Consider the following 72,089-nt stretch of genomic DNA (forward strand, 5'->3'; position numbering starts at 1 on the left):
TACGTTCATAAAGCTTATGCCTGTTAGTAGCATAACGTTAATCACACCAAATGCTAATGCATGGACGAAACGAGCATTCAAATAATTAAAATTAGTATCAATAAAGTAATACATTATACTATAAGTTTTGTTACGTTTGAGTTAGGATACACGAAAACAATTATTTAAAACATATAACGAAACTTGCTCGAACCCAAAATTAATTATGTACTATTCAAAAGGTGATTAAAACTTTAATCGAAATTAATTTCGTAGCAAGAGCGAAACGTGCCTAAAATGGTTTTTGCTTAAATAATTTGGAATAAAATATAGCTAGTAATTTTCAAATATTAGGTTAGGCTGCTGGTTATAGTTTCAGTTTTTTCGGAGCGCGAGATGTGTAATTGATGTGTAATAAATATAACTATAATCCACTAAGACGATCGACGTCATAGTTAATCTCGGAGCAGTCGCTAGATGCGGGTATCGCAAAATCGGACTTCATGACTATCTCTGGGGGAGGCCAGTGCCTTCAGTGGGCGTCTATCGACTAAAAAGAAGAAGAAAGATGTAATTGAGTCATGTATGATTTTTTTATAGAGAAAGTAATAAAAACACAATTTAAAGTTATTACTCATTGCGATATATTAGTCATTGTATGAAGAACTTATATAAATTAATTAATTTAGTCTTGATAATTCAACGGCAAGAATAATCCCGTGTAAAACTGTCACCTACAGATTTAGGCTTTGGGCGGACATGTGTTGAAAGGCTCTTGACCAATTTCTTGATTATCTGTTAAAGTACTTTGGTACATGTGTATTATACTACAGAAAGGTTTAATTAACGAATGTATTCATTGATGTACATACAACTAATTATTTGCCGAAAGGTTTTCAATACGTTTAATTCGATGTTGTATCTGTTTGATATCTAATATTTTAATATACAAGTAATATAAAAGTATAGGTTAATATTTGCTTTATTATAATAAAAATATACATAATAATTTTAATTAAATGCTTAGTAAATATATTTTATATCACAGTTCATAGTGGTAACGAATAAGATAGGTAATCAATAAAATACCTAGACATTTCGGTTTCTCTATTATATTTTATTAATTGTATGGGCGGGTCACATCGTTCTTACAACGGAAGGCCGTGGAGGCGGTCGGTTAGGTTCTCGTGTGGAGACCAGGAGCCGGTAAACGCGGCGTGGGTATACCCCCCACTGGGTGAACCGACGATATAGTTAATTAAGGTCACGAGAATTCGCTGAATGCGGGCAGAGCAACATCAGTCATCGTCGCAATCTTTGATTGAGTCCTATGCCTTGCAAACAGCATCAAGCGGCTGAAAAAAGGACATACGTAATAAAACTCAAAAGCAGAGAACAGAAGCAATATTAATGGCCAATGAGACCCTGCGACGCGTAGTAAGTTATCAGGTGATATCATGTTTCAACAGTCCCTGGTATTACGTCTGCATAATGAGTGTAAATATAATCTTTATTCTTATTTCTTTTAGATGTAGACCATGTTAGTTTTACGTTTATTATTATTATAAACACTTTTTTGTAGACCATAGACAATAAATAGAGAAAAAATACGAAACAATTCATATGGTACAAATTCGGTCTTAGCGCTTGAGGCGATCTATACCAGACAACCTTTGGATGGAGATAAGAGACATGAAGGAGAAAGCAGTTTGGGATGTACGTGCATGTATATATTTATTTGTACATAGTGTTTCCTTATACTAATTTAGATTTAAAATAATTACGAAGCTAAATCGATTGCGACTGCTCTGTACAACTATCCACCCAAATGATCCCCTAAGCTGTAACAAACCCAAGAGATGGATTTGTTACAGTTTCGTCGGTCACAGGACAAATTCTAGTTACTTTTTGATTTAAACAAAATGTTTACTGATTATAACTGTACTCTTGTAATTATTTAAGTTTTATTCTTAAATTTATTCCATTTTCAAAATTTGGCATCATTTATATTGGTAATATTGAGTAAAAAGAAACGGTATTGTATAACAGGTGACAAACAAATTAAATAATCATTGCACAATAATATACGCCGATAGTGGATCATGTGAACAGTACTACGTATTCGACCATACAGCGTAGCAAGGCCGCTTTTATAGCTTCACATGGACGGGTTGAAAATTAGGGCATAAATGTTTGCCGCATTGAGCAACCGCAGAGATGGTTGGATAGGTAACGTTGATATTAAAACCACCGCCCGCGCTCCATACTGAATGGATCTATCACGAGTTCCTTAATTACTTTCGGGAAACCGACTAACGTTTAAAAATATGTATTTGTTTATTAACAATTTTGATATTTCTTATATTATTTGTATAATTCAAGTTACTTGCTTAAATATAAATCAATTATCACAGCGCTAATAATAAACTAGATTTTAACTACGAACCATCGGAAAAAGCTAGCGTATATAACGTGGCTGTTCTTTGTGCGACTGTTCCTTCTACAAATCGAAGTACAAATTTTCCATCTGTTTTAATAAAATTTAATAAATAGCAAGCAACGTCCGAGATGTGATCGCTTACGATGGGCCATATAAAGCTCCAGAGATCCCAAAGATCAACGGAGAGAACTATGCACGGAGTTTCGCTGCGAGCTCGAACCAAAAATAGGCAGATCCGCACAACAACCAAAGTTACCAACGAATTTCTTGTCTAAAGTGGCAGTTACTTCGCTCGTGCAGGCGATGGTCATTGGGGCCGAAGAGCTCTCAAGTGACAGTCACGTGCCGGTAGACGCAGCGTGGATAGGCTTTCCACTAGGTGGATCGATGACATCATTCGTAACGATAAAGTCGCTGGAATTCGGTGGGTGCGGGCAGCGCAAGACCGGAAATCATGGCGACCTTTGAGGGAGACCAATGCCTTGCAGTGCGCGTCTATTGGTGGAAAAATACAAGAAAAACATTGTTATTTTACAAGGAAAACTGATGTAGTGGTGTATAGTTCCATACATAATAATCTTGAACTTTGTTTAAACATTTCTTTTGTCTGAAACAAATTCGTTGCAGCCTTAATGAATTTTAGGAATGCATAAATTGTTTTACGATCGTTAACCCTTTTAAAAGCTATACGTGAAAAGTTATAATTATATTGTAGTGTTCATTAAAAGTGAACCAGCATTGCTCTTTATAATACTTACACCTTTTTAATCTTATAAATTAATTACAGAAACTGCTCGTTAAAACGTTAATTACTGTGTAATATACCTTAGGAAAGGATTTTAGTATAATATCGTCGTTTCCGCCCTTTAGACGCCCACAGCACGGCATAGGCATCCCCCCAAGCTATCTACAGGAAGATAATAACACATTATGGTACGTAGAGGATACTACTTGGCCATCTTTTGAAACAATTTTGTGAGCAGTGGCAATCCTACATAATGAATGCATATGATAATAATTATGCAAGTGTGAATTAGATTCATGGTAATAGAACCCGCGACCTACAATCGCAAGTCTCAGTCCACCATTGCTTAATAAAAAAAAAGTGTAATCATTATCATCATCATATCAGCGATAGACCTTCACAGTTAGACAAAGGTCTCCCCCGTAGATTTTCAATAAGATATATCTGAATTGGTTTATATATATCGTCTTTATTTTGGTTTAGAAGTTAAGGAATATTTCCTTACTAAATATCATTTCTTTATTTTTTAACAGTAAATAACATGTTATTGGTATATGGTTACATAAGTAGATAACAAATTTTGGATTTAGAATTATTTAGCGGGGATGGATATTCATAAGTTATAGTCATGCCGTGAAGCACGAAATACGTGTCCTTTTAGTTTGGATTTGTGTTAATGTTTGTTAATTGATTTATGGAACCCCGTATAACTAATGATTTTATTGCTTATACTATTATCGGCAGTTAACTTACATTATTGCCCTTTATTATACTTATTTGGCATCGTACTAAGCTCAGTTGTTTTAAATAAGCTTTTATTATAAGTGTAATTTGAGTATGAAATATTTATATACAGTGTTAAATATGTATAAAAGTTTAATAAGGGGTATGGAGGTAGCACCAATCATTTTGTATGAAGTATTGAACCTGAAATATTTATTTTTGTGTAATAACTTCTAGCAGTATAGGTATAAAGTCTGTGCGGACAGTTAATAAACTGTAATTAATTTTTATATGTAGTTATCCGAATGCGCAGTCGAACCAATGTCACCGACGTTGGACAAAGAATTGCTCGTTTGAAGTGACAGAGGGCAGGGTACACAGGGTACGCTTGTTCAACTGGCCGTTGGAGCCGAAAGGATATTCAATACTAGCGAATACGAGGTGGTGTAGACGTAGCGTTGGTAGGCACCTCTTTAGGTAGACCGACGACATTGTAAAGGTTGCGGGAAGTCACAGGATACTGACAGTATAGGACCGTCATTGTTGCCATCTGAATTTTTAATACGATATTTTTTACTATATTATCATTACGTTATTTATTATTTAAGAAACCTTTGATTTTGCATAGGGTTTGCTGTACATTAATTGACAGCAAATGAGCTATATTTACCACACCTATAATCAATCACCTGTATAAATATTAATAACACACACTACATATTCCCATGTTGTTTCTTTCAATTTTATATAATTGTCCATGTTTTCTATATGTTTTATGTTTTAACGTTTCTATATGTTTTATGTTTTATTTTATGAAATTTTTATGTATTTTAATAGTAAAAAAGTGGCTTATGTTAAATTCTTAAGAATGTCAAATATTTACGTAAATAAGTTTTATTTAAGGAAATATTGTATCTTCTTTAAACATAAGTTATAGCTGGTCCTGATAACGACAATAAACAACAAACTGTTACAATAGAAGTTGTGTTAATTGTTAGAACAAAGAGATAAGCCCGCCGAGTATAAGCACTTGAACCGAGTGAAAACAAAATGGACGCGGGTCGAAGCCTTCTTTAATTGTTCTATTTCTTTTGTTACTTAATGTTTTGCTTGTCTGCTTAGTAAAAGTAAGATATTGACATTAAGGATAAGTAAGAAAAGGCAAAATAAAAGTTTATTTTTTCTTTAGCTTTTCCACCTCGTTGTTGTAATAAAGTCTTACTGATATGATTTTTAGCCATTATTTTAAGTCTGATAATCTCTTGACGAATTTCTTATTTACTATTGTTATTACAGCAATTTAATCAACATTTTTTAACGTTTACTTCTTAGCTCCACTGAAACAAAAAAGCAAAGTAAGTAAAATCCGAAGTCTCATAACATTTATATACAGCGGTGACACTTACAGAGTTTCTCTTTTACACTCATCTAGTTCACGAAACCTTTCGCTCCGTGAATTCAGTACCGATAAAGCTGTAAAAGACTTTTATGATGATGTTCACAGCATTAAAAAATCAGAGAAAAAGCAAGTCTTTTATACTAATGATTAAGGTCGTCATAATCGTCGTTTCAGCCCAAAGACTTCCACTGTAAGGCATAGGTTTTCCCTTAGGATGTCTATGAAAGATATACCATAATTGCTACGCTTGGAAGGAGGGTTGGCAACGCATTGTGTTACTATGGTACACAGAGGACGCTGCTGCCTATCCTCTGGAAACTTGTGTGTGAGCAGTGGCAATCCTGTATAATTAATGTGTAAAGTTTTAATTATACAAGATTGTATCACAAGAATCGAACCCACGACCCACGAACGCAAGTCACAGTCCGTTACCGCAGGGTTACTATCCTCCTATCTGATTACGAAGTAAGGCATATAATTAATCTCTTGATTTTTGCGGAATTCTGAAAATTTAGACAGGATTAGCTTGTTATTCGAAAATTATTTTTATTAAAACCTAAATAAGCAAACAGATCCTGCAATGTTATATAATTATTAGTATAATTTACTGATAAATTACATACACATTATAAATTTATACTAATTTTAAGACCATAGATGGCTGCTTGTAAGACCACTCTTTATGTAAAACAAAAATCTTTTTTAAAACACAAGTCGTTGTCTGTGGCAATATAATTACTTATATTTTTCATCTATTCAGACATTATCCTCACAAAAACATACGTAGAACCGCATTTACTATCGTCGCTATTGTTTCACTTTTTTAGATGCATGGTTGCAGCGTTTTTAATCTGGAATATACTGCAACAATTGTTTAATTTTACTACACAGTAACTAAAAATCCTGTTGCAAGGGACAATATCTGCAAATTAAACTATGTATATTATAATAAAAATATATGTTATCTTCCTCTGTGTTAAATATTTTTTGTTTTGCTTTTTTGGTAATTAATAACGTTTTTACTCTAATTTTGCTGTTGAATTCATTAACATGTAAGACAATTTCTATACAATTAATTACTATCTGGTATACATTTTTGAGATGATTTGTAGGTTTTGTTTCTCGTTACAACTTGCCGCCTGGTTGCGGAAACCAGTCCGCTAAAACAGGACAAGCAGATTTGATAAGCTTAATTCTTATACTTTCAAAAATCGAAATTTGTAATTTTTGTTTTTTTTTCTTTATGCCTTAAGAATACTTCAAGTTTTTAAAGGCATAAAGAAAAGAAAAGAGGAAAGAAGAAAATAGGACCGCACACTTCTGAGATAAAAACATCCTTTTCGTCTTATGCTTCATAATATATTAAAATATGCATCATTATTCGAGAGTACTACAAACAGCGATTTCATAGAAGAGGCTAATAAAGTCTGGTAGTATAATATATTTTATAACTTATTCAAACTCGTACCGACATTATTTAAAGTAGCAGATGAATAATTATTTTCTTTCGAGCGAAGAGACAAGTGCGGTCCTTAACATTGATTTAAAGCCACACTTGCCGCAAAACCAAATTTTCTTCTCGACACTAACATTAATTTTATTCATCTAATTTAACGCTTCTTGATTACTTGACGAATCTGAAGATAAAGTGAGACTAGAGCTCAAAACAATTTCTCAGCATTCTTAAAATTTGAATGCCCTCCAAACTTTTATTACTCGTACTGGATGATTGCGACATGTAGGTGTAAAAATTTTAAAGGGGTGAATCTATATCTAATTTGCTGTCAATTAAAGTACCCTATCTAAAAATCATTGGTTCGAAAAATTATTAAATAACATAATGATAACATAGTAACAAAAAGTGTTTACAAAATTGAGATTACTATGTGTTAAAATTAAAATAAAATGAAAATCAAACTCTTCATATCTTTATTCTGCACTTGGCGTAAGAAATATTATATCTGTATTTAACTGGAGCCTAATGCTTAATGCACTAATTTCCACTAACAATGAAAATTTAATTTAAAAATGTTCTTTAGATAGCTTTTTGTGCTACAGGTTATAAATTGTAAAGTTTTAGTAAGAATTACGCAACCGTGCCTCAAACCCATTTTCTTTATACGTATGTACTTGTATAGCTCCGGAGGGTCGGCCCTTTCGCTGTGAATCCCTCGCTGCGGATAAAGCGATTTGCTTTGTTATAAATACCTGCTGTATTTAAATAAATGTGTTCAGAAAAAAGCCTGAAAGAAAATAAATATTTGGTTAAAAATAAGCAGAGATATCTTTATGTCGTGCTCACTTACTATTTTTGTTTACAATGAACTATTTCAGGACTTGTCGAAAAATAAAATCTTTCCTTATGCGCTTAAATATTTGGATTTTTCTTTGTTTTCGTCGTAAAGTTTATAGAAAAATTTTAAATAATTTAACATAAGTGAAAAAGCCACATATATTTTACGCTAACTCTTAAAAATAAAATATTTTGGTAAGTGTTGACTGATTAGCTATTAGGATTGCTTTCGATGGTATATTTAGCTACATTTACGCATATATTAGAGGAGAAAATCCCAGATTGTTTTTTTTAATACGCTGTAAAAGTTTAGCTGCTCCGAATTTGTTAATTAAACGAGGAATAGCTTCACGAAATGACGATGTTTTACGACTGTTGCGATAGAACGACGATAATAGAAGTCACATTTAATTTAAGGTGTGCACAGACAATAATATGCAGCTGTCACGCAACGAAACTTTATGAAATATATATATATGTATATATATATAACTTAAATAATAAGATTTTTTTGTTTGGCTCAATAAAAACGATTATTAAATATTTATTTAAAGAAATTTTTATACATTATAGCGTACTGAAGTAAAAATTATTAATATAGACTAAATATTCCGTAACAAATTATTTATTGTTTTGATATATTTCATTTACACATCTAAATTGGTGTAATTTAAATTTTATAATTTAATTATATTATAGTATTTACTTTTTTAATGAATGTGAGTTAAAAATAACCAGATGTAATTGGAATAGTACGACCACTTAAGAAAGCGGAATAAGGGACATTGAGAAAAATAAAAATAGAGAATGCAGACGATAAAAAATTATTTAAGCAATATAAGTGGATCGTGGGCGGGAAAGAATTTCGATGGTAATAAGGCACTTCGTATAAAAATAAAAATGAAATACGGGAATACCGTATTCATAACAAGAATCCTTTTGGTTTAACATGATTGAAACACTAGGCTTGTTCGTCTTGTTTTTATTCGAGGGACGTCTAATATCTGTCTCTCTTTTGTACATTTCAGACGATGGTTCGCTTTTGTAAAAATTCGATGAATAAGCTGTTGTCTAAATAACAAAAGGTCATCTTATTTGAGTATCTGGTTCTTTTTTTATTACTTGTCACGTTTGTAATTTACACTGCTTATGTAATGTCATAAAAAAGGTTTTATGTCTAAAAGCAATTCAGATAAAGAAGAAAACGAGCGTGCTCATTTTTATCTCATATTGTAGGTATTTAATGTGAGAAATTCTGCGACATTATAATGCGATGTGATGGAGTTAAACTGGCGACATAAAAAGTTGGTGGATACGGGCAGAGCAAGACCGATCATTATGGCGAACTTGGTGGGAGGCCTTGTAATGGGCATCTATCTGCTAGCCGTCGTAGTGCAGCACTTTGTATTTATTTTCGAAAACTTAAAGACTTTAGTTAGTAGTATAACCAAAAATAATCCTTTTACGTTTTTTCATTTTTATTGCCGTCAAATACTTAACAGCTGTTTTTAATTTACTCTGTAAATATGTTGCTTTTTACTATTCTCACTCTATTTTTTCATTCCTTTTTAAGCAAGAACCTTTTTCGTATCTTAACAAAATTCTTAATAACAATTTTTTTATATAGATATAAATTCAGAAATTTTGGTCGGACTTTAGACAATCTTTTGTTCCGTTTACAGTACACTCTATTGACTTTCCTCTGTTTCATTTCGTGAGTAGGAAATTTTACAGAAATTGAATATAATAGGACACCGTTTAAAAAAAAACACATTACATTTATAATTGCTAAAGTTAACACTCCATTGAATTTATCCTGTAAAGGAAACGCAAACGTGAACCGAGCCAGTTAACTTAACCGCATCATTCCAATTTGTTATTGCATTTGGAGTGGAAACTTGTAACATTTCGTGGGTTTTAGCTAAGTTGTGGATTTTGTGGTAATCGCTTTTTTATTAATTGTTTTTGGGTCACGCTTTAAAGTTTTTCTCCGAATAGCAAGGTAAATATTAAAAGATTGTGACGTCATGTATATACACAGAGGACTTGTTTTTCTACGTACTAAAACATTAAGTTACTGGTTTGTGGAAGTAAGGGATTATAAAGGTCTCTCGTGCGTTCTGCGTCTTGTATTACCATCCCTTGTTTAAGGATATATTTTGCACAACTGTAATATTGTACACAAAACATTTCTGATACAATGTATCACTGGCAATCCAATAAATAAGATCAATTGGAATGACATAATACTGCCAGCATTTATTGCTGTCTAACCTCTTTCCTCACACGCACACCACTAAAGTGATGATGAAAGATAGATAGATGACAATGTTAAGTCGTCGTAAACCTTTTTGGCTTTGCTGGAAATCCAAAGAGGATGCCTATGTCCAGACGTGGACAGCCCTTGACAAATTAATATGATGATGAAGGGTTGATTATTACAATAATAATAAAACAAAAATGTGTCTTTTTTACTTCTTTACTTTTTACTTTTCTTAGATATTGAAATTTTATATGACCTGTTAGTGTATGGGAAGAGTATAATTTTTGTAACTCAGTGATTTTGTTTTACCGTCAGTTATAAAAACTACCGAATCGTTATCGCATACTGCCATAATTTAATCGGTGCTAGCCCAGGACTCAAACAGATTAGGGTGGATTGCGGAAGTGGAGCTCCTTATGCATTAAAAATATAAGTAGAATAAATTACGACAAGGCATTGTTATACGTGTTTCAGAACATCTAAGGCTATGAAGTTTCGAAGAGTGCTCGTTACAATGACTTCTTATGTCTAGGTCTTTAGCTGTAGATTAGGAGCGCGAGTTTTTCTTTTTTTATCTTTTTTCACATATTTCTATCAGAAAATTGGTATAAAAGTAACATTACCTAATCTATTCGAGTAAAAAAACGAAATGAACAAAGGTTCTTAATTTTAGAGTATTCTCTGGGCACCGTCTTACTTTAACATATTCCAACAAAAACTATTCATAACTTAACGGAGATAGTAATAAATAGTGCGAAGTGAAATTTTTTGTGCAATTTTTTTTACTTTTATCAATAATTTTGGTTAAGTTAATTCGACTTGAAGGCCGTCGACAAAATTCCCTTCGGGAATGTGTCTGTTTCTTCATTGTATCCAGACAAGGGATCACTTATGTATTATTTTTTAAAGCAGAAGTACTCATTAAATCATACAATAATTACACTAGGGAGTAATAGATTTAGAATACAAAGCTTACATAAGAAAATTAAGTAGAATATATTGTATTCATCTGTATCATTTGAATAATGAAAACGCGAGCAAGGATAAAGTTAAAAGTCGGAGAGAAAATTTGGTTGTCTGCGAATATATACGAGTATGTTTTAATAAAGCAAATGAAAGCTTTTTTGTATTATCTTTTCAGTTACATTAAAAGTCTATTTTGTAACTGCGGGAAATGAAAATTGTAAAATATAATAATTTTATATTTTATGGATTCGATTCCATACCACATGTTTTCATCAAAACAGGTTCCTGCTAGTATGTTTTTTCAGATAGATTCTAAAGATATATATTAATAAGATATATGAAGAGATAAGTCTGTTACTGTTTACTTGAAATTCTTCATAGCAAATTTTTTAAAAATATTTTAATGAATTAAAACCTGTGGAAAAACTTTCAATAACAAAAAAATATATAAATTGCCTTTCAGTCATTTCGCAAGAAAGAATAGACCAGCGATCACTCTTTAAAAAAACATTTTTCATCATTGGATCCCATGCGCCCGGCGCATATTTAGAATTTTCTATTTGTTATTTTTTATTACAGAAAACGTAGAGAAAAATAAAGCAAAAGTTCTCTAGATATTTTTATCTTATAAACTGACATTACAGAAACTTCTAAGACGTAGCTTAATATTTATTAGAATTTAATAAATACTAAATGTTTTGAAGACAAAGTATAATTTACTGTGTATATGTATAATATAAATAAACATTTAAAACATTACTTCTTTTCTTAACTTGTTGGTAATTGTATGTAAATAATCACATGAAAATTTCGTTAATGTGTATAATCCATGGCGTAGGCTGGTCTGTTTGGTTTTGTCTTATCAGACTGGTTTTCGCAACCAACTGGCATGCAAATTTATAATAATAATATAACACAATGAGATATATACTCCATTGTAAATGGATATTGTCAAAGTTATTATAAATAATATACAATGCGCAAATATATGGCGCCACACTAAAAAAAAAAGATGTTTAATCTCTTTACTATGTACATTCACACATTTTGTATCACAAACTATAATAGAACTCCATCGTACCACTAATTTTCTGTTTGTTTTTTATGCTTCTATATTTCTATTTATGCTCTTTAAGCTAGCTCCCCCGTAAGCACGACATGCATTTGTACCAAACTCGCGTAAGACCATCTCTTACGCAAGCGTTGTATTAGCGCATGCCGCTCCATCCGGTCTCAAAACACTACATACAGCCCAGTAAACACTTCACCTACGACACTCCGCGCAGGACATCTCGTCAGTCACAATAGAACAAACCACTACTCACCACACCATAACAACCGTTCTTAAGGCCGCCCGCTCCTTGACCGCGAACAGCGTGGGTGAACTGACGTCGGATCCGAATCCATCCTTGGCTTGCCTGTGGTCCTGTGTGGATACACAGCATCTACACTACACAGCTCTACTTGGGAAGAGCGGTTAAGAACGTACGAATGACATCGTACAACTGGAATGCGTCTGTCCAGCTTCTGTTTTATTTTTAAGTGTTTATCGGAACTGGGTTCATGGAGCGAAAGGGTCTGTGAAGCTGTGAAAGCATCCAGGCTAACAGCATCAAACTCCACCAAAACTAAGTCAGTATATTTCTATTATTATAGAAGCAATTTTAGTGGCTTGAAATCCGATAATAGATCCATTTATTCAGTGAATGTGTCATTTGATTTCGATGAACAATGCTCGGTACGTGGAATTGCAATTAAGTTTACACTTGCTTTCGCTGTAGCTAATGGACGCGTGTCATTCATGACTATCCATTAGGTTCCAATAGAACGATACATTACAGTTTAATCGGAACGGCGTTATTGAATAGGAATGGATAGCTTAAATTCATCATTTACTTCGTCAATAACAAAATGTTTAGCAGTTTCTGTAGTTTCAATGCAGCCTTTGAACCTGAATTTTACGAAATCAGGTCCTGGGATACAAAGGTCAAATTAATATAATTGCCATTTGATGTATTAAATGTTATGCTGTTAGCCGGTCTAGGCTTTGTGCAGCTTCATCGAAATTGAGCCCGTGGAAACAGAGGTCCACGGACTAAAAATTTTACGCGGGGAATCGTACCCAAGTTACGACGAAGACTTCCACACGCGGAGACCTATAACCATGTAGGTGTATAGTGTAGTGAGTGGGGTGTAGTGTGTGTAGGACGAAGCGAGGACTACTCGGCGGTCGGGAGAGACACATGCCTCTCCGGACCGCTCTCGCTTGAACGCGGAAGCGGTCGCCGTGTCATGTGTAGGTGAGCAGTGCATCGGGACCGCCGGGGCTTCATGTGAGGCGTGTATCCTGGTGTTGAGACGGGGGAGTGGATATTATTTAAATTTCGCTTTAAGGGCGGCGAGAAGGGCCGAGTGCTCCGTAATACAGAGAAAGCGCTCCGAGGGACCGGAGGCTTTGCGGATTTTTGCGGCGAGGATGCAGACCTCGTCGAAGTCTACATTGGCGAGGTATAGCGCGAGGGCTTTGAGTTCATCGGCAGGCGAAGGGAACTCTGTTTGAGATTTGGTAGGTTTCGGTTGCTCGTAAGCACCTGATGGGGCAGTAGAGAGGGTGGCAGGCTTGCTTCTCGGTTAGAGGGAGAAGAGGTTACGAAGTGGGCTTCGAAACTATCTCCGCAGGAGCTGAGGATGTTGGTTTGGGAGGGCGGGAGGTCAAGGGGTGGCTTTCGCGGCGTTTTTTAGGCGCCTTGAGACAACCCCTGTAGTTGGCGGGGTGGCCTTCGGTCTTACAGAGGACACACGCGGGTGTTGTCTCTGTGCCTGCGGGACGGGGACAGTCTGCAGTCCCGTGCTCCTCTAGGCACTTGACGCACCGGTGGTTAATCGCGGCGTTGCACCTGAATTTGTTTTGAAAACTTGGGTAGCATAGAGTTTTAATTATTTTCTCGAACTTAAAAATGTATAACTTCTTATAAAGCTATGTTTATATGAGAAGATTAAGCCATTTTAGTAAAATCTCGTAGCTATTCATTTTACCGTTTTTTTTATCAGCTTATCACAGACAACCCATTGCTAGCCCAACACGTATAATTCAAATAATAACATACTTTTAGAGAAGACATTCCTGTCATTAGTTTTTTTTCGTCCATGTCCATGAAGTTCAGATTGTTTAAGATAACAGTACTATGATTGTGAGTTAACCTATGTACTAAAACTGTTTTTAAGACTAAACGTATTACATTGTGGCAACCGTGATACTCTACGTCATCTAGCGGAGTTGCCGTGAACGAGGTCGGGTGCAAAGCGCAGAGCCGTGTGCGCAGACGGGGAGCATCGAGGATGTCGGTTCCCGCAAGCAGCGATGACGTAGATGCTCGCAAACATCAATCGTCGTAGTGAGAGCTCGAGCACGGCGGCGAAGGCGTGTGTTTGTTTGTTTATTTCTTTACCGCGTGACCTATTAAAAATTGTCTGGCATGCCCAATAAACATATTCACAATAGTCCTATCGCTATCCTACAATATAATTATGATCACGTTAGTCGATAGACACCTCTTGCAATTTATAAGGCTTCCCCAAATATTGCAGCTATGATCGGTCGAGGGCTGCCCATATTCAGTGACTGCACGACCTTAACTATGTTGTCGGTACACCTAGTTTGAAGCCTATCCACGCCACATCTATCGGCTGGTGGTTGCCGCTCGAAAACCTTCGGCCTCCATGGCCACCGGGTGCATGACTGATGTGCCCCGCGCTCTGTCAATTCAAACTATCAATTCTTCGAGACACGCCCGCGATCTTAGTTCTTCTGCGGAACTCCTTGTTTCTGATTCTATTTCGGAATAGAAATGTCAGCATGAATATCAGACAATATTATATAACAAGTATTTTATTAGGCGATAACGGACCTTTTCAACATTTATTATTTTATCGAAATCAGGAATTGCAGGTCCGAAATTGTCGAGCTTGCGAATTGCATACGCTGCTACTACACGCGGAAATACATTGGTAAATGTTGACCGAGTTCAATTTTGCAAAGAACTAACATTTCGTAACTTTTCTTTTTATATTTTAAACTTTTGCAACCGTCCTGAAACGGTAACAGAGTAAAGCACTGTTTTCAAAAATTGTACCAAATATTAAAAATACATTGTCTGTGACGTTTATTTTGTTATTGTTATAATTTTAACAATGTTATTTCGTAGGAGCTGTATAAATTTTATTATTTGATCGTAATAAATTTTCGGCGTAGCACTCAATCTGATTAAGGCAACATTGTGTACAAAGGTAAAATAACAATAAATTACTTTGTCTGTTCTACTTACATTGTAGCGATATATACATGAACAAATATCTTGTACAGGTAACATTAAAAACGTTTAATTAAAGTACTTCAATAAAGTATACTTGTAATGTTAAAGGTCAAAGCAGCATCAACGATTAAGGAAAATACAGGTACTAAACTTAATACCATTGAATACGACATATTTTTGGCGACGAAAGGTCACTCACTGATTTATTATACACAAACTTTATTTTTAATATTTAAGTTATTATTTCGACCACGCGATGAGACTGAAAACACTTTTAAAACGATTAAATAATAGTTGGGTTTGTGTACTTATTTTCCAACCAGAATAAAATACTTATTGTCTCTTTTAGAACTTGAATTCAGTACTAAATGTTATTTTTTTTGTCACTGCTACTGCCTCTGCGGCACAGGCCTTGCCTAGTGTTGGGAGCAACAGAACTCACGTTGGCACTCATTATTATAACTGTAAACTTAATTTTTATGATGTAATGTGGTTTTATACTATAGATATAAATAAATAAATAAATGAATTAAAAATATATCCAAAATAAAATTAACATCTGTTACTGTATAATTTTCATGCACATTTATTTTTTGTACAATTGTATATAGTTTTTGTACAAATTATTCTTTGAAATAAATAATTTTGTTGATATTATGAGTTCATTGAGCTCTCGATCTCGGCAGTAGACGGGCCACGTAGTGTTAAGAACAAACGAACGCAAGTGTTTTAGGGTTCTTGAGTGGAGGCCACGGCAGGTCCGTGCAAGCGCAAGGTAGGACGTTCACCTAAAAGGTGAACAGATGACGTTGTCAAGATCGTCGCAAGAATTTAGATGTAGACCGCATCAATGGGGGAAGCCTATGAACTAGATCCTGCGGCTGAAACGATGATGATGATAAAGTACTTTGCCTACGATCAAAGGCAAATAAACAATAGAAGCAAAGCTTCAAATGTCGCTCTTGTATACGATGCGGTTTTACAACATCTAACTTCTTAATAGTTACTTTCAATTATACACAAGTTCTTGGACAAACATTTTGTTTTATTGTTTATATCTATAATATAAAAAGCTACGGAGTTAATATTAACATTCAGATGAGCTCGACCAAATTGTAGTACCTTAAGTACAAAAATGACAAACCCAAGGAATGTAATACAACAATATTTGAAATAAAAGATTATTCATACTATAATATAATGAACGAAATAATCGTGTAACACTTTAATCGTTTTTATACAAATTTTTAATAATGTTTATAACTATTAAAATTATTTAGCAATGGGTTTTATATGTGTCGTCCCCAGATATATGTAGATTAGAAATATCTAAATTTCTATAACTGTTCTGCTGTAAAATCTTAAATCCATGTCAAAATTAATTAAAAAAATAAGTTTCAAGCTTCCGATAAAATTCTAACCAATTTGTTATCGTTTATGTTAATGAAGAGAAACGCTTTAGGAGAGTAAAATAACTTTGATGCTGCTAATTGTAATTGAATTAAAAGTAATTATCAAAGCAGAAGGAACAGTTGCTAACAAGATTTGCAGTGACTCTATTTTATGTCTTCATTGCGTCGTATTTTTTTTAAATTTAGATTACGATCTGGTAGACATTTTAATCTGGATTAAATGTTAAAATTAAAAGAAGATTTCAATTTTGATACTATTTACTATACAAAAATGTGAATTTACGAAATAATAATCAACGGAAAGTTTATTGTCTACATCGTACTGACTATAATTGTGTCGTTATGTCGTTTTGATTTTATCGCTAAAATATGACCTGTAAAATAAAATACTAGTAACTCTTGTCTGCCCCATTCACAAGCGTGGGTATCGAGATAGAATTGCCTTGTTTTTTTTTTGAAGAGCTTGAAAGGCTTGTATTTGTTGTAAGCATTTTTGTTTTATATGGGACAGTAAAAAAATATTTAATATTATTAATAGCTCGGAGGCAACCAGAGAATCTAGATATGCAGGTTTTCGTAGGAAAAGTAGCGGGAAAAAGACCAAGGGGGCGATCACCAACCCGATAGGCAGACTCTGTGCGGGTGTTGACGCGCTTTACGGTGACGGAAACGTTCAGAAAGGTAGGTCAAAGTGATACGAGGAGGAAAATTGTCGAATCCTCAACCAAGGATTCCCAAGAAGGGCGCGACTTATAGCAATGAAGATAAATTACCAAGAAAAGGAAGAAGACGTCATTACCCAAAATTAGATGAAATCATGATAATTCAATGGAGTAAAGTTACTCCATTGGGTTTAGGTATATTGATATTATTTTATTGTACATATTATTATGTTATTACAGAAACAGTAACAATACAGAAGTGCAACTGGAGGTTTTATGGTAATCCGCAATTTGTTATAGACCATCTTTGGATGGATTGAACAAAATCTATATTTAAAAAAAAACGTTGAGCGATTGCTATATAAAAAAAGAAATAAGTTATGTATTGAAAAAATTAAACGAAAGTGTTTAATATACTGTATAATGTATAAAATTTTTATTACAATGAAATTTATTATCATAAATTGTTAGAAGAAACCAGCGTAGCTTAAAGAATTGTTTGTCTGAAGTGGCAGTGGGCGGGGTAAATCGCTTGTGTAACTGATGCTCGTTTTGATCCAAAGGTTCTTGAGTGGCCAGCACGAGCCGGCGTAGATACGGCGCAGGTAGACTAAAATCGGGAAGTGCAAAATTGGTATTCTTTAACAGGGGTTGTTCGAAGTGAGTATACGCAATCCGTCTAGAACCCGCCAGATTTGAAAATAGTAACGATGGAGACATAGCCAATAAAAACCAGACGATTGAGTAACGTAATTACTTTAATTTATTGTTAAATTATTTAACTTTAAACTTGTTTTATTTATTTAATAATTTCCCGTCCATGGCGGAACCAAATAAAATCTCAATAACATAGACACTAAATAGTTGAATACATAAATACATCGGAATTCAAAAGTATTAGAGGCAAGAAATAAGAAAAACACATCTTTGAGTAGAAAATGATGACGTATAAAATTATGTCGCAATACAGTAAGTGATTAATTTTAAAAACTATCACGGTATGTTCGAAACAGACAGTACGCTTTAGATAAATTAAAGTTAAATTTGCTTGCAAATTCGTACACCGCTATCGTAAAGACAAATTAAATGGACGAGGGTCACCGTTGCGGTTGGCAGATACTATGTTTGAGAGAATTTTGTAATTCAGAACAATTTGTCGTCCTTTCTACAGAAACCACTGGAATACAATCGAATCTCGAAATACAATTTACCTTCGACATTTAAAAGGCCTAAATTATGTACTTACTATATTATTATTTATTTGTTTAATTTTTAATTCTAGTTTCAAAAACAGACGCAGAAAAAATTGAAATCCGAAAAAGTAAATCGATAGCTTAACCAATACATTGATTTGTTTGCATACTTCCGTATAGTAATAGTTTAATGCTATATACGAGTATACACGAACTTAAATTTTACAAGCAAGCGACGTTGCTACCTGCCTGTATGTCTTACACATTTATCAAGGGAGTGGATTTGCATTTTATAATCTAATGGCTTCTACCAACGTGTCAACATATGACGAGTACTCTCACTATACTTTGTCATACATCTATGTCAAAAAATTATTTTATTAATCTGTTATGACTAAGGTTATTAGTAAAAAAAATATAAACTAGCTGTTGTAGATTTTATGATATTATATCGTGGAGTTTTAAATAACCATATTCATTTTATAATTATCTTCAAAGCACATCTTTTAAAAAGATGTCTACACATTTCGTGTTATTTTTCTTTTCGATTATAGTGCAATCGCAGAGGTTTTTTGGGACGTCTCAAAACGCATATGAGTTTTAATGTGAAAATCAAGTTCAGTAATCAGTTTCGGCTGTTCGTACAAGCCGTGTCGTTTATAATGTTGATAAAGCATACGTATATTTATGTCAACGTTAAATGTTAATTAGTACTTTATCTAGCCCTAAAATTATTTACACCGACGCGTATTCAGCCGAACTTTCAATGTCTACCCAAGTCTTGCCAGATAGAACAATAGCTGTGTCATCTACATAAGAGAAAATACAACCCAAGTTGATTTAATCCAGCCTTATTCTAGTCTAGTTATTTATTTAGAACTTTGGTTCATGGTGATTTATTTGAGCGTTTTTTTTATTTTGTTTCTGTGGTATGTATTGTGAGCAATAAATTTATCATTATTATTATTTTCATATTAAAAAGGCTGTATATAAAAGGAACAATGTTGCAGAATTCTCCCTTGTGGTACATAAAACGTATAATTCCCTGAGAGCTTTTGTAAACGATTCAGTACCGATTAGCTTAATTGGACGACGGTTCCAGATGTCCTGGCTTATTATGTATTGTGACTAAGAACTGCTTTCTATCAATATTGAGTTCATGTAACAATGAAATTCAAACGATCATAGTCAACGTCGTAAGTTCGCTAATAAGGTCTTTGAATTGTTCGCAGCAATTTAAATTATAGTGAAAAGACAATTGTCATTGGCGATGCTTAAGTTCGACGGTAATGCCAACCAGCGAATAGAGATACATAAATATTAACTTTATAGTGCAGTTAAGCTGTGATGAAAAATTTTCTGTCAGCCAGTCAGATCAGGTCAGCTAGTCAAGTTATGCCAAAATGAATGTTCATTACTCTGCCGCTGCCATTATTCGCTACAACCTTCTGATTATTATCTCTGGGAATATCACAATCTTTGCCAATAAATTACAAAAATTGGATCGACCTTTTGAGGTACTGCCCGCAAAATAGGAATAACTATTTGCATGAGGTGTTATCTCACATCTTTGATATTTAATGAAATAAATTTATTTATTTATTTATTGAAGTAGAACCGTCAAAAGTGGTGACAACCATTAATATATACCAACAAATATGAATTGTGAACGAATATCATGGGGATATTAAAGGTAGCTACATCTACCATTTGTGATACTTGTTAGCACTAGGTTTTATTAAAAACAAAAGCAAGATAAACTTTATTTAAAATATTAGGTAAGTGGAAATATAAAAATAAATAAATTAATCGGTTTACAACGAAAAGATTTCAAACAATTTTTCGAACGAAGGCCAGCAGCGTCCTCTGTATACCATAATATCACACTACGATCGCCAACTCGCCTGTAAAACGTTGCGATTAAGGTATACCCTCCCATAAATGTTTTTGGGGGAGACCTATGTCTTGTAGTAGGCATCTATAGGCTGCAACGACGATGAAAACTAAAATTAACTATAATAATATATTCTTATACAACACACAATAATTACAATTATTCAACTTTTTAAAACACAAACACACAAAAACACTAAAAATACTATATTTATCATTAATGTACACACAATTAAAATTCTTAATGATTACGAAAGGAATTGTATCCGTGTATGCGTATGTTTGTTTGTGCGTCAATGCGAAACAAATAAAATACAATAAAACTCTATTCTTGATCGCTATACCTCAAAATATTACAGATTCGCCTAATTCAAATTTCTTTTCCTTTTTATCTTAGAAAGATAAAAGTCATACTTTGGTAAAGGCATATTAATCTATATGTGTTCATTACATTAAAAGGTGAAACGAAACATCTCTCGAGAAGACCGAAAAATTCTCGTATTTTTGTCGCGAGTTGGATTAGGTCTGAAAGGTTCGTTTCATTGCTTATTATTAGTCTTGACGAATATTACACAAAATGTTGTACTTTGGAAATAAATTTTATCTAGTATATGTATGTGTGTAATTTATATTACTTCTGAACCTTGCAGTGGATTGGCAACTTGGAGTAGCAGTGGGTCGGCCAAATAGCGCGCAAAACGGATATACGCTGGAGCCTTAAGATATTTAAATAAAGTCGAAGGGTCAGCAAGCGCAGTGTAGAACCTCCGCTCACAAGATGAGCAGACGTTCTCCTTATGAACGCCGGCAGGCGATGGTTGCAGGCCACTTCCAACCGGCCTTGTTGAAAAGATATCTGTTGCAAGCCTAATCCATAAATATAGGGAAGGCTTGCAGCAGAAGACATGCTATGGCCAAAGTGATAATGATAATGATGACATTTAAATTAGCGTCCAAGCTCGTTGTGTACATGTTTACATTTACATATATACATGTTTATTGTAAAAAAAGGTATTTGTTATAATAATAAAAGAACTTTTTGCGTTTCCTATAAAAGTACAAATAAACGTGACCGCGTATAATTGGGTAATTTGCTATAACTATTTTTCGGGTTATGCTATTTTTTTCATCTTGAGTACGTATGTAATGCATTTTGTAAATATTTATTTAATAAAATATTTTTTAAGGTTCTCCTATGGATATATATAAATATTTATGTCTGCATTATATAATGTGTTCTTACTTTAGTGAAACAAGTATTAATATATTTATGATTACAAAAATAATAATTGAAAATTTTTTATTGGACATGTTACATTAATTTAATAGCATTGGGAAAAAAAGTTTATTAAAATGTTATAGCGAACTATATTATTATTTTTACTTTTATTACAGTAATAGATAAAACACAAATCGATTAATAATAGCTATTCCTACTAAGCGAATAATATAGTAACTACTTTGAACAAACTTATACCATACTTAACGAAATAAACGAATAACTTAGTTGCAAGGTTTTGCAGTGGCGTAGCTATGGTATTTGAGGCCTGGGGCAGATTGGGGCTTGGTGCCCCCCCCCCCCCCTAAAGAGTCTAAATAATTTCAAAATTCAGAACTGAATGTATTTAACATATATTTTTTTTGGTTTAAAATAATAATAAATATATATAAAATAAAATTAGATCTTAATAAAATTTATTGGGAAAATTTATAAACGAACATTCCTCGCTTTTTGGCCAGCAAAATCATTAATCACGTTTTTAAATCAATAGTGTCGACTAGTTCATGTTCTATTGACATTATTGCAAGATTATTTAATCTATTTATCATTAAATAATCTTGCAATAATGTAATAATTTATTATTTTGTCATTTAGGGCCCTTTTAAAAAACACTTAGTGTTTTGCGAATGAAAGGATTAAACACTGTGTGTATTATAATTTGTAACTGTTAATTTTTTTTTAATGTTCATATTATTTAACAACTTTTTTAGCACAAAAATAGTAAAATTCGATATTCTTTTTATGTTATTTACTTTAATTTATGGTTTTCATTTTTCTTTTACCATTTCATTATTCATCATTCAAAAAAATTTTTTTTCAAAAAAATTATTTTCAACTTTGGTACCCCCCCTACTTGTGGTGCCTGGTGCGGCCGCCCCGCTCGCCACCCCCTAGCTACGCCACTGAGGTTTTGCTGTCTCTGGTTGAAAAAAAATAAATTAGAATATATTTTATTTCAATAGGCACTTAAGAATCAATATTCTAATTAACTCGAGTCAATTAACATCATATAAAGTTAAGAATTAATGAAGTAATAAATTTTCCTTACATACCATCGCATAAATAAAGCACATGATGTCATGATAACGCAATGATAAATGCAATCAGCGTTATAAACAAACCAACCTAGATATTTTTGTTGGTATTATGGAATTTTGAATAATACTTTCCAGAGAAATATTAAAGTACCACAGGTTTATAAACTTGAGATTAATGCAAGAGAATAATAATATGAAAAGGTGTAAGAGTGAAATCACAAATATCAATTCTGAAGCTAATAAAAAATCAATATATTCTTGTAAACACGGCTCTGATGAAGAAAAACAATTTTCGAATCAAATTTTTGTATTCAGGTTACGATTTGTATGCTCTGATTATGCATACAGTACGTACACAATTATGTAAAAGAGAATAACGAGAGTATCCGTTTAAATTGGAACTGATCAAATTAAAACACGAAACGAACGATTCAGAAACCTTTATTTAATCCTCGCGTCCTGTTTCACTAATCAACGAGTTCTATGAAACGTTGTTTGTTTTTTTTAATCTTTACTGATCTCGTTTTATGTGAATATTGAAGCGCAAATATTAAAACAATGTTTTCTTTTACTAAAAATACAAAATATACAGATAATTTGAAAATGAGAAATCATTAGATTTGATTTTTTTTGCTATCAATACTTTTACTTTATTGCTACCACAGTTTTTATATAATTAAAAAAAATATTATAAACTAAGTTAATAACTGGTCTCATTTCTTTACAATTCTTAAATAATGAAGAAATCTCGACAAAAAATCATTTAAACACATTGTCTAATGTCATAACTAATATTTATTCATGATCATATCTGTAATTTTCTACGGAATCTGTTGGCATCTAGTCCTCTTAATGTTTTTATTGTTATTTTATACACGTTAAATGAAGGATATAAACTTATTAATATTAAGGAAAACATTTCATTCATACTCGGTGATATTCGCTGCTTCTAACTTTTGCTTCAGCTTAATAAAACTTTTAAGCCAGTGATCATCTGTTTTTGAAACAATGGATGAACTAACATAAAGCAAAAGTTATGAAACAAAGTCATGCAAATTATTAAATCTGAGCATTAAGAGATGTTAGAGCATACTTATCTGACAAGAACATCTATGATTTTATTTGAAAATGTCGAAATATTTTACAATGTTAATAATTTTACAATTGTTATAGCAATATTTAGAGCAAAATAAATCACTATTTAATTTTCACAGGAGCTTGGTATGGTAGGTATAATGGTACATGAATATGTCGGATGTGATAATAAAAAAATATGTCAATAACAATAATGCCTTATAAATAAGTATAATAAAGTAATATTTTCTTAAAAGAAACTTAACTACATCGATGTTAACTAAGTATATAGATATAATATGATGTAAAATTGACAACGAGAACTGTTGTATTGCCTTGTCGTTAAGGAGGATGTAACGTTAGAGGTATCTAACTGTAGCGATCTTTATGAAACATTAATGTATCAATGATGTTTTTTATCATGGGTTTATAAAGACTGTCTTTTCCAAGTCAGCCTTATCGAGTTTAGAGTCGAAAAAGAAAGTCACGAGTGATTTTTGAATATAAATATATTTCCCCTATGATTCTTTAGAATAATCTAAAAGAAGCTGTTTTAGTTACGTTTATTTATTTATTGGCGTGAAAAGAAATCACATATAATATGCAAAAAATAAAGTACGAAAGGCGGTCTCATAGTAAAACACGATTTCTTCAAAACAGTCATTGGTTTACTTTACTCATCACTGTCTCATAAAGGTTCATATATTTTGAGTTTTCTTGCTTGTTCCTTACTTTTTTATTGTCAATAGTATAAAAGCTCTATTAAAAATAACCCTGGTTAAAATTATGTTCTAAGTTGCTGCTATTAATCTGGCCTATTTAATTTTTGCATGCAATTAGGAGTGTGTTAATTTTATAAAGTAAATTTAAGAGAGTTTCTGTGTTCAGCTTAACAAAATCAGCGCATTTTAAAGGTCGGTCGGTGGCGGATACGTAGATACCTCTATAAAATAGAGACATGAATGTATTATGATATGATATGGTATGATCAAGAATGTATTATAGTCTGTTAAAACACTAACTAGGCATTTCCTTTCTTTTCCAATGTCATTTTATTCGATGCTTTACTTCGATGCTTTATTTTGAATATCAAAAAAATTGGATTCTAGAATGTATCTAATTTATATTTCTATTAGGAGATTTCCTCTATAAATGGTATAATGATAGATTTATAACTTTGAAATTACACAATTATTTCTATTAATGTGTTCGTAAATGCTTTATTGAGTGTAAATTTTCAAGCAGTGCTAGTTAAAACTAACCAGAGGAAGGAAAAGAAAGTTTGAGAAACAACACTTAAGTACCTTTAGTGTGGTATCGATACAGGTCAGGACGACAACAAAGTTTGTAACTTAAGGTGACAAACAAAGTTAAGCTTAGAAGGAAGCGAACAGCAGTGCTATTGTATGTGGGCCAAGGAAACTTTAGAGCACTGTCATAAATCGTGAAACTTATTTTTATGAAAGTTGGGCGTAAAATACTATTTATATTCTCGTCTTATAAAACTGGTACTATGTAATATGATATTTTTAAATCAATTTAGTTATTACATCATTACATATACACCATGTAAACTTTGATTACTGATCATCATGAGCTATGAATGTAATTAGTCTGTTAGAATTATGAGTAGAAAAGTAGCATAATAAAAAACCGAGTAAGTTTATTATGGGCTCTTCTCTGATCGGGTCGCTTTTGAACCTTTCTAGTCTTAAAATGATAATAACATTGAACTGGATGCCTTTGCGGGGGAGTTTAATGTTATTCTAGTTTTAATCAAATTGGGCTCTGGTGGCATTCTTATCTTTAATTACACATGTGGTTATTGTTACCTTATGTGGATAATAAGATAGACAATTATTTTGCTACGATGTCTTGTGCTGCCCGCATCTAGAGGCTTAACTATGTCGACAGACCACCTAAGGCTTTCAACGCTGGGCCTATCGGCTGGTGATCGCCACTCGAGAACCCTTCGACCTTATAGTCCATTCGTTGCACAAGGGTTGTGGCCCGCTCGCTGCACTTCAGACGAGCTAGGTTCTTCTTCAGATCTCCTCATTTCTATTTTGATCTAGCAGCAAAACTCCGAGTAGAGCTTTCCGTTGCTCTATGGGTCACCTTGAGCCTTTTTAAGGGACCCTTTGTAGGCGACCACGGCTTGGATCCGTGTGTCGTCACAATACCAAAAATTATCTTTGTCTGTATACAATTTTTATCTATCGCATGAGAAAATGCTTTAGCCATTTTTACTTATAAAAATTACGTACATTTCCTATACAATTCAATCAACATTTCGTTCTGTAATCTATGTTATACGAAGGTGAATCATGAAATCGGGTACGAGGATTTAGAATAAATTCTCCACTACAATATAAATCTCGTCAGCATAAATTTTCTTTATGATTGTACAAACTTATATATGCATAACGTATATCCTCTATATACGGGATTATTTGTAGTGTTATATTATGCATGAAGTAGGTGCTTATATATACAAAAAACAGGTATTTTAAAACAGTCTATTCTAGACGGATTTTCACGTACTAAAAGTAAAATAGTAATAATTTTTCTAAATCTAGTAAAATTATACTAACTAATGTTTCTAGGAAGCATTATCAAGCGTCTTTCGACGACTTTAATATGCCTTCACCCTCTGAGAACGACCTACGTTGTACTTGCTATTTCATTGTCTCTACTCAAGGGGCTTAAGGCCTCACCTATATGGCACACTATATGGCCTATCTACTGACACTTCAATTTACCAACCAGGTAGACAACATCGGGTACTTTCTTCATCTACGGATCTCCTCACTCCTGATCATTTCAACTATAAGTGTAGTAATGCAAAGTATAACTATACTATAATAGACTACCATTTTATTTTTGCACGTTTGTATTTGTTATATATTGTGCATTATTTTTACTGAGACGGCGTAGTGCTAGGGTAAAAATTGTCATTTTTAAAATATAATGTCCACATTTTCGTTGTTCCAACGCGATGATTAAACATTTAAAACTATATACAATTTTATGTTACAACAAATATCTTGTTCTGTGTAGGTGTAGCGTGAATGCTACCTACGCTTTCAGAAAACGCCAACGTAATACTTCTAACGGTATCCTAATGACTTCATGTTTCCATTTCGTTAAATTTAGGAGCACCCGCTTAGGTATTTTGCAAAGTCAGAACTTCTACTTATATTTACAGAGAATGTAAATTGCGATTACTAATTTTAGTTTTGTGTTATACATGTGTGCTTTAAGTTATATAGGGTGATCGATTATATGTGTAAACGCTTTAAGTTGGGGAATGTAAAGCTCACATACCGCCATTGATGTCACACCTTATCCAAAAGTAATGGTTTCCTAAAAATATTTTACAAAATAATGATAATCTAGTATCAAAAATCGTTTTGAAAATTTGGATCACTGGATGTTAAATTGTTTATTGTTTACTATCTCTCCCTGCAGCCTTGATACTGTCAGAAGTGATCAGACCGTCGCATTCCAGTAGTAAATATAAATTTATGTGACATTTCTGTGTGTGTGGAAATAGGTGTAAAATGTTTAAAGTTTTTATTAACAATGGGCTACACATTCACGCCTGAAGTCTTTATACTTATAACCAATTATTTTGTATACCATCAATAAACATTGACATTGCTTTACTCTCGCTGTCTAAAGAAGCGCGATCCAATTCGCATTAAGAACGCGGTACTGTGAATCTAGACGCGGCCGCGGGCCATTCGTACCATAAAAAGGTTACACCTATAAAAATCACGAAACATGACTCAGCTGTAATTTAGTAAACTGGGCTTTTTATGTCTTTTATTCACTGTTGTAAGGTACTCTTATCTACTCTTACTCATTTTCCATTGTTAAATAAGTAATCGATCGTAAAAGTTATAGTTGCTTTCAGAAAGCGAGAATCACTCAGTTCTATAACATGAAAAATGTATGAGGTATGAAAAATATAAGATCGAGTTTTGTTACCAAGCGGGTTTGTGAAATAAAAGACAGGCGAGAGTTGCTCTATTCTGTTTTCTATTACCGTGTATCTTACGTTTTACCTCTTTAACATATTTTTTTATCCTAGTAAAAGTTGATTTACGCGATACAAAAACTCTTTTTATTAATTTTTAAAAAAAGAAGATAAAAATACTTTACAATCCTTTTCTAGCATTGAAGAATTTTTATTCGAACAAAATGTGTGGAACTTTGTATATAAACTTATTAATATTATATTTCATTTAAAAAGCGCCACTATTGAGTTTCTGGCTGGCTCGTTTCAGCAGATCAGCATTCCGTGTCGGTGGCAGAATACTACTTATAATGTTGAAATATTTGACGATTTATAAAATGTGCGCAAAAATCTATTTGAATAAAGATATTTTGAATTGTAATTTGAACACAAATCCACGCGATGATATTATTATGGTTGGTACGCATCACTCACTCAATTGCGGAAAGTTTCATAGTTTTACAATGTCTTTCAGATTTGTTTACAGCTGCTCCGGTCCTTGTATCGATTAAGGTTATTGCAGATGTACGCCAACCATACATTGTTGTATAATATAGGGTGATTGGTCATGGGTGTTAAAGCTTTAAAGGTATGAATATGTAGCTCATTTGTCAGCAAAAAGGTTTAAAGGTTTTACATCTATTTTTAATCATCTTGTATAGTGATCACTCTGAAATATGTTATATTAATTTATTTTTTCTATTGGCATGCGACAGGCCAATTACTTGTGGCAGTACAAAGAATGCAGAAACAGATAGTGAAAAATAATTCATTTTTATAATTACTTATTGTTCGGGAAACGATTGTTTTTTGGATAAGGTGTACTTTTCACGCTTTCAGAGTTTTTACACCTATAAGCAATAATTCTGTTAGTCTTTATATAACGAAACCTTCTCAACAATTTATGTTATCAGGTTAAAGTCTATAATTAGGAAAATATTGTAAGAAAAATACATCAAACGGTAACGTGTAAACTGGTGTTTTTTTAGATTTGATAGTGTTTACGGTAAAGGGGTTTCTAAAGATCAGTAACAAGCTTCGGTTGTGAATATTTTTAATTAACTATTTGATCTACGCTCTATTAAGTTCATCTCAGTCTTTTTGATGAAAGGTCGCATGTCTTTAATTAACCGGGCAACACGGTTATTTTTAAATCGTTATAGCTGTGCGATTGCCTTTGATTAATGTTAACGATTTGAATAATGATCGTCCAAGGGTTAAAAAGGTCAGGAAGTGTCCTTTGAGCAAAGATTTAAAAGAAGTATGATGCCTTTTATCAATCAGTGTTTTATTTAGGCGCTCTTTACAAGAAAGCAGGGGAAAGCCGTAACTTAACATTTATTATTAGACTTTTTAATGTCATCTCTCTATTAAATGTGCACCGTTTAAATTTGGTAAAATATTTTGAATAATTTTCAATACAATTAGCATAGTAATAGTCCATCTAAATTTTTTTTAGAAAATAGATATAGTTTTTGTGTTGAATTTTTTTTATCAATACTTTTCATCATGTTCAAAATGATTGGTTATAGGTATAAGAGCTTTAAATGTGTTAATGAATAGCACTGTGCGGTCAATTAATGTACACCTAATCCAAAAATCAGTGGTTTCAGGAATGGTACCGGAAAATGGAAAGGTAACGAAATGATAATATAGTACGAAAATGCGTTTTCGAAATTCCGATTAGCATATATTGAAATTAATTACTGTTTATTGTCTGTCGAATTCCAATTTTAAAGTTTTTTGTTGTGTCCTAATCAGCTACACATTCACCTCTTTAAAGTCTTTACATCTGTAACGAATCATCCTGTATTAGTTAGTTATGTTATCATCAGAGGTTTCTTTCGAGGAGTAAACATTTAGTGGCAAGAGATTGCAAGTTAAAATGTAGGTCGCGGGTTCGATTTTCTGAATATTGCATATTTGTTTTACATTATGTAAAATCATAAACGTTGGAAGAAAAACACTTTTGAGAAAACGATGTGACCTAGGACGAAAATTACAAGAGATTTGTGACATTCATTAATTTCTAATAAACCCGCGTGGTGGTTTGTGAAAGGAGTCCCAAACGAAACCGAAATTAGTTTAAAAAGAATTAGTATTATCAGTTTTGTTTTAATTACGGCTATATTAAATTATCATGAAACAGAATATAAGAATTGGGATCATATTCTATTGTAATTTGTTTTATTCACTGTAATAAAATTTGGCTATAGCACCATCTCGTAGAAAAGAAGTAAAGTTCAAAGAAAAGTAAGCTGTTAAAATATAATGTCAATGTAGGGTTTCAGTTACAATATTTATGACTAGATGGCGCCAAAATAGATTACGATTAACAGATTATAAGGATTATAACGTTGCTGATAAACTTTAAAGTTTCAAGAGATGGCGCTTTTTCCAATTTGATGAAATAAACTAGGTTATTCCAAAATTGGGTCATGTAAAGAGAACTCAATTATCATGTAAAGATCTACTTAGTAATATTTTTTCCCTTCGTTATATAAAAAGTGTATTTAAAAATATATACGTATTTATTATCGTTAAATTTTTTTATAATCAGTCAGGTTCTAGTCCAAAAACGATTTTCCTTTTCTCTTATAACATGTAGAGTTAGCTTTATCAAAATTACAAATATGAAATGGAACTGGAGGTTGGCTATTACTAAACCAATTTTTTACTTAATACAACTTTTTATAAATGTACCTCTTTATTGTTAAAAAGGCTTTTTTTAATTTACTGTGCCTAAAAGTATTTTTTAAAAAAGCAAAAACCCATGTTGGTTATCCACAAAAAGTAAGGGAACAACTGTCAATCTCTTGGGCATGTCATGAAAGCCGAGCGCATAATTTTTGGTCTATTTGGTTAGAATATGCTGCACGCAACTAATTGCCAGTAAAACTTTACGTGCGTTAAATCACCCAGAGATTTAAACGGAAAAGTTCTCTCATTTGTTGTTTGAAAATAGGTGTAGAGATGTTTTATGCAATTTGAATTGTTTCCGTTAAGTACCATGAATGATTTTTATTTATTTTTATCGATTATTTTGATTGATGTCCGATGTTTTTAGCTTTTCTGTCATATAAGAGTATAACTTTATTGCAATCTGGGCTTTGGGGATCTCTGTCGCGATTGTATCCGGGGAACAACGACGCAACAAGGGAAAAGAAACTGAGAACGGGTTATGGTTTTCTTTCCCTGAAAGTTTTGTAAAAAAAGTTCTGTGTTTCGCCATAAAAACATCTAAACTAATGTAATAATTCTCTTTACCCCACATTACAGGACATATTGTAAATACAATTTTGAGATGCATTCCGTTACCAATAGATACGAACAGTCGTTTTTGATCAGGCAAATTCATTTGAGTCTGTTAATCACTCGAACTCGGACGAGATGCACAAAATATATAATTCATGTTACACCTTTATTGTGGTCTATGCAGGATGATTCGTTTTATATAAAAGCTTTAAAGAGATGAATGCATAGTTCATTTGCTGTCAGTTATTGTATAATACATCTTTTCTAAAAATATTAATATTATAGTAAGAAAAAGGATTTTCAAAGTTCGGATTACTACACATAAAAAATAATTACTGTTTATCTATTCTCGCAGACTCTGAGCAGAAAAAATTCATTGGACTATCACAATTCTAGTAAAAGAAGTCAATTGATGTACCATATTTAAGAAATACCACTTTATACGTTGTGATTGGAAAGAGATATAAAAGCTTTAAGTTTTTACTGACAATTGAGCTATACATTGACTTGTTTAAATCTTTAGAGTATATGAGTTTATAGAGAGTTGGAGTATGAGCATAGATACAAGCCGCTTTCTAACGGTTATGTTACAAATGAATTGGGAAGGCCGATGTTCAGCAATGAAAAAATATTTTCACATTGTAGAGCTTGACGGTTTAATGTTATGTTCTATTACTTGTTCATTTAAAATGTGAGTAAATATCTAAATTAAAACGGAAAAATCTTCATGGAAAAAAATTATGGGAATACGTCGTTTCCAGCAGTAAATAATTAAAAATAATGTTTTTTCCAGAAAGTGGTCAACCTGCTATTAGGTGGACAATAGTTGCAAAATACCATATCTATAATTTGAATTTGTTGTAAGGGTCGATAGGTAATTGGTAAAGTCTATTAAGATAATTTATAGCCGTTTAATATCGAGCGAGTCCGTGAAGATTTGATTTTTGATGTGGCGTTTTTTGCTTATAAAGACGCCACGGATCGCGTGTCGCGTGCTCTTGTCGTTTTTTTACACGGCTTATGTTTTCGGGGGTGCTTCACAAAAAATTGACTGGCCACTGGTGACTACCGGAATATAATTTTTGATAATTTAATAAATTATATGCTTTAGCGCTCGGAAATCAGAAGGTAACTATAGGTTAGTTATTATAGTCGCACAGACGTTTACCGACTAACTATATGTTATGCTTTTTGTTGGTGTACGTGGGAGCCGCGGTAGCCTTAGGGTGCAAAGCACGATGCATTAGTAAAAACTACATTGAGCTATGAAGCTACAGTTATATATTATAAATTCATACTTAGTTGGAATTAGTGTTTGTGAACTTATGACGATATCTCCGACTATAAGGTTTTGAAATTTAGCAGCAATATTTCTTTTGACAAATAAAGATCAGCTAAGAAACTTGAATCTCAGGACGGACCCCGTAAGAGGGCTTAAGTGTTGTTACTAAGAACGAAATGTTATCGGGGGCCAGTTAGCATATGTATATGATATAAACCATATCAATGGTTGCAAAAGGTTGTTGTGTTAAAAAATAAAATAGTTTTTCTGGTAACTTTACCCCAGACATGTTTCGACTATTTTTAGTGCCTGTGGGAAAAAATAAATAAACTTTACGACTTTTTAAGAAATCACTTCATATATTAATGTAATGTCTTATTAGTAACAAATAAACAGCGATTACTAAAAGACTACAGTTTACCGTAGTATTAGGACAACAGTTAAAATGTTAGGTATTCGTTTGACAGCGACGATAATTAACAAATATGTAAACTATAAAAGAATACAATTATTTTACTAATTATGTTACAGTTTATTTTCATTTTTTACGAAATTTTGAGTCGAAAAAATCTGAAATATTTATTTCATCAACAAAATAAATAACTCAACTGATTTTGGTCTTTTTTTTAAAATGTAGCCGTTATAAATAAACCATATCATGGCTACGTTTTTGTTTATTAATACAATATTTATTGTTTTTTATCAAATAAATAAATTTTTAACCTCGACCGGTTTTTCTCCCCTTTTTAGTATAGCAATTATAAGGATTATACTTAGAAAGATAAGGTATATATTATACGTGGATAAGTTTTTGTTAATCAATTAATGTTAATAATAATAATGGCGACTATGACGCAAATAGAGAAATTAATTTTCGTCAACAAAATTTTTGGGATAAGGTATGAATTTCTATAATAAAATCCTTGAAGCAATTTAAAATTTATAGACGAATCAAAGAAAAGCTATTTAAAGCAAGATTGTTTAACAAAGCCTATTATTGTACTAAATAATATAAAGGGGACAAGCATGCTTAGGATTAGTAATCATGCTGATTTTAACTTGACAAACGCAGAATTTAAAATAGAAAATAATTGTAAAATTGATGTTAAAAAATAACTGTCGGCTGTCTTACCATCTGGCTCTAGTCTATGTATACCAGTGGCGTAGCTAGGGGGTGGCGAGCGGGGCGGCCGCACCAGGCACCACAAGCAGGGGGGGCACCAAAGTTGAAAATATTTTTTTTTTAATTTTTTTTTGAATGATCAATAATGAAATGTTAAAAGAACAATGAAAAGCATAATTTAAAGTAAATAACATAAAAAGAATATCGAAATTTACTATGTTTGTGCTAAAAAAGTTGTTAAATAATATGAACATTAAAAAAAAGTAAACGGTTACAAAAATATAACACAGTGTTTAAGCTTTTCATTCGCAAAACACATAAAGTGTTTTTTAAAAGGGCCCTAAATGACAAAATAATAGATTATTACATTATTGCAAGATTATTTAATGATAAATAGATTAAATAATCTTGCAATAATGTCAATAGAACATGAACTAGTCGACACTATTGATTTTGAAAATGTGATTAATGACTTTGCAGGCCAAAAAGCGAGGAATGTTCGTTTTAAATTTTCCCAATAAATTTTATTAACATTTAATGTTATTTTATATATATTTATTATTATTTTGAACCAAATATATATATATATATATATATATATATATATATATATGTTTACTACATTCTGTTCTGAATTTTGAAATTATTTACTCTTGGGGGGGGGGTGGGCACCAAGCCCCTATCTGCCCCGGGCCCCAAATACCATAGCTACGCCACTGATGTATACACATATGTTTAAATATACGTTGTATAAATGTCTTGCCTTTTCGAAAGTGTTTAGCAAAGCTTATTCACAATATTATATGTTTTCTTACTGTTTCTTATAAATGATAAACATCAATATATTGAAGTGTAACTTTTTAAGTATAGCATTTATAAGGTTAAATATGTAACGAATAATGCTTATCATACACTATATGCACACTACCATTCGCATAAACATCTACTAAAATAATATTTTTTGAATATTTAACAAGTACATGTACAGGTATGTATATTTTATATAGTTAACATTTAATTCGGCGGGGGTACTCCATCGTTGTTACTACTAATTCGGAAGAACGTAATGTTTTGATAAACCTACTCAAGATTTTAAGACATTATTTGTCATTCATGTTATAAAGAATGTATGAAATGAAATAAACAATAATGGCGGTCGTGACGCGCCTGATTGCAGACGGTTGGCGGTGCGGGCGCAAGGAAATTGCGCGGTCGCGCGCGCCTCGTCTCACCGCGAAACCCGAACCCGCATAGCTGCTGGGGTTATTATTTCTCTGCGCATTGTTCTAGTTCTAATATATTTTCGGCTTTACCGAATTTGATATTTTATATCTTTTTATAACTCAAACGTAACGGAATATCCGAAAACAGTACTTTAGCTTTTCACAACATATCTTTTTTACTGAAAAACCGACAAAAATCCGCTTTTGGACCGGGCTTGCACTGCTACTTAAGCGGTATTCGCAGACTCCCCCGGCTAAAAGAGGCAGGGCAGAGTGTTAGGCCAAGGTTTCTAGGGAAGCCCTCAGGCTAAGTTATATAACTAAGGTTTCGGTTAAATACCAATAGCCACAGTCTAAGGTAGTCTACCTTACACTGTGGCTATTCAGATAAAAAAACAATATTGGAACATCGTCGCATAGTTCACTAGCTGTAAGTTCATGAGACGGCGCGTTTTGATTTGTAACACAATATTTCCTTATACAAAGACTACGACTATCCTTCATAACGGCAATGTATTGTAATCTACCATTAATACATTTGTTTCCAGTCATATTCAGTAAATATTTGTAAAACTATTCTTATATAAACTTATAGTCGTATATATTATCAATGATTTTCAAACAATCATTAATATAAGTCTAAAAACAACAAGAATTTAAATCATTAGCCTGTAAATTAAAAAAAAACAATGTTTTAACATAAAAAATATTTAAATAATAAACTTAATAATAATTATGTAATCATTTACAATGTCCTGTGCTATCAAGATAATAATTTTAAACGAGTACTATCTTATTACACAGAAACTCATCCCGATTGGGAGATGCGATATCTTTTTTAATTATGTCATGAAAATTGAACAAAAAGCCTAAAGAGTTTCGGTAAAAGCATTTACATTGTAAGACATCTTGTTCGCATCGCGGTAATTTCTTGTTATAGATACCATGTAAAAAAGTTTAATTAAAAGCGAACAAAATTCGCGTGATACGCTAAGATTTGAAAGCCAAATTAGGTCTGAAGCTATTCCTTTAGTTTGCCTTAAAAAATTGTGTTATGCTAACAAGTTTACCATAACAAGATATATAAGTCTAGGAATTGTATAAAGAATTTGTTTAAGATATTAATAAAATTCATATATATGAAAGAACTCTACCCGTGTACTGATCTATAACGATGTTCCTGGCACTATAGGGTTTAGAGATTTGAAATTTGGTACGAATATTTCTTTTAACAATTAAAGGAAAGTCCTTAAAGGGTGCCTTCATTACCGATGAAATTTCACATAATACATTATTTTACTTAAAAATGCATATTTAGAAGCTATCGTTTTCATAGGTACAAAACTTGGCTAGAATAATTTGTGGCCATTTTAAAATTGCACTTTCAAAAGGCAGTGCGAGCCATGGGATAATATACGAGGTGTAAGTGTTAATAGGCGATTGGCTATGCTGTGGAAATAAAGGGAACAGTACAAACAACACTTAGGTAATAATGAGTAATATTTCTAAAGCATTCGATTTTTGAGTTTGAAAAAAAGAACTTAAAATAGCTTGATATAGAGGCCTATAAGTCTGAGTGAAACTGCTTATTTTTCTCTCGCCCGTTTGAGTGATGGAATGTTGTATGCTCATGTGGTCACGTTACGAGGCGCCCGTTGCGCCCGGTAGCTACGGCCAGCTCGGGGATTTTTTTGTCTCTCCTCTGACAGATCGAATTAAAATAAACGCTGAGATAAGGCGTCCTACAATATTATCAACCTGTATTTAGTTTCGTGAGCGTGTGACGTGCAACGGGAGCACGGTAGGTGGGTGCCGACCGCTTTTGAATAGCATCCATTTTTTATTGTTCCAATAAACGGGTTCGATTGTTTAACGTTATTTCGTTATGTTCTGTAAAAGATGTTAGAAAAAGTTCCCACGACGTTTATCCCTAGCAATCGATGCGTACATTGCATTATTAATTGAACGCTAAGAAGTAAGTTGTAACATTTTTGTGTTCAATAAAACTTGTTGGGCAAGAAATGAATGTTGTCCATGGGATTAGGTTAGGTAGAATTCGTCATCGGCCTATGTCCAGCGGTGGGCGAAGGCTGAAATTATGCTGATAGACATACTCTTTATTGTACTCGTAACATCAGAGAGAAAAGCATAGTTGTAATAAAATAAAATGTACAATGGGCGATCTGTTTACTAGAGAGAATTTCATAAAAACAACCATAGTATGATAACAAAGTGTTCAGAAAAGACAAATAAATACAAAGATTTATTTATAAATACTAATAACAAATTAATTAAAATTTTCAAACAAGTTTCTTCTTATTATTGCTTGAAGCTTTACGTTATATTAAACAACCCCTGTGAAATGTTAAGACAAAGTTGAGGCATTCATGCGTGGAGCTACTGAATTTAAAGAAAAGACCCCTTTTTTCACCAAACCGTAACGAATTAACAGATGGTCAATTTTTTGTTTCAATATACCTATTTCACGTTAATTATGAGTGATATCTGTTATAAGCGTATCGATAGGGTTGAAAACGTAAGAAATAGTTTTGAAAAACAAACTTGTTATAAATTATACCAAGATTTTTGACTATACACTGATAATGTAATGGAAACATATTTATGCTCTTGATTTATGTGATAAAGATATTATCGGGAAACATCACTGGTACAGTTGACGTTAATTGGGGCCGAAAACTTCTCCAGTGTTGACTGTGAGCCCATAGACGTGGCGCGGGTAGGCCCATTAGGTTCACTGGTGATATAATAAAAGTCGCGATAAGTCGCTCGATGCGGGCAGTGCAATATCGGTGGCGATCTTTGGCGGAGGCCTATGCTCTGAAGTAGGCGTCTATCAGATGGAAAGAAAGAGAAGAGTTATGTTTATCGCATATATAAACTAAAGCAATGGTGTCTAACCAACATAATATAGTGACATTGACGCCAATGTCGCTGAACGACTTAGTTTTATGACATTTTCCGACAAAATAGCTTTATGTTATGTTGATTGTAAGAATGTTGTTAGATTTTTTAGGAAATATGTTATTCCAATCAATTAAATTCTTATTAATCAATCGTATCGTTTATTCAAGTGATCAATGAAATTCAAAGTGCGGCGAGGTTTCTAGAAGAGCCTAATTAGACTAGAATCATATTGAGTTTACCAAACGCGGCTTGATCTGGGAAGAGCCCACAAGAAGCCCAGACGGGTTTTTTGTGGTTACTTTTACATCTATTATTCCCAATATAAATTTGAAAGAGTAAACATGTTACATGTGATTTAGCCTAATATCAAACTGAACTGTAGCTAAGATCTGCTCCATTATAAAACTTTAGAAATTTATACAACATAAGCAGCGAATATTTACACAACTGAACGTATCGGTCGTATATTTTACCTATTAAAAGCCCAGTAGCATGATCACGTAGTTGCGGTTTGGTCAACTGTATTCATGACAGTGTGACAGTGATGTCTCTTTAATTGAAAATATTAATAAACGCATTTTTCTGTGCAATTTTTTAGAACGGAATAAAGAATATAATTAATTTTTTTTAACAATTGCATAATAAAAACATTAATAATCATGTTGGACGAAAAGTGGTATTATAATTGGATTTCGATCTCGACAATTTTAAAGTTTATTTTGTTGATAACTCTTAAATGATATAAAATACAAGCTGACAAAATTTGGTGGGTTTACCTATAGAAGTACATATAACTAAACATAAATGAAGTGAAAGGAAAAAAAATATTGAATTAAGCAATTTTCAATAATAATCATCAGTAATTGTAGTTGTAAATATAAGGTCGTTTACACGTAATCGGGCTCCTGCACACGGCAAATAATAACAGAAAATCAAAAGCAATTTCATCTTAATCGCACCGAATACTCGAGCGAGGCAGAGCGATATCCATCCTATCAAGTTACCTAGGCTACTGGGCATCTCTTCTAGACGTACGAAAATGATTTATCGAGCGGCTCAATCAATTGAAATGGTACCCTAACATGTACACATTAAGTCAAAAATATGTAGAAGGAAACCGTGGAGTTAAAACAAAGGTTGACCGCGTAATAATAGTCGCTTGGTTGATTTTATGGAAACATGATATCGTGTTGGCCTCTCACAAAAAGAATAAAACGGAGCCCGACCGAAATTGTTTTAATCGTCGGAAGCCACACGGCACCCGGTTTATTCTGTAATTATAAAACGATGATTACAAATTATATTTGATATATGGAATTGGAATAGGATGTAAATACAATATACCATATTATTTTATCACGTTTCTAAAATTTATGATACATTAAAAACTAGACAATATCTATAGTTTTAAAATTAATTTTAGGGAACATTATAAATAAAATTGTAGCATCGATTTTAAAAGAACTAATTACAAAGGATATTTTTGAAATTTAATAAAAGTTTTAAGTTATCTATGTAATACCTCGTCTTCATCACAAGCCTTAATTTTGATTCTTGAGTACTTTAGATTAGAAAACATTTTTATACGTTGATCCTGTGTTTAGTCGACCTTTTTTGCCATATATTTTGCTTACGTGTGTAAATTCAAGTTTAATATTTCTGTGTCGTTCTGGAAATTTTCATATTTATGCAATATTTTTACATTATACAATTTCTTCTTTAGATATTGATAATTTTGTAACGATTGTGTTGGATCAAAAGAGATAGTTAATGTTAGAAACGTGAGCGGTAATATAGAACCATTGACGTTATGGAAGGTGACACCATACGATTTGTTTGATCTAACGCACATGGGAGTCAGCTACCGATGGTTCGCTGGGTTACCTACCGCCGCTTTCGCCTGTAGAAAAAACTCGTGACTCTGGCCCGAGACATCCGAATTCCTTTAGGGCAAATATGTGTGCTTAATCGCACGTAACAATTTCTTTAATTCGGCGGGAGTTGAACATATTGCTGTGTTCGAATTAATTTTCACTTTGTCGGGCTCTAAAAGTCTTTTGTATTTTGTTTCTTTGGGAAGTATCCAGAATTTTGTTCGATGACATGAATGACTGGTTATATACGAATTCTCAAACGTCTTTATGTAGCCAAATATATCTTATCATTCATATTTTTATAAATTCCGTTACAACCTTTTAAGTAAGTTAAACACCTTAAGAAACTTTGTTAATAAGTAAGTCAATATTAAAATTTGTTAGCTAACAGTATTATTTTTGAAAATATTTTTAATCTAGCTTAATATAAACATCACGTTTTTAAAATTACGGATTAGTTACGTCAGTCAAAGGGTCAAAAAGCGGCTTTAATAACAGAACCCTAATAGGTGCAATCGACACCGGAGTTTCCGAAAAACGTATGGCATCTTCTGCCAAACTTTTCAAAACCGCAAAATAAAACCACAAACACCTCTTTAAGCGAGCCACGTGGCATGTGTTTAAAAACTTTTACCAAAACATTGTACGCCCAATTACGCTTTAAATATCACAATATATTTTCGGAAGAATATCTACCGAACAATTTACAACACAGTTATATACGACTGACATCAACAAAATTAAATCAAGTGAGTTGTAAAATTAGTTCCGAAAACATTTTACTACCCCTGTAAATAACAACATGTTCAAGGGTCTATCATCTCATAAAATCTATTCTAACTGACAAAATAATCTTAAACAAACTGATCGATTTATATCGGTGGTAAAATCGTCACCTTAAGAGACCGTAATGATACCTCATTAATAGCCGTTGTGGTTTTTACAGGAAGACCTAAAAAATTTATGAAGAAATTTCTTATTGCATCACATAAAATAGTATCTGCATAACATGAGTAATTTATTAATTATTTTTATTTAAATTCTTCGTTATTATCATGGCACAGGATGGGTTTTAGTTTCTTTTTAAAAAGATTTAAAAGCATTGTATGTTTGAGATGGATCGTTGAAATTTCTGCTTACATTAATTCAACGATAAACGGTAAAAGATAAAGGAATTATATATAAGAGTGTGTTGGTTTTGATGGATGGATACGGTATATAAATATGATACTTACAAACCGTTGTTACAAATGCTGTTTTGATCTTAATATATGAATAGACTTTTAGTTTTAAGAGTATATCATCGATTATTTTGTTTAAATAAGTAATCCCATTGAATTTTTTTAAAACAATGAGGATGGCATTTGTTTGTTAAAATCAATGTCCTTTTCATAGAAGGTTTAACAAAAAAATAATAGCAATTGATAAGGGTAGTAATTGAAATATAATAATTAAATTTTGCATGAAGGTTGGATCTGTGTAAAACTCATACTTGTACTTCAATATTACACACAGTTTCTCATTCGTGCGAAAAATTGCAAAAAAATACAAAATAAGTGAAAATTGACGTAAACTTATTTTGTCATATAAGATAATAGCACCGGACAGATATGTGTGGTAGCATGAACTATACATTATTATAGTTCATTTGTCCATTCCAATGAATGGAGATGCCCATACCTGACTCAAATTATCTTTTTACGTAGCAGGCAATAAAGGCAAATAGGTAGGAGGCAATATGCTCGGTAACGATGCGCAGGCGATGCATCAATTGCTCACTGCAAGGGGTCGCCAGGCGCCGCCACGCATGTCAGAAACTTTGAAGACTGCCTTTATCCCGCGTTTCAATATATCGATGTTTTTATGCTTACTACTTGCGATGTTAATTCGATTTTATTCGTGATCAAAAGATATTTAGGTTTTAGTGCGTGGCAATGGGTTATCGATAAAATGATTTTATTTACATAATTCAATAATGCTTTAATAGATACGATTTGAGTCACAAGCAAATATAATTAGTTATAAATAATGTAAATACGTTATCAATCGTTCAATATCTGATTTTCCCTTTAATATTAAAATATTTTTTTATAATAAACAGGCGTTATCAACACCATGTCAGCCGATAGATATCCACTGGAAGGCACGAGCCTCCACTAAAGATTAACAAGAATGACCGATGTCGCGCTGCCCGCATCCGGTGACTTCTACTGAACCTGACTATGTCCTCACTCTATTGGCGCCGAACCTACCGTGTTGTGCTGGCAACTGGAGAACGTTTAAACTCCTACATAAACAAACACGGTTTAGCTATAAAAATATTAAATAAAAAAATAATCTTCCATGCTTGATTCATTTTCGGTGGTTATATTATCAAAGTGCATTCATTCTGAACAAATAATATACATATAAAACCTAAAGATTTTTAAGTTTATTAATCTATAGGCAATAATTATTTTTTTAACGTTTTTGGAAATTTATTTATTCGGAGATGGCGCTTAAGATTTTGGAGTGGAGACCATTGATTGGCAAGCGCAGCGTAGGATGATTACCTACAAGCTGGGGAAACGACTTTATTAAGGTTGTCGAAGCACACTGAATTTCTGCCAGTTCTTTTGGAAATTATTGGAGGAGACTCATGATCATTGAAAGTTCTACAACTAAAAGAATTGCGCTGATAATGATAGAAGTATGATTCTTTTCCTAGAGGCTGTATTATTCACTTATTGTTAATATTTGTGGCCAAATAGTGATGGGTGAATATTACTATATTTTGTGAGAGAAAATGATAGCTAATTAAATTACTAAGCCAACTAAACATAGTCTTTAATGGCTAAAGGTAATGTGTACATGTGTGTTGTTGTGTAGATTATTATTTCAAAATCATATTGTATAATTTAGGGCTTAACACTTAATATCAAGGAGCACTGTCATTATAACATATTTGGATTAAAATTTTTCGTTTCGGAAGAAATCGCTGGATGCTTTAAGACCGTTGCTTTTATTTTTTCTTTTGTCTATTTTGTACGATTTATTTTATTACAATATATCTTGATGTACAATAAAAAATATACAAATATGTTATTTTAATGTTTTACTTTTTTCAAAGTTATTAAATTAAACCATTCAAAAAGAGGAATTAATTGCCGATGTGAGCGCAAATACCTGCTGATTTTACTAATAATAAAGAATGTTTATTATTTTATTTATACTAGGTCAAATGTTAAATTATTTTTATATTTATAATCTTTATGCGAACTGCGCAATGATCAAATAAACGGTAATAAACATATAGCATGTAATCATACGTTACTTTTAATAATATAGGCAAATTTACTCTTAAAATTTAAGCAAATGTAATCGCCTTTAATTTCAATGTTCTATTTTCAAATTATTTACTTCGTTAAGGTACCTTGGCATAACTATGACATATGGATGTTCTATTTTTCAATCATTCTTTTGACCATGGCCTATAGAAATGAACTGTTTAACAATCCGTTATGTTCCGTATGTATCCGTTATATTAAACCTAGTATTAATTGGTTTGATGATTTATCTACCTATAAACATATATTGTACAGTATCATGTTTAATTTCAAGCCTTCTCGTCTGAAAAAGATGTTTGTAACGAGGTCATCATTGTCAAATAAACATTTTCGATATCGTATGGAACATCCCTGCGCACTTTGATTGACACGGGAGGGTTGTCAGAAGTGCAGTTCGAGGAAACCTTGCTCCTCCACGTCGCATTCCCGCGGTTGCGCTGCGCATGCGCAAAACGCTGCCGACGCCGCCAGATCTAAGATAAAAGGCCTTTATGACGCCACTCTGACCGTGTTCCAACAAATTGATTTTATAAGCGAACAATGTTATATTACTTTCCTTAACCTTAAATATATATATTTAATTTTATACAGCATTTGGAAAACTATGACTATATATATTTCATTTTCCGTCAGCTAGCTGGCTATATATCTGGAAGGCGCATTATCTTGCCGTCGAGGTAGTCCGTAACTTACTTATGCTACAGCATATAGAAGAGAGTGCAATATTTGAAAACTTTAAAATGACACTAATGTACTTCCAGAGAAAAGTTAAGAGAAATAAGAATTATCGTAATACATTGTTAATACAAGAAAATCTTGTTTATGTGTAAAATAATACTCAAGAATGCGAGAAATAGCGTCGTGTAAAAGGTTAACATTTAAAATTGTCCAGTTGTGGGCGTCTTGTGTTTGAAATAAGAATGATGACCACGAAAAGTTATAATTTTAAATTTAATGTAATTCAATAGAAATGTTTGTTTTTGTATTGATTAATATTTACAGAAAGTTATACATGGTCCTCGGTAGTATAGTGGTCAGTATCCCCGCCTGTCACGCGGGAGACCAGGGTTCGATTCCCTGCCGGGGAGAAATATTGAGTATTCGCGATGAAATACCTTTTGTTTAAATGATTTATTGTGCTGTACTTATACAATTTTAATTTTTTGGCAGTTTTTAATATTCGTTAATTTATAAAAAACCTATCGTAATTAAAGCAACCAAAGAAGTAATGAAAAATATGTTACTTTTCGTGGATGTAAAGTAAAGGCCAATGCCTTAGAAGATCCGTATGGGCATGACTGACGTCTTAAGAGTAAGAAGCTATATACGAGATATATTACGCAAAGGAAGCAATGACTCACTCACGGTGTATGTTAACGCTCAAGCAAAGGAAACATAAAACCCTAGCGGAATCATCCTGTGCGTGTGAAATGCCGTGGAACTGAAAAACTGGCAAACTGTGATCACGACTAATGATTTGTGTATTCTTTTAAACTTTTTTTCTCCTCGGTCAAAGCTCGGTTACGCGGGATAGAGTGGAAAGGGTTTAAATCCTGAGCATAGGCCTTTTCATGGCTCGTTAGACGACTGTGAGCTTGCCAATGAGACGCAAAGTGAGAGACTACGTGCCATGTCAATGCTGGGAATCAATGCCTAATGAACTAAGTCGTGCATTTTTGGCGTTAACAATGTCAAGCGAATATTTACAATGATTTTAACTTGCGAAAGGTAATTTTTATACCTCCTTAGATGATTTGTAATGAAATCAAAAAAAAAATAATATGTATATATTTAAAATAAATACTGGTTAAAGTAGAACATGAAAAACATTTCCTGCGGTTAAAAACGTTGGAATTAATAAATCACCAATAAATCGGTACCAGCGCTACGTAAAAGCTAATAACAGGCTGCAAATGTGGTTATTATCGATAAAGATTTATTCATCAGCTATTACTGACAAAAAACTGTGATGTTTGTACCCTTTCGTTATGCAAGCCGAAAGAACAGGTGAAACGGCGAGGAAAGCATTCATATCTTTCTTTACGCTTTTTTTTCTAAATTTTTTTTTGGTGCGGCAAAGGCAAATGGTGTCGAACTAAACACCAGCAGTAATTAGCGGCGATTAATAATCAGTTATCTTGATCGTGCGCCGTCTAGCGTATTAATCGTAGGTTTTGTAACAAATTTGTTATTTTTTATACAGTACATTGTTATGGCTCTTACAGTTGTTTGTAAGAATTTTTTTTCAGAAGATCACATTATAGTTTATCTAGGTAAAACTAAGTAAAATAAGTTTTAAAAGGCAACAAATAAGGAGTAAGGTTACTGCAGTACGTGTAGAACTTTAACGGTGCATTGACTTGACCTGGTGAATATCTTATTAACGCAATGGGGTCTTTGTCACATAAGGCTTTTTACACTTGTTATTGTTCAACTGGTCCCCGCCTTGTCGCCGAGGAGAAGATTGGACGGGCCAGTAGTCGTGGCACGGTAACACCTGGTAAAGCAACGAGGAATATTTATGACCGCCTCGATGTGAAGAGCTGGCTCGAGGTAGCCAATATGATATAAGTATGGTGTAGAGGTGAATTGTGATTGAACTCTGCTTTCGCAGTAGTGGTGAAATAGCGGGGGCAGAGGAGTGTTTGTATTACAATGCGTAAATTTAATATAAAATTAATAGCATTTTTAAAAAATCTTAACTGATTTTGAATAAAGATTTGATTTGAATTTCGTATTAGACATGACTTATAAAGAACTTAAATAACTTCACGGAGATATCGTCACTTAACACTTTTCCCTCTTGCTAAATGGGTCGTTTCGCTAAATGACACGTGATTTATTCACCAAACGTAGAGGCCCAACTCACGTGAACGGAGCGGATGTAGACGTCTGTGTAGGGAGTCGCGCCGATAAATCCAGAACAAGCCGCCGGCACTGGTTTTGGGATCCATCAATCATTTCGCGTTCAAGCGACTTCGCTGGCGGTTTCGTGCCACAGATCACTTATAAAGAATTTATTATATTGTCTCTATTAATAAAACACAAAAAGTGCACTAAAAAGAATAAAAGTTTATCCATTTTTTGTTACGTTTTCGTGTTTCGATTTAAACAATTATGATAATTTCTTACTAATACAAAGGTTACCTTGGTACTTATAGATGCTACCAGTTCTAGTTAATTTATAGGCGGAAAATGCCAGTCTGTAATTGTTAAAAATAAAAAAGGTTTTTTTATTATAAATTAATATAGTTTATTAGCGATAATGCATTTATTGCTGCGTTAACAATATTATTTTAAAGCAAAATTATTGTAATTAGGTTCTTATTATTTTGAAACAATGTGATATTATTACGATATGATTTTATTATTGAGAATAATCATTGTCGGCATCTTATCCGTGGGACGTCTACTACTGGATACATGCTTTCCCGTATAGATTTCCATTAGGACCGCTGGGAAACTTTTTGCATCCAGAATCTTCCACCGACCTTTACAAGGTTAGTTTAATGTTTTGTATTATAAAATTATAATATAAAAAATACTATACGTAGGTGGTTATATTGTAATCACATACCTATTACACGTATTTAACGCCGAAATCAAATGATTCTTGGAGATTTTGAGAAAAGATCGGTTATGAAAACCACGCATAATTGAAATTTAACCTTTATAACACGTAAATGAGTATAGTAGCACTATAGTCGTATAGTATAGAAGTAGTAGTAGGTTGTCGAGTGACGACTATGAGCCTGTAGATAAGACGTGGGCAAGCCCTCTACTGGGTGGACTGACGTTACTGTTAAGGTCACGGTAAACAGTTGGATGCAGGTAACGAAAGATCGGTCATCGTGGCATTCTTAGGAAGAAATCTATGCCTTGCAATGGTATGATGATGATAGTTTAGAAGGCGGTCTTTCACAAGTTGCATTTGGAAATTCGATGATGTAAAGCATGGATCCACAGACTGCGGCCCACCGGTCGGTTACTGGTGGCCCGCCGACAGCAAAAATGATACTCTCGTACATTCGAAAAATATTGAATTCTATTCCAGAATAAAACCAAAAAAATGATTACCTATATTTCTGGCGGCCGGCCCGCCATCAGTTTATGATTTATGCGAGTGGCCCCTAGTCTTAATAAGTCTGTGCAACCATGATGTAAAGGATTTGCACGATTTAGTTGCATTGACACTACTTTAGTGCTAGCATTTAACATTTACGGCTATTCAATCCTTTGTTGTTGTCTTTATTTGCATCCTTACAGAGCGCTTCGTTTTGTTTTTTATTATGAAGTATACCAAACGATTAAAACTGTTTTGAAAATGACATCATTAAGAAAAGCATGCACTTATTGTGCAAACTGTTCTTGAGATTAAATTTACCGCGACATTTGACTGGTGAAAATGAGTAATGCTAAATATTGTAACAAAAATAAATAGAATCACTGATGAACTTGTTAGTTAAATATGTAATATCTCTGTTAACAACATTACTCTGTACATACGAATGATGCCTATTAAAAGTTAAGCTGCGAAGAAGGAGAATATCTGTCGTAATCTGTGATACATGATAACTTGGGGCGAATTTGCATTAAATCAGGTTGCTCGCACTTACCGGCGTAATTCACTTAACATCATTTAGTCGGCCTAAGTGGTGTAATATCACCTATTAGGGTTTATAAATATTATTCCATAACTCAGTAATTTGAAAGATGTATAGGAACTTTGTATATGATCGCGCCTGGAAACTAAACTTATTTCCTCTTATTATTAGCTTCTTACTAATAGCTTGTTATTACTAAGAACTACTTCTTTAATAATAGCTTGTTATGCATCTATCTCAAGGATCATTTTATACTAATATTATTAGGCTCTCAATTCTTATTGTGATTAAAACACCGTAATGGCCGCCGTATTGTGAAGTCAGCCTTTATGTAACCTACAAAAATTATAGCAAATGTGGTATGTATCTATGCCTGCTTGGGGTGCATCAAGTCATAATGTTCTTCGGTCGTCTCACGTCTACTGGACAAGTTTATATGTATTTTAAGAAAAATTGGAAATAGCCTCATTCTGTCCCAGTGCGCGTAGGTGTTTAGGAACTATACGTGTAGCTACAATGGCGTCACCTTATTAAATAAGGCCTAGTATTACAAGATGATACATTTTTAATTTACAATTATTTTACTAAGCACTAACGTCAATGTAACGTAAAATGTACTGTTGTGCTATTTTCTGACAATTAATACTGTATTGTTTTATAACGAAAAAATTAACGCTCTCCCAAGTATATAAGAAAAATATCAGAGATATGCTAAACACATTTATGAGATGTCACGAAAAAAAATTTATCATTTACTATTTAAAAAATCAAAGAATTAATATATCGTATTATCTATATACACCAATACTTCACTTTGCGTTATAGTTAAGTTCTAAAAAAACACGACGCAAATTGAAACGCCGCAAAGCGAATTAAGATTTTCTATAGCAAACCATGTAAAGATCGAAGATAGGTTCCAGTGTCACGAAAATACTACTTTTTAAAAAGAAAATTGAACAAAGTAAACATTTAAAAAACAAAAGTAATGTAACTCTGCCAATAAATAAATTGGAATAATATTTACCTTTTTTGTTACCAGAAACAACACGTAAATATTTACATAAATTTATAATTCTCTTTTAAAAAGGACAACACACTACATTACAATATACTACGTAATTAAAAAACTGAACTCTAAAATTAGCAAAACAAAGTGAAAATAAAACTGTATTAAAATTGTGTAAAAGAAAGGGAATCCTTGAGTTTTGATGGCATAGCTTCAAAATTTTTTTAAAAAAAATTAAAGACTTACTCAAAACAACGCAACTTCGAAAAAACCGCAAAACGAAACGACGCAAAGCGAGGTATTGGTGTAGTATCCTTTGACAACTTATGAACATCATGGAAAGAATGCCAGAAGAATGCAATTTAATAAAAATTAAAGTCAATTTGATCGCTTTTGTAATGACATCCTTCAATTTAAAACTTAAAGCCCATAACAAAAATAAATAGTTTTTTTAGCCTCTCATATAATATTGTTAATACAGTAGTAGAGCAATTCCTTCCTAAGATTTAATGTAACTAAAAAATTCTTAACACTGTAATAAGATTTCTTTACAAGTTTTTGTTCAATAAAATTAAACTTATTACGTGATAATTCAGAGATAGAAAGGCTACGACAATTAGTTGGAATTTTTAAGCCTGGATCGGAGGATGGCCGATCAAATAATTGAATATTTTACACAACATCACACAATTGTAATTATAATAGTATTCGACGAACAAACTATTGTGCCTCTTGGTTAGTAATGGGATACAAAAACAAAAGATTGTTAACAAGAAATTGTAGCATGTTTCTGTTGAGCAATACGCTGCGGCGAAGGTAACAAATTGCGCAGTTGGCTTTTGAACCCGGTGAGTGAGCCTTCATCGGCCGCTATTTTTCATCTTGCTGAGAACTGGACCTTTGTCGATGAGACTGAACTAATATCAGAATTATCCAAAATATCTGATGTGTTAATAATCTTTACACTATTAAAAATAAATAAACTACAGCTACCCGACAATTTTTTAACATCGCAAATCTCTATAATGACAACTATTCACAAGGCGATGAATTTCCCCAAAAATTTAAGTATTTTTTTGAAATTTTTTTTAGAGTTTTTGTGAGAAATCTTCTGGATCCTACTCTACATTTGGCTTTTCGGGTGATAGAAAATGATTATGTAAGATTTCTACTTACAACCTCCTCGGCGGTCATCGTCCTCGTTTTTGATAATTTTATTCCGATCACAGTCCCAAAAACCTTGTATTATTAGAACGGAAACTCAGTCCCGGGATATGTATAAACGTTTTAACTATATATAACTAAGTGTAATTGTTTCTTTGAGAATATGATTATGTTTTACATCCTTGTTATTGTTTGCTTTAGCGATAAGAGCCAAAAAAATGTTACCTCACTAGTATTTTCAAAAGGTGCCTCATCCAATAATGATGCGATTAATAACATTCTAAAGCAAACGGCGATAGACTGCAAATCCCGTATAAATCTGGCTCGCAATCGAGGGTCGGCGCTCATTATCCTGTCGATACTACGATTCGTGCGCACGAACATCGCTGAGTTACACCTCTATTTACTGTCAAACTTAATTTCTTACTCGTGTCGTTGGAAAGCTTGCGGATGCTATGAACATTAGCACTGCGCTGTAGATATCTGTCTTCCGGGTCTTGCTGTATATAGATGCTATATACTCTCAGAACGTGTCATTACTACATTACATTACATTTACATTACATTAATTAAGTTATCCATTACATAAAAATATTACATTGCCGATCTAGCAGTGACGTTGTAGATTTAAACTGTAATAATTCGAGTAATTTGCTAGCTCAAACACTTTATGGTTAAAGTGTGTATAATTGAAATACGTATATAAATTGTTTTTTTTATTCTGTTATTGATTTTCAGATATTTTTAAAAATGACTTTAATATAGCTAGTTGTAAATATAATATTTATTTTATATTACAATATTAAAAAGCGTTATCTTGAAAAAAAAAATAGAAATGTTTCCTTTGTACAGTGATATTGAGGCAATTCAAAATTAAGGTATTATTAGATCTTATTCTTCTTTCTATCTTAGATCTATTTAAAAATATCTAGTTGCTTATTACATCTTTCAAGATATCTTCAGAATCGCAAGAGCAACCACTAAGTATAATAACTCTTTTGTCATCGAAAACAATACAAAGTAGGCTTTAAAGAGGTTGTACTAAGTAAAAATTAATTTGATATAATTTTTGTGTCCATAATATCAGAATTACAATAAACCTTACTGATTAACAAAATACTCTTGGCGCTGTCCGTCTAGAGTAGAGCATATTCGCTATCATTAAGATATATTTAAAATAGCTTTAATAAAAACTCACGAGACAAGGAAACTTCTGATAGACGTGATATACGGGTTTTTCTATTTGTTTTTGCAGCAAATGTTCAAATTCAAATAAATAAAAAAAGTTAAATACGAAGCGGTTTATATTACACGTTATTTATTTTTATGTTCCTTCAATCTCTAATAAAAATTATAGTTGAATAAAACGTAACCTAATTCTCGAGTACGTCTTAGCTCTTCGTCTACATCACAGTCTACTTCTCAGCTCATCTGTGAAATGTAAATCGGTTCTATGTGATGAGTGATTAGTCGCAATAGTTATAATTTAGCCTTAGTATAAGCATAGCGCTCCTCTCCGGCGGCTTGTTAGGCTCACTTGTTGTGAAGGTGTTCACAGCGGATAAGATTATAAGCTCGCTTAGTACGGAAATGGTTATTGTAAAATTATTTCATTACGAGCCAATAAAATTATTTAGTAAAGAATTATAGAGCCAATTCTCTTACAAAATACTTTAAAATATCAATTTATGTAAACAGTCAAAAGAGAATTTTTCAATACTAGGACACGTATTTTGTATATAGCGATTATACCCGTGTTATGGTCTTTATTAGAATTAACGTTTTGATTATAAAACGCACTTTTGGTACTTTAAAATAAACGTTACAAAGAATTAAAACTTATTTCTCTTATGTTTTTAAATAGTCGATTTAACAAAAAAATAATATTAAAAACTTTATGTTGATAATATCTTTAAGTAATTTTGTTAATATTTTTTTCTTATTTTTTCTTTTGTATTCCAATTGTCAGTTTTTCTGTGAAGTGTAAATTGAAGCCGTCTCTATAATTTATACGTCACGCGCGGACACTAAAATATCGCTGACCATTTATTTATATTAACATCATTTCTTTATCAGTTTATCGCTGATTGTCTTGAGGAGTGCTTTTGATGCGATATACAGACTATGCTGATAAATAGCCTATGACTAAATGTAAATACGATTGGGTTATTGTATCGTCAACAGACGCGGCTGCTCACGAGTTTGTTTGGCCATATGAATTCGATTGATGCACTGTATGCTCTGAGAATTCTTGACATGATAAATACGAGACGACGTGATAAATACGAGATGTTATTAATGACGTAAAGGCGTGTGCGGAGCAATGAGAATATAATTTGTTAACGTAATAAAACGGGCAGAGACGTGCTCTTGCAATAAGAATAGCATACAGGATGATTCACCTATAGGTGTATGCTGTAAATGGGTGAATGTATAGAACATTTGCTGTCATTTAATGTATAGTGCACCCTATCAGAAATTATCTATAACGTAATGCGCAAACAGCACTTTCAAATTTAGGATTATTACATACTAAAATTAATTATCTGGATAGATGCAGCATTTCGACAGAAAAAAATTATTATTATAGTAACATGTTCTAAGGTGATCACTTTATAAAGCATGATTGAACATAACCGTAAATGCCCTAAAGATTTTGGTTGACAAACGAGATATAGATTCACCCTTTAAAATTTTACACCTATAACCAATCACGCTGTATATTATACTATGTCAATCAGTTCATAACATCAATCGAATGTTGTTAATGAGACACAGATAAAACATTCAATACCTCTGTGTCTCGTTTCAGAAAAGGACTTTGATTTCTTTTCATACTTATTGACAGCGCATGAAATTTGCAAGTACCTTTCGTAAGATTGCCAGCGATTTTTATGAGGCAGATAATCAAATGGGTTTCGATTTTAAATTGTAATTTTTCTTTTTTATTAGTTTTTATTTTGTTTTCGACTTTTCATTCCATGTTTACTGCTAGAAATTGGTCTGCCTCACATATTTCCAATAATACCGGATGGAAGCGACTTACTTTCAGTATCTTCCAACGACCATATTAAGGTAGTTGGTCCGCCCTGTGGATGGACTTCACTATGATGCACTTGCCGTTTCGCGATCTCCATTCTAAAATCGTAGGACACCTGCGGCCCTATGTAATGCTATGTGTATTGACCGCTGCCACTTCAACTCGCAAATTTCTTGCTCTGATCGTTCCTATGTATAATATACATTATTATTTATACGAAAGTGTCATGTAAATCTTTTTTACTTTTATTTCTTCTGCAAAATACAGTTTATTTTAGATATAATTTCAACACATTTTCCTTTAACACCCATTTGTTATAAATTTAATCTGTATTTTTTAATCAATAAAACTTTCGTAGTATTGCATAAATAAAATAACAAAACATAATACGAAATATAATTTATTGCCATGTTTTAACTTACTGTTATACTTGTAATAAGAGCATAAAAGGTTTTTTTCAAACATGTAACCCTTGCCCTGTTGAAACGTGAAGAAAAAAACTGTCTAATTTATTCTAAAGGCGGTCTCCATATCTTTTTTTGCTGAGGTTCTATTAACTGCTACAGAAGTTCATAGTGTTTTTTGTTCGCAATCAACGTCAGCGACATCTTTTGTTAATACGTGTATCAAAAGTCCCTTATTGTGAACCCCGCGGTCGAAGTCTTTTGAAAGCTCACTGTATTATGAGAGTATTTTGACACATTGCTATGTATTGTTTAACTTTTTAAGATCATAAATTAAACTTTGTATTGTGTATGTGGAATTTGTAGATTTGACGAAGATAAAGCGGTGTAATATGGAGATTATCTAGATGTTATGATTTATTTGATATCTTTTATAGTAAAGGTTTTCGTCGCAACCGAGATACAAATGGAGTATGAAATGGATTTAGGATAATACATTTGAATTCTTTCGAATTGTTATAAAAACGTCGCCTCTTTCATTTACCACAAAATTGTTTAATTTTTTTATCAGTTTCATAAAACGAATGGAAAAATCGTTAGCTTAGTAATAGAAATTAATTAAAACTAAATTTTGTCGTTTTTATTCTAACAATCAATGGTTTATTAATTAATTTTATCATTTTTGTGACGATTGTTTTTTGTAAAACATTTCAAAAATATATTTTATTTCTTATCATAACTTTTAAATATTTATCAATATTTTATGAAGAAAGTATTGATTATAATTTTAAAAAGCACGATGTCATGTGAATCTTAATATAACAAGTATAATATTTAATAGGCAATCCTCGTCGCACATCTGACTAAACCAAAATAAAAAGAAATATGTCCGCCGATGAATAGGTAAGGTGTAGTCGGTATATTTGTGGACAGGTGACAATGGGGATCGGCTTCTTTTAAAACGCAAACCGTGTCTAACTAGTGTGATAACTAATTGAAAGGAGCAACGGATACAATAGAGTCATACAGTAGCAGGCTTCCGTGTCGCACTACGCCTAGATCTAGGATAGGTACAGAACTGTCATGTATGTACTATGTTTCATAACTGTAAATTACGTTTCAAATATTTAAAATTTCTTCTGTTCTAGAAGCCCCTTTGAATTGCTTATTGCGTTACTGGTATGTGTCAAATAATTGTAATACTCCATAGGTTTAATTTATACAAATATTGATTGCCCAGATACATACTTTATATTTATTGACTAAGTTTGGCAATTAAAGATTACTGAATCTTTTATTGTAGTCTTCATTCGTATTTCAGAATAACTTTATTTAAATTGTGTTCTGTATTTGTAATGTAATTTTACAACGACTAATCTAAAAAAAATATTAGTATTGAAGACAGCACGAATGTCTAAGATTACTCTATTTTTTTATCTCTTTTTGAAAGATTTTTTTACCCTCAAATATAAAGATCCTGTCTCCAGTTTGTTTCACGAAGGGTAAATTATTCAAACGAGTATTAAATTTTGTTATGTAGTTGTCTATTTATTTATCATAAATTTTATTTTAACCAATTAACTCATACAGAAAATTATCTAAAATAGCTAAAATAAGAGTTATAATTTGATAATATTCGTTTTTTTAATAAATATCCTCTCGCCGCACGAGGAATTTCGAAAAATCTGTTCTTAGCTAAATTTTACTTAGCGATGAAAATTTCAACGAAGTATTAATATCAAATTTCAAATCTATAAACCGTAGGTTCCAGATATATCGTGGTAACATATGTGGTTATCTCTCATTTATCGAGACAGATGTGATTCCTTTAGCTATGTATCAAAATATAAGTAATGATTACGTATGTTTGTTAAACACAGCCCAGAGGTGACTTCCCAAAAATTTTTCAGTTAAATTGAATGCAAAATTATTATTTTTTTTACCAGAAATAGAAAACTTGAACGGTTGACCAATCTTTTCTGGATCAGTAGAAATGGTAAATATTAATCTCACCAGGATAAAATGAATCTCGTGATGTCTATTGACTAAGTGAGTGTTTTTCGTAAATTTTTTCCCATTTTCTAAATCGCAAGGATTGTTTATAATTCAAATCACTTTACCTCTGCCCTTAACCGTTCCTAACTCTGTTTTAACGAGAAGGTTTTCGTTGTTATTTCGGTACAGTAACTCATGGCGAGTTACACATAGTCCACGGTAAACAATTAGCATAAATTAAAAAAATTTAAATCACTTTGAGATCGACCGACTCAATGACACTTTTCTATTGAACTACTTGTTCCGTGTTTTAAAATTTTAGTTATATCCCTCGTTGAGAATTTTTACGTAATTTCTTTTTATTGTCAGCCACTAACACGATATTAGAATAAAGTTTATGAATACGTAATATCACTTTTTGTTTTAGTCCATACTGTTTAAAATAAATGTTCTTAATTCGAACTCAGCAGGTATTTCTCTTTTTCGTTTTGGCGTTTCTCTCGTCGTAGGACTTGAGTGTAAGTTATGTGAGTTTAATTTCTAGTAGTAGGCTGGTGGCTCTTAAATAATTTCTAGCATCGAATTCAGAACGTACAAATCAACATTGTAAATTTAATAAACGTGTACGGTGCTTCTCAATATATGTTCTTTTACACCAGACAATGGTAAACCATGCCAGATGATTTAATGGAAATCAATTCACCGCAACTATTTTAATGCAACATTTTTTTAAAATTTCGTTATAAAAAAATCTCATGTGACACTATTTACTATCGTCACTTTAAAATAGGAGATTGTGTGAGCGCTGACGGCCGATACTCCTCCCGTCTCGCGACATACATTCTTATACCGCGTTACGGCATTTTCGGTGGAAACTTTGATATGGCTACCTTTACATAAAAACATAAATTGGAATAAATTTTAATAGTGCAGTAATATTTGGCGATAGATATATATAGATGGTTTCTAAAAAAGACATGAATGTTATAATATCTTCATAAAAAGAATTGTTTAAAAACCATCTGCAGCAGTGTAACTTAATTTTGTTATTTTTCATTTCATCTGGATGTATATACAAAAAATATTTACTATGGTGAACATGATGCTTATTTAAAAAGCAGCGTAAATGGCGGCGTATATATGTACGGCTGTTATCAAACGATGAATGCTCACTGGGCATGTACTGTTCGGTTACCGCTATGTATCGGGCCCCTAATGCTTACTCATTGGCGAGCATTCCCCTGCCTCACGCAATTAGCCTTTTATTGCGCCCCTCATTGGTCCGCCCGAACAAAAGCTTTATTTAGTGTGACTTTAACAATACAATGAAGTGCAGGTAAGACGAAAAGAATTTTGTGTGCACTAGAGCTAGCAATTCCTTTTTTTATTGATGCATATTTAAAGTGTAATTACATTAACCAAGTACGTCATAGTAAAAAGAAAACTGCGTTCACATACCTTCATTGAATCTTTTAAGGACTATATATTTTATTATTAGCTATCATTAATATTTTAATTGGTAAATGTTTAAATACGGTCCGCTGTGTAAAAGAATTAAAATTCAATGTTACCCTAATAACTGATTAAAAACGAAGTCACGATAATTAAAAACAAATTACACAAACACCGTTACGTTTTTAAAGTCGTCTTCGAAACATAACATGTTTTCACATGGCGTTTAAAACAATAGCGAGTGGCAGTTGCCCCCTTCACGCTTATCACACTCATCAATAAATGCCTTTTTTAAAACATTGTAATACTTTATGTAAAATTCAAATTTCAACCATTTATAATGAACTATCAAATGCGACGAAGAAATTAAGCGATTGATATAACAAAGGGATGTTTGTTATTATAAAGAAAAAAAGTAAGGTCTTATCATACTGGTATTAGAAAGTCAAATTTATTCACGTATGTTTTTGCTCCAGTAATTTTGGATAGCTATTGTATTTGGGTGGTGATCGTTATGCTAGCTGGTTAGTTCAGTCGATGGAGTTTTACCTATTTATAAAATAATATTCATTCTAGCTTACTTTATTTTAACTAATTCTTATTTTAATTTTTTAATTAATTACTTGTTTTATCTACTTATTGTTTCCGATGGGTATAATGTTTGTTCCGACTTATTTGTACTTCTTGTGTCAGATTAGTTAATACGGAAAATTTTATAATAAGTATATTCTTAAATATGTTCTTTTTTGTAAAGGGTAAATAAAAAATCTTAACTGTTTCTAGAGTATAGATCGACGTTCAGCTTAAGATGTTAGTACCATTGGCATCGCTTGCATTATATTGTCAAGTCATTTACGTAACAGTTATACAATTTATATGCTCCGCCATTATAATTCGGTAGGATCACTTTATCACATACTCGCTATTTTAAAATATGAAGTGAAATGATCGCATTATTAACACTGTTACTATATATACTCATTGGACTATTACAATAATATTTAAATAATAGTAATGACTAAATATAGTCGTTCAACTTGACTGAGACCTTTGACGTAGTAAGTGAGGTATGAAGGGCTTACTTGTACTGGTAAATGTGAACAAGACTTTCTTAATTACTGTGATAAAATTGATATGTTATAATGTACTATACCTATAGCGTCAAATAACTAGGTTAATAGAATACATATGCCACTGCAGTATTTTGTGACAGAAATCTATAACCCATCGGTGTATTCGTAGACGGCTGTTTATAAACTTAAAAACAATGCTTAACAATAATGGTTACTAAGTTTCCGCTTAATTAATGTAGGTATTTTTATAATACAAGCAACCTTTAAACATCTCCTGTGTAAGTTTCCGAACACTTGCATAATATTATTCAGAATGAAATAAAAGTTGCAGCTTCAAATAAACGATTTGTACTTCCATTCGTATGACGTTTACCACATACTAAACCCCAAAATGTTATTTTTATGAAGAAAATCAATATAATGTTTTTTTTGTGCTTAATGTCTTCTTTTCATTCTTTGATCTTATTTTAAAATATCTTGTCAACGGGAATTATAAGGCCCCATTTAATTAAAACAATTATGTAACTTATTAACATACTAAGTTATCTAATATTAATAAAAATGTTACAGTTTTATTTGACTTAAAATACATTTAAAAACTTCAGATATCTACATTAGTTAGCTTATAATATTAAGAATATTGTAGCCCTGAACAGGGACACCTGTCTCTATTGTTCGAGTCAGATTCTTTTTGGTTAAAGACCCTTTAAATTATCATGTGCCTTGGGACTTAATGCTTTAAAATTCTAAGTGTTGGCCATCAAAATATCGCAAGGTGTGCATTTGAATATGATTAGCAGCTTGTCAAAAGTAAGTTAGTGCTCTAATGTATTCAAATTTAATCAGGGAAGGGTTACATTTATCTTCGAAATAATCACCGAGTGTATTCTCGTTTAATATCATTGTTTATTATTAGTCTGTGCATTTCAAGTTTGTGGAGAAACGTTATTTTCATACTTTTGGTTGTCAAGGGCCATCGAACAGTCGTTTTAAATTTAAAATTTAAGTTGAGAAAAATCAACTCAGTGACTTTTATTTTTACTTCGTTCCGACTGTTCCGGCAGACTATACTGCAAGTTGTTATTGACTCATTGTAAAAGTAACTTAATATAAAAATTGTAGAGTGATCATTTTATTTATTAAAAAAATGTAAAATGCAGTTGTTAAACTACTGCAAACTGAAATGTCAAGCGTGTGAAGTTTTTAAACTATTGAACGAACTCACAAACGAGTAAACAGACAAAGTACCATCAAATGTGCAGTTTAAATACGTCGTTACATTTTTAGGAATATTTCAAGTTCCTGCACTATTTTAATTTTTCTGCCCAAAAGAACCTTCTTCGTGTATAAATAAACATTTAAAAAAGTCGTTAAAGTATCAACCAATGTAAATTGTGATAAATTTTTATATATGTATACGTACATATTGTTTTCATATAAACTCCATCAATATAATGTATTCGCACTAAAGATGATAAAGTAAGACGTAACTTTAATTTAAAATAAACATCTATATGTATTTTATATTATATATGTATTGTAGCAAAAAGGAACGATATTTAAGTACAAATTATGGTTTAAATTACAATAAAAAGACTTAAATTGTAAACGATGATAATTAACACGATATAAAACAATTAGCAATAATGGTATGTAATCGAAATTCATTATAAGTGTTTTAAACGGCTCCTCGATGAAAGGAATAGTTAAGTAGATGAAGATATTCGATGTAGATGTTCCGATAGGTGACCCTTCGCTAAACAGCTACAAATGTCCGCGATACGTCGGGGGTGCTAAATCGTCCCCGCGATGAATTAACATATCAGACTTTGATCGTTTTGCATAATTACGCCTGTTTTGTGAATTGTTTAATGAACGTTTGCTTCACTTTGTACTTTGATAATTCTTTAATTTTGTACGATTTGCATACAGCTTACAAGGCACGATTACTTAATAACCGGTTTTCACTAATGTAAGTATACACTAAAAGTAATTATTTAATAGGTATCATGAATAACGCGGGTCGATACCCTCTGTAAGAGAATTAGTAACGTCCCAATAAATTCTCTTACATCAAATATTTAATAGAAAACCAATTTTAATATTCTTTAAAAAATTAGAAAAGTGTATATATATATATATATATATATATATATATATATATATATATATGTGTGTGTATGTTTATATATATATATAGAAGTATATATATTTATATACATATATACGTTCTTTATTATCAAAAGTCTTAATAGTGTTTATTTTAAAATAATGTGAGTAGCAACGTTGTTCGAATGTTTATCAAATTGACAGAACTCTGTAAAAAATACATTATATGTTGCTTGTCTAAGGTATGTATAAGTTATTTGTAGTGGATTGATACTGACACATGAAATATGACACACGGTCAACAACTAGCGAACGATCATGCTTGTCAAATACTTGAGTTTGTAATAGAAGTTTTGATGAGGTGTTATGGAATAACGCCAGGAGAAAAAAAAAATTCTGCTTAAAATCTTCGTCTCAGAAGGGGAAAAAAACAGGAGTATGCTAATGAAGTTTAAATAAATGTAATTAACGTCGTTTTTATATGACAATCTTTAACTGAAATAATATTTTTAACAAGTAAAAAGGGTGCTTTAATTTCTAAAGTTTTTAAAAGGAAATAATTATTTTTCCTTACGTATCGATATACTAACTTATACTGTGGTACAACCAATATTCCTTCGCCAAAAATGTGTTCGTTTAATTTGGGCGTTTAGAAGCTTTGAACGTAGAGTTGAAATATTTTAGGTTCAAAAATTCGAATCTAAATTTCTAATACGATATTTCATTTCCAGCTGCTTTATGCTGCGTTCGTGACACGATGTATCGGTGTCCATATTTTTTACTCCTAACGAAATTTAATTTAAAAATAATTGTTTCTACAAAAACAAGTTTAATTATAAAGTGATATTTAAAGAAAAGGTCGTTCGTATATTAAGTTAAAATACGAGACATATTTTGCGAAGTTTAAGTATAATATGTTTTGTTTGAAGACTCTTAGGTATCTTGTAGGTATTGACATAATTGCTTTAGCAATTTTGTTTTTTTCTATAAAATGTAAATCTGTTTAAGGTCATCATAACTACCCAGATACAAATATTTCAGCCAAAGAGATGATATTATAAGCTAGTTTAAGCATACTATTTACAAAGATAATTTTTCTTCGATTTATTATGATGTTAAGAAAAGCATTTGAAAGGATTTATTACAGCATATGTGCAGTAGATTTATAGGTTCGTTAAATTGACACGTATACACAGTCCGTCATACACGGAGATCCTGTCATAATATGTAAATGGCCGCATCCCCTCAGCAAGGCATCTAGCACATTGCGGCCCCCGCCGTACGTCTTATTTGAAATTCGTCTCGCTGCGACTCCGATATGCAAATGGCGGGCGACATTCGAATACAAAAAGCTCGAGCGCGGTGGCAGCGAGTAAATCAATCGATCAACGCCGGATACAGTAAGAATACGTCTTCATTGTGTTCATTAGCGTCGTCGAGGGAGCCGGGGCTCGACCACACCTGCCTCGCGGATATGTCCGGCACTCGGCAAAAACTTTACGAATTAAACAGTGAAACTTGTATATTTGATAACGGCGCGCTTGCTATTGTTCATGTTCAATTGTTTTAAATTGTTTGGAATTTATCTCCTATATGTTATAATGACATAAGATTTCGACGATCATTCTAAAGGAATGTTTATTTTCTCAATTGAATAATTATGAAAAGCTAAATGTAGACCCTGAATAGGTGGGCCGATGACATAGTTAAGGTAGCGGGAAGTTGCGGTAAGTTGCGGGAAGTTGCAGGAAGTTGCTGGATGCAGGCAGCACATGACCGGTCATCGTGGCGATCTTTGGGGGAGGCCTTGCAGTGGGAGTATATCGGATGACATTATGACGATGATGATGCAATGTATTCTATTTTCAACGTAACGTATTTTAAAAAAAAAAATTATATACGGCATAGCGTATTGTAATTTGACATAACAATATAATTGGATCTAATGAGTATCTAGCGAAACCAAAAGCGTGACGATTAGAGTTAAACGTTATTACGGATCAATTGAAAGGACACGTTTATTATAATATAGTTCACAGCTTTCAAGAAGCCGCAGCGTTTAAAAAGTATTAAAAACACAATGCTATCAGATTGAAACCGTTACACGAAGCTATTATGCTATTAAGTACCCTAATTACAGATCAAACGTCGTAACCACAAAAGCTTCATCTCGCAACGCATTTTTCACTTTTGTGTCGTAAAATTCACGGTGTGAGAGCGGCTGTTTAGCGGTTTTCATAAATTACTTTTGGGTTCCGCTTAACGCTTTTAGTGTTATAAACATTCATAAAAAACATCTATTCTTTGCTTACTGCCGGAGATATTAACTTAAATTATAACTTAATGAAGGGCTGTTTTTTAATATCAATTTTATATTTACATCGTATATCCTCTATATAAATATCATTATTACCACACGTTTTTATTTAGTTTATATTTCTTTTAAGCTAAGTATAATAACAATCAAGATTTTGAATCCTTTATATTTTTTAATGTTTCGTATCTTTGTAAACAGGGTACAAAGTTTAAATTTCTTAAAAAACTAACGAATGAGAATTTGTCATGAGCATAAAGTGATTTTTGTTGCCATTATATCTTATTTGAGACTAATTGTCGTCATAAAGCCAAGCTTCTTATCAATTAGAACATAGTATATTAGAACGCCGTGTTTAAAAATTTGAAAAATGTGCATCTATTTTATGAAATTCGGAAGATATTAGGATTATTTCATAGTATGTTATGAGCTTCGTGCTTTTGACATGTCTTTTTTTGGTCCAGATTGTCACTGCTGCCCAAATGGTAATTGCAGAATCCGCGGGTTCGTGGCGACATGGCGCGGAGGGTACTCCAAAACCTCGTCGGTAGCGAATATCGTAAATTCTCACGGGAACCTTGACAATTCACGTGCTGCAAATTTAATGGCATTTAACAGCGGCGTCAGTCGATAGGTGTCGATTACAAAACTTATTTATATATTTTTCATTTAATCAATAAATAAAACGATCACTTTGAAATATGTCATCAATTTTTTCTAATGAAATTCAACGAGGCAATAACTTTTGCCAAAAGTTAGTGGCTTTGTTTTAAGTGACTTGTCGATTGGAACAGCTAGTTACTTATATTATTTCAGCCAGTTGCTTGTCTTAATTTTATGTATATTTTACTAAAAGTATAGTGAAGTAACTTAGTACCGCTGTAATAGTATAGAGAAGGAAAATATTTGTTTTTTGAAATTGTTTGTTGAAGTACCCTTTATATATTATACTGTGTACAATAATACACTCACTTGTAATATCTTTGTATTAAGCAGTAGCAGCACAGCGGTAAAGGAGTAAGACTTGTGTATCGTATGTCGCTAGTTCAATTTCCAGTAAACTGTCTTATACATAATTCACACTTTGTGCGTTTTTAACATATTATATATATTCGTCGTTTTAAGAAATAGACACCCTCTGCAAAGCATAATCCTCCCCCTAAGATGTCACCACATACCATAATCGTCACGCTTGGCAGGTGTGATGGCAATCGCAGTGTGTTCTTTATGGAACGCAGAAGATGTTGCTGCTCATTCTCTGGAAACTTGTTTGTGAACAGCGGCAATCCTTTATAATTAATGCACAAAGTGTGAATTATATAAGATTGTATATAATTGACCTGGCTTGGCTACCACTGCTTAAGTCTTGAGTATCCAGAAGTTTTATAATTAGGGAGTGGCTTTGCTATATATGTTATTAATTTATTATACAATAACTTATATTTCTAGATTATTGTAATCACAATGTCCAAACTTGTATAAAAATATCCTAAATTATGCGCCTAGTGCGCCATAAGTAAATGACAGCTGGCAAATTAAAATATATTTTTTTCATTTTAACAATTCACCAGCCAGAATGAAACAGTTATTAATTATAAACTCGAGTAAAATTATAGTTTACATAGCAAACAAAGTAGTTTTTTTTAAGTACCATGGATATTGTTAAATATATATAAACAGATTTATTGTTGTTTAAATACAATAGTAAAGTAATAACATAGCTGTATGTTGTATTTATAGAATTTAGTCCGTTTCAGTTTAAAAGTTGAAACCGCAAGCATTGCATTGTGATTTTGACATCGTGGTTTGCAGTTGGCAAGGTTTTCAACTCGGCTTGCCATGGTTAAATAACAAAACCTTATTGTTAACTTAACATAATTATTCTCGCAATTGTATCACAGTTTTCTCAGCATTATCTCAGTACATACCAAAAACGTGTAGCATGATAAGTGGTAATTAAGTATTGCTTATTTTAGAGCAAGGAAATGATTAAAAGAAAGGTTTATTTACTCTATTTTTTCTATTGTGTTCCGTACCAGCATTTTTTAAATTCAATTATTAAAACGTAACGAAAATCATTGTATCCATGGGCCGTCTATTGCTAGACATAGACATCCTCCATAGATATACAATAAGAACAGTTTATCAAGACATACACAAAGTGAGTAATTTTATATTTACAGGGGTCAATGTTCTCGACACGCCAAATATCTGAAATACTAATTATTCCAAAAACACTCCGTCACAGGGCAAAGAACACTTCTGCACCTCATAAATAATCATTATTTCATAATAATTTGTGCCGTAGGTCATATGCCTACCCCATATCCAACAAGACTGGTTAGGCGAGGCCTGCACCCAGCAGATCTTAATAAGCTCGCCTGCTCCTCTTCTTGGTGGCCTTTTTACACTGGATTTACAGTATCGATAATATTCGAATTAAATTGAAATCTCTGACATCGACACACATTTTACGTATTCTTACTGTCTACAAAAAATTAAAAGTGTTAAATTGTTTTTATAGTATGGTAGAATTTGTAAAATATTAGCTGCAAGGTGAATTTATAGTCGATAAATAAATAGGAACCGACAGTTGTCACTAAAAATTGTTGCCATTGCGTCCTCCTCCGTCATCCTCTAATATATACTGTAATTTAAAATTGGACTCTTCGTGTTGTACAAAATCTATGCCTTTGTTTAGCTAGCTAACTATAGAATGGCATTTTATCGCACCGGCTGTACATGTTCTGCATTTGCAAACTCGTGTGTGCTTTAAATCTAAGCACAGGCGGCTGAGCCATAAACGTAGTCAACCGTTCATTTACCCACTATCGCGACTACAGCAAGTGGACACGCAGCTACATCGATCTTTACAAAACTAAACGTCTTATAAGATATCAATGGTTAACGAAAAATCAACTTTGATCCTTTAAGTTAAAGTTGAAATTGCATTAATGGCGTAGAGTGGCAAAGAAAGATTTGTAAGGCAAGAAGTGTATTAGCATAACGATCCGCGTGCACCTTAACGCAACATGCTTGGTCACGCTGCCCCCCGACGTTGGTTGCAATTTCCACAGCGGGGCAGCTCGTGAAAAGCGGCGCGTGTAGAAATCAGCCCGGCACCTATTTAGTTTACAATTTACAAAGCGTTATATACAGCAGGCTAAGAGGCATACCATGCTAAACACGTGACTCCCGTACAACGTGATTATTTTTTTAACATCATATTTTTTCTTATTATATTTACTCTTGGTCAGTATATTTAAGTTTTTCTTATTTTTTTTTGTTTTCGTTTGTCTTTTTTGTTTCCCAAATGGTTAATGAGTAGAAAATGATTTCTACTTAAAGTTAGTTGTACTTTAAAGTATATAAATAAATATACAATTAGCAACATCCGAAGAAATACACCACTACTTTTTATATTTCTGATAATATTTTCGATGAAACAATTAAAATTTGTATTCGTCGTCGGGTGGACATTTATTATATATTTAATACAGTTGTAAAATCTCATTTTCCAAAACTATGAAAAGTACTGCAAAAATTTATACAACAACAAAAATTATACAGTTTTAAACAACTTTTTGTTATCATGCCTTTGTAGCCTATTTTTTTTGTAAAGATATTACAAAATGAAAATTAATTAATTACTTGTCGTAGCGTTTTTATATAGCACACATACATTAAAATCAAGAGAAAAAGTTCAAACCGTGATGAACAAAGCGCGCCAGAGAGAATCTTGTCATATTTAAACATTGTTATCATCATCGTCGTATCAGCCCATAGACGCCCATTGGAAGGCATAGACTTCCTCCAGAGATCGCCCTGATGTCCGGTTTTAGGCTGCCCCTGTCAAGCGACTAAAACATTATCAATAAAAAGTTTTTCTTGTTCTTACTTTAACACTTCAACCTTCAAAGTCGTACGGAACTTTTCTCCCCTTCATTATATCATAACGCCCCAGCAATACATACATCAACTTCGGTGCGACCGGTAAAACTTGCTTTTCACGTAAATCCAATTTGTGCGGTTCGTACCAAAGGGCGATTCGTGGCTCGATCTAATTATTCACGTGTTATGACATTTCATTTGCATATAATCGTCGAGGCAGTCCCCGATGCGTGAGGCAACGGCGGACCGACCGTAGGCCATTCACACGAACTCCGACTATCTTGATCGGAGTCGACCTATGAAAAGCGGCCACTAATTAAAAAATATACTACCTAAGATGCTTCGTGCATTATTCACGGAGCCGACCGGAAGAGTTTTACTCGTCCGAGTTTGTTGGCTGTTACGAAATGCGGATGACGGCAATTAGAGATTAACGTTAGATATCGGAGTAAGCTCGGCATTCAAATGAAAATAACATTTTTCATACCTTGTATGTATACTTTTCAATAGCAAATGTGTAAGAAAAGTTATTTGGTAAGGTGGTCGAAAGACGTTGGAAGCAGATTTCTTCCGATCGATTTTTTGGGAATCTATTTAGTGACCTATGTACAGTAGAAGATTCCGGCTGAATGATGATTATGATGATAATAGAAATAAACATTATTTACAACTTTTATCAATAATATAAAAAGGTGATATGGGTAAGACGTTAACCCGCGGTTAAATATTTTATTATTTATTATATTTAAATAAATAGTGTATGTATATATTTAAATATATATTACAGTTTATTTATATTTAATTATATGAAATAGTGGTCAGATATTTAGCTAAGCAGTTTTTATGTAATTATTATCCTTCTCCCTTTATTTTTACTTTATTTTTTGCTTTATTTTTCGTCTTTTATGATATTAACTTGTTTCAACTACCTTTATATTAATTTTTAATTGCAGTACCTAACGGTTGAGTTGAGTTATACATAAAATGTGTAAAAAAGGTTTAAATTAATAAACAAATAAATAATAATTGTACCCACACATAGATAGTATGACTTTTGAAATAACAAGAATAAGAAAGATTCTCTCATTTGACGCTGTTAAAAGCGATTTGAATTTGAAAATAATATAACGTTGTAATGTAAACACATATATGTAAAGATTTCATCTATGCAGGATGATTGTTTATCTATATAAAAGTTATAAATAGTCGAATGGAATACTTAATTGTCAGCAAAAAGCGTTAAAGGTTTTGCACCTATTTCCAATGGCAGTGTGTAAAGTGATCACTCTGAAATATGTAACATTAATTATCTTTTCTCATAGAATGCGAAAGGGCAACAACTTCTAGCAGTATTCTACAGGGAGAGATTTTAAATCATGATTAATTTTAATAAGTGGGGATCCAAATTTAGAAAACGTTTTTCCTTGCTATGTTGTCATTGTGTTAACTTTTTCTCAAACCATTGATTTTGGGATTGGATGTACAATATGTTAATTGCCAGCAAATGAGCTTATACACCACCACTTAAAAGATTTTACACATGTAACCAATCACCCTGTATACTATAAACATATAGCTATCAAAAGTATTATATTATATATAAGTTTTAAGCAAGTATAATGTATTGCCATAACAATGTAACTATCAAAATATTATTAAGTCAAATAACATAAATGACATTCGCATTGAAATTAGCGCAGCGTGTGCTTTTAAATAAAATTTGTTGCAAAAGAATGCTGCCTCACCTAGTTACTTTATTCTTTTATTTCTCTGTGTTTATAACACTGAAAAAAAATAGGAACCCTGAAAAAACAATGACTTTTTATAAACGTGGTATGTTTATCCTGGGTGAACTGCAGTCTTTTATAAGGACGACAGTGAATTAAAATGGACATCATGAAATTCAAATAATCGTGATAAATGAAATATGACATAATTTAAATCAAAGGTTTATGTCACTAATTGTCTACTTGTTATAAAACGTTTTCTTATGTTTGTGTATATTTGAAAAACAGTGCCAAATGCATTATAAATAAAAGTAATATAAATAAACTCGTAGTGCCCCAAAATATTAACGAACCCTTCACGGGTATGTATGTACGCATATATAATAAAGTTCTATAAAATATCTTATTATTGATATTATAAAGCACGCATGAAAAAAATGCCAAATTTCATTTAAAAAGCAACTGCTTAGTTTCTGGCCGGCTCTTTTCTTCAGATCAGCGTTCCTAACCGGTAGTAGGTTGGCGTTAGTAAGTAGTTATAATGTTAAAATAATCGAAAATTCAAAAGCATTTCAATGCCTACTTGAATTAACAAATAAGCTGTGTAAAAATTCTTTGCAACTGTACTACAAAGTCTCAGTATTGCATTTAGAAAGCAATGAGAATTGCGTGTGTGTGTGCGGGCGGGGATTTAAATTTGCATGAACTGCATCACTCCACGCATATCTATGCATATCGCTGTTCTGAAACCCATTGTGCCTAGTGCAGACCGCGAAGCGAGCAAAATCGCCTTCTTCATTTGAGAAATGTTGCACCGACAGAATAATCAATCGCACTCTATAATAGAAAAATGTAACTAAGAAAATTTTACTTTCACAACAATTTATACACAGCTTATTTGATTAGTTGTTGTTATGGTAGTAGGTCTTTTAGTCAAGTAGTAATATATTAGGAGAACTACACTTATGTCAGCTGTGACATTGTCCAAGAAAGTTGAAGTGGCAGAAGGCTCGCCATATAGCAGGCAAAACAGATGGGTAGTGGGGCCTCAAGGTTCTAAAATGAAGACAATGAACAGGCAAGCAAGCGAAGGACGTCCATACACAAAGCAGACAAGTGGCCTCGTTGATGGGTAGTCGGTCAATCTTAGGAGGTGGAGGGGGTATCTACTGCAATATCTCATTAATCAGCTGAAAGAAGTCAGTTAGAAAGTACGGACGAGATGATGATTGAGATGTACGTCTCTCAGGACGCTATCGTAGTACTGAACATGGCTAAGTTTTACAAACCTTTGAGTACTAAAGTGGTCAATAAAATATCATAAATCCAAGTTTTGTTAGTCGACACCCGCCGTTTGTTTGTCCGCAATTGTCCGGAACATTTATTAATCAAGTGATAACTTTTGAATACACAAAATATTTAACATCGAGTATGTAATTTAATCGGTATTAGTCTAACAACGATAGTTGAATAATTCTATAAAACTCTCCTCTTTTATATTGTTTTTGAAGTAGTATTGCTATACGCATTGTTATGAAATATATTTATATATATATATATATATATATATATATATATATATATATATATATATATATTTGTAAATTTCAATAGTAAATTGACAAGCTCTTTAAGTTTTCATTTTTAATCAATAAGGTTGTGTTAATATTACTGAAGTTGTGAGATAATTCACAAGTGAAAAAATACTAGTTGAAGTTACCCAGTATTAAGTAATTACAACTATTTAGTATTATAAGTAGGTATGGGATATTTAGATAGATGGTTTACCTAAAGAGCCGGCTTTTCATGGAATGAACTTTAATATCTAATAAATTACGAGTATTCTTGCTACTAGGTTGGTTAGTTGTTTTAGATTCATGAATTGCTTTATTTCAAATTATTGTTTATTATTTATTTATACTTCCTACACATAAAACAGTGGAATTAATACCTTGTAGACTTTTTCTATCAGTCAACCTAAGTGATGCAGAGATACCTAATATAGTAGGAAGGTATAGAGAAATACCATGTACTTGCGTATGTAATACATAATAAAACCTACATATAACTGGACTCTTTTATCACCAACACTAGAGGCTGCAAAGATGAGACTCGAAACCATTGCGGTATACCATATCCAACCATATCCTCAGTTGAAGAACTAATAAAGGTCCCGTAGGACCGCAGAATAACCGAAAACACAAAATTTTGACTCATGAGAAGCTGACTAGGCTTCCAATATTTCTATACGAAGCGGACATCTGAACATTGAGGAGTCTGGAATGATGGGAAATTGACACCTTGGAGATGTAGTGCTGGATACGGATGCTCGGAATATCATGTTAGCTTAGCTCAGAATCATGGACGGCGCACCGAACCAACGTTTTGGTCCTCAAAAAGCTCAACTTAAAAGAGAGGTAATATTTAGCTTTGTGTAGTTATTCAAGTTAATATTTAACTATATTCCTAATAGGAAAATAAGTAGATGTAATTTTATTTTGCAAACTGTATTACTAAATATCCCATTAGATTGCTTATTATACACGTTTTTAGTGTACGTATATGTGTGCATATGTTTGTAACGTTCGTCAGTGCAAACCGTATGTGAAATGGCGATTAAGAACAGTTGTAAGTAGCCTTTGTTTGATCTCGCGTCTGATAGGAAAGCTATTGTGCCGCTCTAACTGTATACTTTATACGTGGGGTGGAGTGATCATTAGGGATGCATTATTAAGCGCTATTAAATACGTTTCGAATTTTCTTGTTATGACTGAATAAGAAATACTGTTACTGTTGTAATTCAACAGACCATTTTATTACTAATTTACCTGAAAAAACTTAAGTTTTTGGCAATATCACAAACAACGATTGAATTTCATCAATAACAAAAAAGAAATTTTTTTTTTGGGGGAGTTAACATAATAAAACATAATAAAAGTGAGTTTGGAGTGTAAGGAGTTAACAATTGTAAAGAAATTAAAAATGCGTTTTATGCGAATAATTTTCAATGGCACATCTATTAGTGACAATTTATGTTTTATTTTTTTCATCGGTGTCTATACGGTTGATGTAAAAACTGCACACATTTTATTTGTCCACATTGCTGGGGTTTCCATTGGACAAGAAACACACAACATTATACAATTATTAGAAATCAGTATAATACTACATCAAATTATGGGTTAAAAAGAAATACGTACAAAGATATGGTAAGTCGCAGGGAAAATAGAGAGATTAAACGTAAAGGTGAACGCGTTCGTATCAAGTAAACGACAGATGTACACGATGAATGCATACCTCCTGCCACTAAACAGTTGTTTATTTTTTACTCTATTTCTAAAACTATACAAAAAATTAAAACACATTTTACCTATATATATGTATACGTACATGACTAGAACTTTTTCCGCTAAATATATTATACATAGAGGAAAACATACTTTTATATTATTTCTATAAAACAAAATAAATGGTTACGTAAATCATGCAGAAAAATTAAATTAACAGTTTAATTGCTTGTAATTCGACCCACATCGTCCAGCTCACAGTCGCTCAACAACTATGTAGAGAGCTATATTCGAGATTTTCCAAGGACACTGAACCAGGAATGGAGAGATTTATAAACAAACGTAAGTAACCATTATATTCCATAGGATTGACACGTTGAAATAGCCGGGGGCAGTCCGTGTTGCGCTCAGAACAAGTGGCCGCAGGTGCCTTAAGGTTTGGGAGTGGAGACTACGGACAGTCAAGCGACGTAGCAGTAGAACATTTAACCACACGGTGGACAGACGACATTGTTGAGGTGTTCAGCAATGGACGTCCTGTGGGTAAAATGGTGATAAAGATGAAATCAGTTACTAGAAATGATTCAATTTCAGTTTAGTTTCATTTTGATTTAGGACTAATCATATCATTGTAATGCTGCCACCATTTTCTAAATGTAGAACGCAGAATTCGTTTTAGAGTGTGTTATCGTGTAATGTCTTAGCCCTAACAATGGCTAAGACATTACACGATTACTTTTGGTTCTCACCGTATTTTAATTGTCTAACTTCCATTTCGTAATTACCAGTTACTAAATGATATGAAAGGATAATGAGGGCCTATCTACCGTCTCTTCATAATTACACACAGTACGTAATAAAGCGAGCTACTACAATATTAATAATAGTAAAATATGTATAACATTTGTGTAACTATTTCAGATTGGCATTGGTATTTGTAAATGTCTTATGCTTCTACTATGAAATGTCCAATAAATTAAACATAAATAAGTGAAAAATAAAGAAAGATTTTCTTAGATAATATAAATAATATATAGTCTTGGCTATTATATTTAAGGCAATTTTATTACATTGTGTTAATAATTAGTGGCAATTACATTAAAGCAGGCGTCACAAAACCTATGTCGGCAGATTTAAAACCTTTAATATTTTTTAGAAACACTAATACTTAATAATTAAAAAAATCTCTGATTAGCAAATATGATCGAAACATTCGCAAGTTAAAACTCTTTTTAAGATCATCTCCTTTATTAACGCATTTCGCAGAAAAATCTATGTCTAAATCGGTAAAAACTTCTGCCGTGGGAACGTCATTTATAT

At 32.5% G+C, this 72,089-nt stretch overlaps 1 non-coding gene across 1 annotated transcript; it reads left to right on the forward strand.

The window, feature by feature from the left end:
* The first annotated feature begins 43,719 nt into the window (after positions 1-43,719).
* TRNAD-GUC (transfer RNA aspartic acid (anticodon GUC)) lies at positions 43,720-43,791 on the forward strand. Its single transcript has one exon. It is a non-coding gene; the product is annotated as a tRNA-Asp (tRNA).
* Positions 43,792-72,089: the final 28,298 nt, after the last annotated feature.

The sequence above is a fragment of the Battus philenor genome, unplaced genomic scaffold, assembly GCF_028537555.1.
Source record: "Battus philenor isolate CCGP_79_NKW_IND1 unplaced genomic scaffold, ilBatPhil1.0.hap1 SCAF_4, whole genome shotgun sequence".
In the NCBI taxonomy this organism is placed as follows: Eukaryota; Metazoa; Arthropoda; class Insecta; order Lepidoptera; family Papilionidae; genus Battus; species Battus philenor.